Genomic DNA, 61,041 nt, shown 5'->3' with positions numbered 1-61,041 from the left:
ACGTCACTAAATATCAGTTCAAAACAAAGATCTTGGCGCTTACATACATACAATTCGACATCACACAAAAAAACTGGTAAAAACAATAGAAAAAAGCAAGCAATACATTACATTACTGAGCAATAGGGTTAGGGTTCTGGAAAAGAGTTCAACGTCCTTGAGTTACACAGTGTCAGTTACAGGTCTCATGCCACTAATTAACCAATGGCTGCTCAATTTAAATGCCCAGCAAGAACCAATGAAATTTTTTAAATATTATTTTTCTCAGGTGCTCCCTGTTTGAGGGCGTAATCACCTGGGTCAGAGGTGAGACATACATGTGGTCTTTTGTTTACTACTTAGCGGCTGTGTACCTGTGGGTTTATTCTGTGTGTTAATGGATGTTCTAATCTTGGTGTTTTTCCAGTGATTTCTCTTGTTGCAATCCAAATACAGTAGGTGTGTCTTGTTTACCTGAGATTTGCAAGAGTTTGAGCTGGCCAACATGTTAGTTTTTTTCATATGGTTGATTACTGGCATGTTGATTTCCCATTTTTGAGCCATATTTTCAACTTTCTTCGTCATTTTCATATAGCAATCTCGTCATATGTTAACATTGTCGTCTATGGAAATTCAATTAGTGGTATGAGCCCTACAGTGTCCAGCGAGCAGTTCTCTAAGCAATACACAGATAGCTAAAGTCAAAGTCTATAAGCGTCTCTTCTCTTGTCGCGTTAGTCCGGGTCGTTCTTTCATCTTCTTCTTGTCTTCAATGTCGCTCAATTCTTAATTATACAGTCCTATCCGGTACTGGTCCTTCCGAAGGGGTTCTGAAATCTTCATCTCTTCAGCGTTGTACATCGGTGTCGTTCGGGTAAAGTCGTTAGTCGTCAAACGCAGTTTCTGAGTCGTCTCTGCCATCGCTGCTAGTTAGTTCGGTTCACAAGAAAGACACATCTTCGCCATTTCACTTTTCTTCACAGGATATCAATGTGTGTAAAACACCTGCCCGGGTTCATCCAAAACGTATCAGGGGTAAATCCTTTCTCTCGGTGTTCTCCACACTTGTCAGGGGGAATCGTCTCGTCTCTCTATCTCGTCCCCTTGAGGTACGGGATCGGGAAAGTCACTTTAACTTTACAGTCAAATAAGGCACACACAACGAAATACGTTTCAGCTCTCGTCTTAGTCGGTCAATCGAGCACTCTATAAGACACGGCGCCCGGGGGGAAAAATCCCTAAGACTCTCGCAAGGCTGACCCAAGACTCGCCGAAGACTGGACTGCGTCAAGGCTCGACCCAAGACTCTCTCGGACTGACTGCGTCTGTCGTGGAGTATTCGCCAAGACCAACTCAAACTCTCTTTATTCATTTTCAAAACTCTAACCAATTACAAAACAGTAAAAGACTCTAGGGCGTAACCTTCAATCATAAAGCCAATCACACTAAGTACTGAATACGTCATATCTTTTGATTAATCGTTCACTACATTAATAACTACGGATGTAAGAATAGCGACGGTATCTTGTAATTAGTTCCAAATCACTGAGCAAAGTTCCGTCCAAAACTTCAAATAGACCTACACGATGACAGACATAACACAGCAATTCGGCTAATAATCAGCTAATTAAGTCGGTCAACAGATAGCAAAAACAAATTCATGACAGCACTATAAACTTTCATGTGATAAAGTCAACATAATATAGAATGTCATGTAAGTTGGTTAAAATGTAGATTTTCTGAAGGGAAGCAAGACAGCCTCAGTAGTGTTTTCCAAAATCAGCAACACAGGTTTAATCTGTGTGCCTATAAGTTTCAAAGTTTCAAGACAAAGCAATGTTAGGATGTGTTATCAGTAGCTATCTGACACACAATGAGTGTTTCCAAACATTTGAGTGGTTTGTCTCCGCCCCTGTTTGTTTCACAGATTAGTCATTTGCATATGAATGCGTTAGACACAAGGTCACACAGCCACTGAAAAAAAATCATTGATTTTGGTGTTTTCATATGCCGAATTTATCCAATTATAGCTATCCCATTCCTTTATTTTTTTGGTTTCCAATAGCCTTACACATTTGGATGTCCCTACACATGTTAAAACAGACCTTGATGGGAAAACAAATTGATTGTGCCGATAAACAAGCTTGAAAATATTTGCTGTTACTTCATGGACGTTTTCTAGGAGTTTATGTTTTTCAAAATACAAGGTCTTGAACAAAAAATAACGTATACTTATTGTCGACGGATTAACACCAAATTTTCACAGCTTTAAGGTGACAGTGAGAGGAACTTGAATGTGTCCAGACAAACTATTTCATCGATTATTTACCAACGAGTTGTGGTTTGAGTTGGGGGCAATGCGACTAAAACAGTAATTGAAATTCAGCACACTATTTTTTAAAACTCGTTGCTTGAATAAAACTGACTAGACACATTCACATTACCTGACTATTGAACAACTAGGAAAAGTGAAAAAATATTTCTTATCGCCAGCATAAATGCGTAATTATTATTTTTACAGAAAAAGTAATTTTTCACCTTTGATTGAGTAACGCGTCGTAGAATGCAGATACGGGCATGCAAAATACACTTGTGAAAAGCTTGAAGTCTGGCGATTCTAAAAATATATACTTTCCTGGGTCTATTTGTAGTCATTTAGTTACAACTGGAAGATGAAAACAAGTATGCAAATAATAGTCCCGCTACCTTAAACGGCGCAAAGTCACAAATGCGCTGCCTACACCTAAATCATCTGACAGTGGTACAATGCGTCCATCAGCTCGTGACTATGTAACACGTCCAACAGCCGCATGTCCCCGGGGAGGTGAGGCTATTTTTACATATCTGCTGTGTCCCGTCAAAAATTTGTATGTCACCGTAAATTCTTTTCGAGGACAAACTTATGTACATATTCGTGAGCACTATAACGGCTACCCAATGAAGCGTGGTGTGTCCTTAAGGATGAACCAGTTCAGAGTATTGAATGACATTATGCCACAAATCAACCGTGTTGTCAGGTATGTTCGTTTTCATTTCAAAAATCCAAATATTCATTGCTCATTTTCCTGACTGTTATATAGTTTAGTCCAGAGTGGACGCGACTAAGTGCAATTTTATATACTGTAGAAGGGTTAATTATTCACTGGGTTATTTTTGCTTATTTTGCTGACTGGAAAATATGCTAAATTAAAACCCAGTGAATATGTAAACTTTAGCATAGAAAACTTTATCTAAACGATAAAACCGTGAATTTAAAACCCACTGAATATACCTGAAATGGTAAATCAGTGAAATTTAAACCCAGTGAAAATTTGTCATTTACAGTATTTTTGTATTTTTTCACAGGCAACAGTCTGAGGAAACCATTGGATAAACTTGTTTCAACGAAAATCGTCGCTGAATTTGTAGACAAGTTCGCCATATCATTCAAGCCAATTGCCTCGGATGTGAAATAGAACATCCTTCACAACGCCAGCATTTGTGTCTTATGGATTCGCCGATAAAAATAGCCAGATTAATGAAATCCGCTTTTATATTGACCAGGCTTTATCTGAAATTATAGTGGTAAAATTGCCATGTGTTACGACGCATTTCAACGCATTCACCCAGATTTGGTTGGAAAATTTTCCAAGCGTTATACACGTATTCTGTTTTGACGATATAAATCCAACCCTGAAATGTGTTTAGTTTCCTGTGAAATTACGCTATCAACACGTGAAATGGATTCCCAACTCTTTGACATTATACAACATCATATAAAGAATAAGAATGTCAATCATACTTTATCAATCATTCTCTGTAGTACAGTGAAAGACACTCGGTGAGTTTTCTACTGACCCCTAACTCTATTTGCTGTGCAGATGTCGAGGGGAACCTATGAAGTCCGTAGCCGACTCCGTCATGCGTGATAGACATTTGAACAACCTTTATGTGAACAGATATATCAAAAATGTTACACTATTTTTCTTGTTTTTTTATTATAATCGAATACTCATCCGCATTTGAAAATGTATACTTTATATACTCAAAATGTCATTTTTTATCCTTATATTACTCAGTTTTTAATCCATTCTTTGTTGATTACTTACTCATACAAAAAAAAAAAAAAAAAAAAAAAAAAAAATGTATACTATATATATACTCTATATTTCAATTACTGTTTTTTAATCCATCTTTTTGATTATTTACTCAAACAAAAAAAAACAAAAAACAAAAACAAAATATATACTTTATATATATTCTATATTTCAAATACTGTTTTTTTGTGTTTTTTAATCCATCCTTTTGATTATTTACTCAAACAAAAAAAAACAAAAAACAAAAACAAAACCAAAACAAAATGTATATTCCATGTCACTGATCTTAGTAGTTTTACCCTTCTTTGTGTAATAAACTCCGTTAGTTTTCAAAATGACGTGTATTTATTAGCGTGTGTGTGTGTGTGAGCGCCCTCTACGATACATTCTGAAAAAAATTCGTGACGTCCACACTCGTCCAATTAAAAAATAATTAAAAAATCCAATTAAAAAATAATTAACAAAAAAAAATAAGTAAAAAAAATTGATGGTAATTTATGCAAATCTATTCACGATGACCTCGACACGACCTCGTATTCAAATCAATTTTATGTATGCAAATGTATTCACAATATTCCATTGTGACGTCATCCTCCTTCAAATTAACCTCTTCACGGCTATGGACGCTCATTTATGCTAATTTATGTACGAATTCCTATTGTGACATCATCATTTATGCTAATCTATGCTCCCACCTCAGATACACTATGGGGACGACCATGATGGCGCTGTTCATCATCGCATCCAACTATGAAAAAGCCCTCATGGTCGTCCCTCTAGTGTAACCTTAACTACTCCTGATCATGTATGTCTGAAAATACTCTTCTGGTGGACTAGCATCTAAAACGTGGATATGCGCAAGCTTGACATAAACCGTATTTTATAATCGAGAGGTGAATGACCTATTCTCAGAAAACGAACACTGTGCAACCGTAATAACAAATATGCTAAAACAAAAGGATGTTCATCGATGATCAAAATTACTCAAACAATGTATGTTTACTGAGTGCTGAATCACATCAGTGTACTGTAATATCCTGGGAGATTCCCCTTCTTGTTGTTGTACGTATATATTGCCACCAATGGTAGTTATAGGAACGTATGTGGGATCTTGGGATATCGTGAGATCGCCCTTCTGTGGGTGTCCGCCGCACAAGATCACAGCAACCATGATCTAGAGATCGAGTTCCTTGCGGATGAACTAACTCCCTCTCTGATTGGTGCAGGGAGAATGTTTTAAGGTAGACGCCTACTCATGATTTCAAATACCCATAATGCATCCATTTTCCAATACATTGCACTTCCGAGTAATATAAAGATATTGACTTAAAACAAGTTTGCGGTCACCAGCTTAATTTTCGAGAAGATATTGATGATGGTTGTATTTTTAAGTTAGTAGTAAGTGGCCAGTTTTTTTCCCAATAGGTTCCTATAATGGCAGAGATAGTATAATTTGGTGACATACTTAGACTAGTATGCTGCAAAAATGTGTATTATGAATGATAGGGTACGTTTTGTTGTTCTCAATTATTTCAAACATCTGGGTTTTAAAAAAGTGACAACAATTTTTGTAACATTGTGCTCTATAGAATTGTTCTAAAATTAGCGATTTTTTAAAATATAAAGCCAAGTTTCACAAAATGTCACTGTAACAAACAAAATAATGTTATTTCATGGAGCCATGGGACAATAGCCTCGCAATTTTACAATGAATATTGTCATTTGATTTATGACAAACTTTCTCAGAAATTATGAGTAGGCCTCTACCTTAAGGCAAACTTCTTCCAATCGAAAGAATGGAACGGCAATGCATTGCAGTACGAGACACTGTTTTGCTAAGATATAACTATATATTTCTCACCGTGTAGCCCTCATTGCTTCATGTGACAACACTTGAGGAGGGAGTATGAGAACGTACCATGAATCACGTATCCATGGATGTCACAATGGCAACAGAGTTGTAGCAATATATCGTAATAGCGATATGTCGTCATTATCCCGAACCACCATCCGAAACTAGCAAAATGTGAATGATTACTCTCATCTGCAGTTACTGAATGTGTAGTCTTTTTGAGACTGGGGGTGACAAAGTAGACCCCTGTCAAGACTGGGGCGGAGGGGAAAGCTGGTATAGGTTACCCCGGGGGGTTCACTCTATATGCTGTTACTGCCCCATGTGCGTTCCAAATTTAGCGGGAAAGCGGGGTGTTTTTCACCTTCCAGAGCGGGCCCGCACTGGAGGCAAATAGGCCCCCTTTAAAATGCTAATGTCTACAATAGGCCCCCAGAAATAAACTCACAGGGTTGATGCGCCCGCTGTAGGCCCTCTCTCGCAACAACCACTCTTATACACCGCCCTAGGCCCCGAATCGGCGGACTCATAGCCCCGACTAGGCCGCAAACGTCCGCCTGAACTTTCCCATTGGGACTTACCCGCCACTTCTAACACGAGTATACGGAGAAAACTTATTGTAATCGAAGAAATGAAACGAAACAGGATAACACACATAGTAAAAATTGAATTGTATTCAGTGAATATGGGTTTAATATGCTCAATATTTACAAAATATTTGCCGAAAATAATATTTAATACGTATATGGCTTGTTTCGCCATACAAATAATTAGCGTAATTAGCGAAACAAGGCTCTTACACGTACAAATTTTACAACTGTCGGTGGAAACGTGACCAGTATATTTAGCTTTCAGTAGTGTAACATAAAACATAAAACATAAAATAACATAAAAATTTGCCGAAAATAACGGGATTTTAATTAGTAAATGGTTTGTTTCGCTAGTTACAGATAATCGAATTATGTAATCAGCGAAACAAGACACGTACAGATTCTTTCAGGCAACAGAAATACAACTGGTAAAACTCAAAGTGTATTTCAGAAAATATCAAGTGAAACCAGAACCAGTAAAAGACTACATAATGATGAAATACAAAGTATTCTGACAATGAAAGATGAAATGGCATCTAACCAACAAAATTTTAAAGTTAAAAGGTTTATACAACATTTTAATGTCTCACCACTTTTTGTTGTTTGTTTTACTGAAGCAGGTGTCCGGTTTTGGCATGATTTGAGTAAAAATGTTGTGGCTTTCTGGGATGCTACTGGTGGATGTCTTAAATCAACATTATCATCTGGGCGTTTGTTTTACTATGAACTAACAGTTGCAAATCCAGTTGGTCAAGAGCCAGATCTTCCGCTTTCCTTTATGATCACTGAAGCACACATGTACAGCTTACCATACATATCATTCTGGATGCAGTGTTTTCGTCATGCAGAAAAAACAATATTTGGATTTCATGAAATATCACAACCATTACAAATTAACAGTGATGAAAGCTGGGTTTTTCTTTTGGCAACTTTAGGAGTTTTTAATCAGGAAACATTAGAAGCTTTTCTACAAAGAGCCTGACGTATAATCAATGGCCAATCAAGAAAGGATGGCTTACAAAAAACAATTCCTCATGCATGTGCAAGTCATTTCATGAAAAAGGTTAAACGTTCGCTCAAAACATTCATTAGTGAAAAATTAGCAAATCTGAGCATCCATGTACTGCATGAGTCTTCTTTTAAATTCTCCTAACTTAGATGATTTTGATGAAACTTTGTATAAAATAATGGTGCTTTTGCACAGTAAACAACAATCACCATCATTAGAACAGGCATGCATACACTTGGAGTCAAAAGTCAGGAACAATGATAATTTAGGTGGGGTCACCATTAAATATTGCATTAAAAAACAAGATAATCTTTCAAAAGAAGAGACAAAAACTGTTTTAGCCCAACAAACTGAAGAGGATTTTCTTACAACATTCAATTCAAATTTCAAACAACATTTCAATGAGATCAAAGAAAAGGCAAAAATTGAAGCTGAAAATCAACAACATACAGAAATGATTGAGACAAATGCATATTATTCACCCAAATTAGCAGATTTTATGTGCAAATATTACTTACCAACATGTTCTTTTTGGTCTGGGTTATTGTTGGGAGATCTGACACGTCATGAACAGACAAATAAATTAACTAATAAAAACTATAATTTCATTGACAGGGGAAATGCAAGGACAATAGGTCATAGTGAACGTAGAATGGGGATTTTAAAGAATATTCAACTTGGCGGTAAAACACTCGGATTGGATGAATTTATTTCTGATGTATATGGGGATATACAAGGTCAACAAAATGCATTTACTAGCAATCTTCTCGTTGGTAAGAAACGCAAAATTAGAGAACAATGGGATAGCAAAAAAAAAAAAAAAGAACATTTTCTTATCAAGCCACAACTCCAAAGTCAGTAAAGGTTTTTTCGCAAAAAATAACACAAATTAAAAGTACTACGTCAACAGATACATTCAAGAAATTTATTAGCAATACAAAACAATGTTCAGGACCAAACAATTTACATCGTTTCAACAGAGAACTTGGCCAAGAGTGGCATAATACACCCGATTTAATAAAAGATGGACTAAATCATTTGTCACCTTCAACACCAGATCCAAATCATTCAATTCAAACGATTTCGGCAAATAGTAATGTTGTTGTTGGATTAGAAAACTTTTCTAATAATTGTTGGTTTAAGGTAGAGATGCAGTTTACCTGACAGGTATTTTAATTAGTTAATTAGGAAACCAAGATGACCTCCCTTGTCCACAAAACTATATATTTTCGGAAAGCTTATTGTATGAATTTAAAATTTTGTTAGTATTTTTTTTCATGGACACTGTAGTTTGAAATATGCATATACCTGTCAAAATTGGTTTACGGGTACATCTGTTTACTATGAAGAAAGTGCCGTCTTGAAAACTTCTACCAGTTGTCAATTTTGCAGGGCGAGCAGCTCAAATTTCACTACTTCAAGTTTATGCGAAATTAACACCCAGGCTAGTTGTCTGTACGATTGTTGTACCACTGTTCAACCAAAAACAATGCCCCGACGGCGTATTGAAGATAAACACATTGCCAATCATTTGTGAAAATTTCAAAACAAAAGATCAAAGCGTCTAGGAGCTAATTTTTTCAAAGTTCTGGGATGTGCACTAAAAAGAAGCTTAGATAATTGCTAATTTGCATAACAACTCACACAGTAAGAAGTTTGCTAATGCTCATAATTAAAAATGGCTGTAAGAGTTCCAAATTTAAATGTATTATCGTTTTGTAAAAAGTTAAATATAGTGCATAATATGGAGATAGGCCCCCAGAAATAAACTCACGTTCACACCCAAGTGCCCACGAACCTGCATCTCTCCTTAATGCTGTTGTTCAAAGTATTCTAAACTGTGAATCAGTAAAAAAATTCCCTGATGAAAAGTCAAACAACACAATTTCATAGAAGTATCACAAAATGAATGGTTTTCGTTTGACAACTTGCATCAGTTACTAAACAAGATGTTAACAACTTCCAAAATGTCTCTCACAAAAACAGATATGGCCAATACACTTAGGTCTAGCAGTCAAATAGCGAGATTACAATTAAGGAAGCAACATGATGCACATGAATTTTATATTTACTTTATTGATAAATTCCTCAAGTACAGGGGCATACAGACAGAAATGATAATAACACGAGAAAGAACTTGCAACACATGTGGGCATAAAACAAGAACAGATGAAATATTAAGTTACATACAACTAAACTTCCCAACTAACCGAAAACAAAATAGTTTTACACTCAGTCTGCAAGATATTTTACATCGTTTATTTGAAAGAGAGGAAATTCACGTAGAATGTGAGAGTTTGCAATGTAACAATGAAAATCGAATAATCACGTCACAAGCCTTCATTAAATCAACATCTAATATTCTTGTCATATTATTGACCAGGCACAGCTGGAATAAAATAACAAAACGGTTATCTAAAATCAAAAATGAAATTGAATTGGAGGACAAAATTGATCTTTCTCCTTTAATGAAAAACTACATAAATAAATAGTGAGAATAACTACATAATAAAGTCAAGTGTATCTCATGCTGGCCCTACAGCCAGTTGTGGTCACTATGTCTCAACATTATATTCTGAAGATAATACTCCAATCATGTGTGATGATACTGACACTTATCACATTACACAAACTCCTCCAAATTATCATGAATACATAATAATTTTTGAAAAAGATATAAAAAAGTAATTTCACCCGCACCTCACTGGCAAAACACTTTATTATCAGCAATGCAAAATTGTTTGGCGGTTACAAATATAGCAGCAGAATAAGCCAAAAAACACACAAAGATGATACCATGAAAAAAATAGTTCATGGAGATTTTAATATACTGCAAACAGTTTCAATGAACCAAGGTGAACCACTTGCAGATGTATTTACAATAAAGTTTATAAATCATGTTTAGGAGACATGCTAACATCACAACGTAAAAAGAAACTATTACAACATTTTAATTGTCTGCACTGTCAAACTGTGTCAACAAGTGGTATTAAAGAAATTACATCCCTGTCTGTCAACAATTTCACAAAAGAATCTGTTAAAAATGCAATAAATCAAATAAGATTAAGCCTATGAATCCAAAATGTAATTCTAACACATGTACAAAGCCAGATAAATTTAGAAGTTTTAAGCCTAGTGCAGAACCTTACATTTTTCAAGTAGGACAAACAATAATACTTTATACAAAAAACATCAACTGACTTCCAACTAACAGCAAATCTAGATCTTTCCGCGGTTGTTGATGAATTCCCAACTTTTATAAGTGAAAGGACTGTATTTTCAATGAAGACCATTGTTGTTTGTAAATCTGTTAGTTCTGGAAACATACAATACAATACTTATATTAAAAATGTTGGGAAGTGGGAACTTACATCTATGTCCAGCCACAGAATAAATCATTTTGTACATTTAGTAAACTTCACACTGACTGTTGTGGGACAGAGGAATGCATAGCATTTTATGACAGAATAACTCAGAGTAAATATTCATCATCCGATATTAAATTCAAACGTAGCTCTGATAATGATATGAATAGTTGTGGTAAAAATAAAATGAATATATCTATATACCTTCAAATTTAAGGGGATCACATTGGATTATATTTATAGTCAAAATTAAACTACAGGAAATGTATGTAATTGATCCTTATGGCCCACTTGATAGTAATGGCGAACACCTTTTAGAACAGCTATTTAGATACATACAATTTATACATCTATTAAGATATGGAAATAAAAATCATTTAACCCAATGGACTGTAACAAGAAAAAATACTGATGTCATTGTCACGTCAGTTGCTAAAGCTACTGGAGTTGATATATCTGAACACGACATAGATATTAGTCACCGCTTGCCATCAAGACGTCAACAGCAAAATCATCACAACCCAAGTTTGTACGTAGAACTGTCAGAAACAAGATATACAATGCAAGGAAACACATACAAAATAAATCTACCAAAGACCTGAAAATTGACAATAAGACGAACACCCGAATCTTTATAAATGAAAACCTGACTCCCGAAAGTAAGCAGTTATTCCATAAGGCAAAGGAAAAGAGAAGGTTAACGGAACAGTCTTTGTCCGGAAGTCGGAAAGAGAGCGGCCGATTCGAATATCGTCGGTCAATGACATCGACTCCATTACAACATAATTTGGATAGTACTGCAACAATCTGATGAATTCCATCAATAACCAGGCCCGTAGCCAGCACTTTTGAATAGGGGGTTCGAAAACAAAAATAATATATTTGACGTGAAACGTGTGAATTTTATAATATTAAAAAAAGTGTCTTTGAGCTCTGTTACAGGCATTTTTATATTCTCGGTTTACTTTGTGTTACGTTGGTAAGTTATTTCACATAACATCATTGAACTATTTTACCATATGATTTTAGAGAAGGGGTCCTGAACCATTCCCCACCCACAGACAAACGCACCCACACCCTAGATCCACTACGGCAAAATTTTGTACACAAAAAAGACAAGACTATACGTATCTTAGCATTATTGTCTAAGCATTTTAAAGTTGAATGCTACTCACGAGTTTTTTCGCTCTTCGCAGATGTTAGCGCACATAAAAGTGACACAATTTCATGTCGAAATCTATCTACAATTAATCATTTTAGTATTAGTCAATTTTGTATTATGTAATTTTATTTCTGTAAAATTTGTGAAATTGAGGCATGCCATTCTTGCTGACAATTTTTTTTTATTCATTGAGTAAATATCTCTAAGAAATTTGCAGTATCTCCAACTTGTTTTTCAAACCAGACAATACCGAAACCATATTTGAACAGGCGATTTTTATGTGGGTATCCCAAGTAAGTCTGCCGGTTTCGTCTAATCGTTTAAGCATGATATAACATGTTTTGGGGTTCCAGCTATTTTGTACTTCAACTAATTTTAACCAATATGAGATACAACGCTTAAAATAACCACAGCATAAAGGCAGCCTTCCACATTCATTCAACATCGCTACATTGTTAGTACAACTATTTACGCTAGTAGATATCTGCAAAATGTTATCTGTACCCTCTCGATTTCCGAATTTTTGTACCCGCATATCGCTACCACAAGATATAGCTGGCACAATGATTGCATCAAACAAATTAAATGCACTAACCAATGGCATACCATATATGTTTCTCACAGTATGTAAATGTTTTGGTTCATTGTAAATCTGTTTTTAGAGGGCGGTAAAATAATATACATATAGTGGCAGTTTAGCAGCGGTCTCAATAGACTTCAATGACTACATCTCCTTTTTATGAACCCACAAAAAATATAGTAAATTTTCTAAGACATCAAAACCGTATTTTTGTGAAAGATTGGTATTTTTGTCCTGATTTGTAGGAATCTGATAAACGCGTTTCACAACTTGTCTCTTATTTAGTTTTATGCGTCATTCAAGATGGCGGCCCCCATATAGTAAATATCATATTTATTTAATTATCAAGTGTGCGCCAGCTGACTGTGTCTTCGACCTATACAACTCGTGATGATAAATCTTCGGCATTTTTTTAATGATCTGTTGAATCCGTAGCTATACACTATTGTCCAATAACACAGGCTACACGTACTAATACAATAAGTTGACTACATTTGGCTGATACACTTGCAACAAGAAAGTATATATGCCATTATTTAAAAATACAAAAATAATGAACCAAACTAGGAAAGTACAGTGTCGTGTTGTGTCAATCCCGTTCGACACTTTACTAACTGAGCAAACACACTCGCACAAGACAAACGGCCCTATTCAGGACCACCACATCATTCAGAGAATGACTACCATTACATTATGTTTTTCAATGTTGTTTTAATATTTAACATCAGCTGCTGAATCTGATAGTTACCTCACTGAGTCAAGTGATTTAAACGATGATAATTTTTTTAATTAATACTGTTTGTTTATTATGTTCTAATCTGCGATAATAAATCTATTCACTTCCAAAATTTAGGGGGTTCGACCGAACCCTCCGAACCTCCCCAAACTACGGGCCTGATAACACTACATCGCCAATAAAATTCAATTGTGAATCATATTCTGTGGAACAATTTATCTCCGAATATAACAGTGATCTTAAGAAATACTTCTCCACTTTTCATGCAAATATCAGATCCATCGGCAAGAATTTTGAAGATCTTGTTTCACTGTTAAGTATTATACCACATAACTTTTCCATTATCGCTTTGACTGAAACTTGGTTACATAATGACTCTGATTGCTCCCATTTCAATTTGCCTTACTATACTTTTATCACCTCAAACCGCTCACATTCTCAAGGTGGCGGGTCTATGCTTTATTTACATAAATCATTACCATTTTCACACCTAAGTGCAATTGAACTAGTTCACTCTGAATCAATATTTGTTGACGCCCTCATTCAAAATAAGAAAGTCGTCGTTGGCGTAGTTTATAGGAAACCAAATACCCCAATTACCGAATTTCTCGATAGCCTAGAACGATGTCTTGACTACATTTCCTCGAAAAATAGAGACTGTATCATATTATGGGACATGAATATTGATACCAGCGTGAACACTTCAACAAGTGGCAGATATATTGAACTTTTGAACAGTTTATAATTATGCACAAATAATTAATACTCCAACTCGAGCCACAGCTGACTCCCAAACTGTTATAGACCATATTCTCACTAATATCTCCAGTTATTTCTTAGAGTGTGGTACCTTAGAAACCGACATTAGTCACCATTTACCAATTATTTCTATTGCAAAAAATCTTGATTATGTTCTTAAAAATAATAAAAAATATATAAATGCAATTTCTTCTATTATAATTCTACAAACTTTCATTCTGATCTGAGTAATATTTCTTGGCAGACAGTATTTAATAAATCGGACACTAATGTCGCTTTCAATACTTTTAATATTTTTTATGGGGTTGGTGCTACTCACGCTCCTATTATTGAATGCAATGCTAGTGACGCCCCAATACGTAAACCGTGGGTATCCAGGGGTCTAGTTAATTCAGCCAGGACTAAAAACAAATTATTTTCTAGTATGAAAAACAACCCAACAAATGCTGATATCAAAGCTAAATACAAGCAATATCGAAACATTCTTACAAAACTGTTAAAATTGGCAAAAAAAAAACGTTATTTTAAATACAATTTATTTCCGCAAATGGGAATACGAGAAGATTTGGATAACAATTAACAGCATTTTAAATAAATGCAATAATATAACTACCCCTCAAAGACTTAAATCACATGATGCTCCCGATAAAGTTTTGACAGGAAGTTACGATATTGCAAATGAATTCAATAATTTCTTTACAAATATTGGCCCTGAGCTAGCTAGAAAAATTTTATTCACTATCTCACAAGGAAATTCCAGTCGTCTTTTTTCCTCCACGCAGTCACAGAACGGGATATTATGAAATTTTTTTACCGATTAGACCCCAACAAAGCAATGGGACATGATCACGTGCATCTTAAACTTGTAATTGATGCTGTAAATTATATTTCTAAACCTCTGGCGCACATTCTGAACTGTTCTATAGCTCAAGGTGTTTTTCCTGACTCTCTCAAACTCGCCACAATCACACCAGTATATAAAAAAGGATCTGCCCTGGATGTCGGCAATTATAGGCCCATATCTATTCTATCCGTATTCAGTAAAATATTTGAATCAGCTGTAAATCATCAGCTACTTGGTTTTCTAAATAAGTTCAACATACTCTTGTCCTCACAATATGGTTTTCGGAAAAAATACAGTACCGCCCTTGCCCTAGTTGACCTTGTTTCTGATATCATTGCCAACATGGACAACGGTTTTGTTACATTTGGGGTATTCATTGACTTAAAAAAAGCATTCGATATTATTGACCACAATATTCTCCTTAAAAATCTGGCTTATTATGGGATAAGGGGTCTCCCGCTTTCATGGTTCCGAAGCTACCTAACTAATAGACACCAAACAGTAAACATTGACGGAACTGCATACACATCCAAACAGATTCAATACGGGGTGCCCCAGGAATCAATATTATTAATACAAACAATTTTGAAAAAGAAAACCTGAAAAGCTCACTATTGGCACAATTATCACTGAGCTTTGAATTTGTTTGACCTGTCAATAATTATCACACACAAATAATCACAGTTTATATTTGGTTAGTGAATATGTTTGTTGTTTTAATTCAATTAGGGAAATCTATTGTCATTGTTTACCACAATGAAATTTGTTTCGACAGAAATCATTTTTGGAAATGGATTTTTTTAATGTCTTTACAGAAAACTTTTAAATAAATTCGTTTGAACTTCAATGAAATGTGTTGCATTCCATTATTATAACTGTCACCAGTGTCATTGTCATTGTCACAGTGTCATAACATGTTGCGTACAATTTACGTAAAGTACATTTTTTATTTAAAATTTGAATGTGTACCGTATGACGATTGTGACATTATGAGTGAAAGCAATGATTCATATATAGGCACTTTCAACACCCTCATATAATACCACAAGCACACATCAAACAACAGCACCTTTATTATATTTCTGAGAATTCACCAATCTTTGAAATGTCACATACAGATGTGTTCAAAAGTTTTAATGATGCATTGGTATGTTTTCCTTATTTAGAAAATTATGTGTCACTTTAACGTCACATTCTTTTGTTCACTTCAGTCACAAGAACACTATTAAATATTGCATAATGCTAAAGGTTCTTCATTGCGAATTTGTGTTATAGTTTCATTAATTATTATTAAAAGCAAGGAAAAAATGTATAATAATAGTATGAGGTTATTATGAGGTTGATACCGTCTGAGTGCATATTTTGAGATATCCTTAGAATAACCTTACTATTATACATCTTTTCCTTCCAAAGGTACATCATGGGAAAGCTGAAGTCCAAAATGTTTAGAACAGAATCAGCGAACTTCTTTGTGTGGAGTCAATTCAAAGTCTAGTGGCAGCCATGTTTGTTTTTATTATTAGAGGACGCTTACGCGCGTAGTCATTCCATATTTGGAACTCGCATTTCCTAATATGGTACGATGAAAAACCTCGTAAAATACCGCAAAATTACGGCACGCTGTAACTTATGGCGTTACGGTGACAGATGTATAATAATGTTATTCATTACAATGCTTCGAGTGATGAATCGATCTATAGCAACTTTAAAGTTAAACACATAACGACAATCGCTCAAAACTAAATGAAAAAAATAAATTAAGAACATAAAGATAATTAAAAAAAATCAATTTTGCGTTTTAAACCTACCTTGTTACCCTGCAAAATATTGCGATGCACGAAAATCTATTTAAATTCCGCCTTCCGTCTTAATTAGTTAGTGTCTGCTAGCAAATAGGGCAGTTCCACCACAATTATGATTTCCATATTTTGAAATTGTCTGCTAATTATTAAACGTCACCTATCACAAATTGTAGTCAATACATGTATGTTTCATACCACGTCGGTGGTTAAGGTGCACACTCAATATTTTTACTGTAATTAGTGTCTGCTAACAAATAGGGCAGTTCCACCACAATTATGATTTCCATATTTTGAAATTGTCTGCTAATTATTAAACGTCACCTATCACACATTGTAGTCAATACATGTATGTTTCATACCACGTCGGTGGTTAAGGTGCACACTCAATATTTTTACTGTAATTAGTGTCTTAATTAGTGTCTGCTAACAAATAGGGCAGTTCCACCACAATTATGATTTCCATATTTTGAAATTGTCTGCTAATTATTAAACGTCACCTATCACAAATTGTAGTCAATACATGTATGTTTCATACCACGTCGGTGGTTAAGGTGCACACTCAATATTTTTACTGTAATTAGTGTCTTAATTAGTGTCTGCTAGCAAACAGGGCAGTTCTAACACAATTATGATTTCCATATTTTAAAATTGTCTGCTAATTATTAAATGTTACCTATCACAAATTGTAGTCAATACATGTATGTTTCATACCACGTCGGTGGTTAAGGTGCGCACTCAATATTTTTACTGTAATTAGTGTCTTAATTAGTGTCTGCTAACAAATAGGGTAGTTCCACCACAATTATGGTTTCCATATTTTGAAATTGTCTGCTAATTATTAAATGTCACCTATCACAAATTGTAGTCAATACATGTATGTTTCATGACACATAAGTGGTTAAGGTGCACACTCAATATTTTTACTGTAATTTGTGACTTAATTAGTGTCTGCTAGCAAATAGATAGGGCAGTTCCACCACAATTATGATTTCCATATTTTGAAATTGTCTGCTAATTATTAAATGTTACCTATCCTAAAATGTAGTCAATACATGTATGTTTCATGACACATAAGTGGTTAAGGTGCACACTCAATATGTTTACTGTAATTAGTGACCTAATTAGTGTATGCTAGCAAATAGATAGAACAGTTCTACCATAATTATGATTTCCATACTTTGAAATTGTCTGCTAATTATTAAATGTCACCAATCACAAAATGTAGTCAATACATGTATGTTTCATACCACATCGATGGTTAAGGTGCACACTCAATATTTTTACTGTAATTAGTGTCTTAATTAGTGTCTGCTAACAAATAGGGCAGTTCCACCACAATTATGATTTCCATATTTTGAAATTGTCTGCTAATTATTAAATGTTACCTATCACAAATTGTAGTCAATACATGTATGTTTCATACCACATAAGTGGTTAAGGTGCACACTCAATATTTTTACTGTAATTAGTGTCTTAATTAGTGTCTGCTAGCAAATAGGACAGTTCTAACACAATTATGATTTCCATATTTTAAAATTGTCTGCTAATTATTAAATGTTACCTATCACAAATTGTAGTCAATACATGTATGTTTCATACCACATAAGTGGTTATGGTGCACACTCAATATTTTTACTGTAATTAGTGTCTTAATTAGTGTCTGCTAGCAAATAGGACAGTTCTAACACAATTATGATTTCCATATTTTAAAATTGTCTGCTAATTATTAAATGTTACCTATCACAAATTGTAGTCAATACATGTATGTTTCATACCACGTCGGTGGTTAAGGTGCACACTCAATAGTTTTACTGTTATTAGTGTCTTAATTAGTGTCTCCTAGCAAATAGGACAGTTCTAACACAATTATGATTTCCATATTTTAAAATTGTCTGCTAATTATTAAATGTTACCTATCACAACTTGTAGTCAATACATGTATGTTTCATACCACGTAGGTGGTTAAGGTGCACACTCAATAGTTTTACTGTAATTAGTGTCTTAATTAGTGTCTGCTAACAAATAGATAGGGCAGTTCTACCACAATTATGGTTTCCATATTTTAAAATTGTCTTCTAATTATTAAATGTCACCTATCACAAATTGTAGTCAATATCTGTATGTTTAATGCCACATAAGTGGTTAAGGTGCACACTCAATATTTTTACTGTAATTAGTGTCTTAATTAATTAGTGTCTGCTAACAAATAGATAGGGCAGTTCTACCACAATTATGGTTTCCATATTTTAAAATTGTCTTCTAATTATTAAATGTCACCTATCACAAATTGTAGTCAATATCTGTATGTTTAATGCCACATAAGTGGTTAAGGTGCACACTCAATATGTTTACTGTAATTAGTGACCTAATTAGTGTCTGCTAGCAAATAGATAATTATGATTTCCATATTTTGAAATTGTCTGCTAATTATTAAATGTCACCTATCACAAAATGTAGTCAATACATGTATGTTTCATGACACATAAGTGGTTAAGGTGCACACTCAATATTTTTACTGTAATTAGTGACCTAATTAGTGTATGCTAGCAAATAGATAGGACAGTTCTACCATAATTATGATTTCCATACTTTGAAATTGTCTGCTAATTATTAAATGTCACCAATCACAAAATGTAGTCAATACATGTATGTTTCATACCACATCGATGGTTAAGGTGCACACTCAATATTTTTACTGTAATTAGTGTCTTAATTAGTGTCTGCTAACAAATAGGGCAGTTCCACCATAATTATGATTTCCATATTTTGAAATTGTCTGCTAATTATTAAATGTTACCTATCACAAATTGTAGTCAATACATGTATGTTTCATACCACATCGATGGTTAAGGTGCACACTCAATATTTTTACTGTAATTAGTGTCTTAATTAGTGTCTGCTAGCAAATAGGACAGTTCTAACACAATTATGATTTCCATATTTTAAAATTGTCTGCTAATTATTAAATGTTACCTATCACAAATTCTAGTCAATACATGTATGTTTCATACCACGTCGGTGGTTAAGGTGCACACTCAATATTTTCACTGTAATTAGTGTCTTAATTAGTGTCTGCTAACAAATAGATAGGGCAGTTCTACCACAATTATGATTTCCATATTTTAAAATTGTCTGCTAATTATTAAATGTTACCTATCACAAATTGTAATCAATACATGTATGTTTCATACCACGTCGGTGGTTAAGGTGCACACTCAATAGTTTTACTGTTATTAGTGTCTTAATTAGTGTCTGCTAGCAAATAGGACAGTTCTAACACAATTATGATTTCCATATTTTAAAATTGTCTGCTAATTATTAAATGTTACCTATCACAAATTGTAGTCAATACATGTATGTTTCATGAAACATAAGTGGTTAAGTTGCACACTCAATATGTTTACTGTAATTAGTGACCTAATTAGTGTCTGCTAGCAAATAGATAATTATGATTTCCATATTTTGAAATTGTCTGCTAATTATTAAATATCACCTATCACAAATTGTAGTCAATACATGTATGTTTCATGCCACATAAGTGGTTAAGGTGCACACTCAATAGTTTTACTGTAATTAGTGTCTTAATTAGTGTCTGCTAGCAAATAGATAGGGCAGTTCTACCACAATTATTCTTTCCATATTTTAAAATTGTCTACTAATTATTAAATGTCACCTATCACAAATTGTAGTCAATACATGTATGTTTCATACCACGTCGGTGGTTAAGGTGCACACTCAATATTTTTACTGTAATTAGTGTCTTAATTAGTGTCTGCTAACAAATAGGGCAGTTCCACCATAATTATGATTTCCATATTTTGAAATTGTCTGCTAATTATTAAATGTCACCTATCACAAAATGTAGTCAATACATGTATGTTTCATACCACATAGGTGGTTAAGGTGCACACTCAATATTTTTACTGTAATTAGTGGCTTAATTAATTAGTGTCTGCTAGCAAATAGGGCAGTTCCACTACAATTATGATTTCCATATTTTGAAATTGTCTGCTAATTATTAAAATGTCACCTATCACAAAATGTAGTCGATACATGTATGTTTCATACCACATAGGTGGTTAAGGTGCACACTCAATATTTTTACTGTAATTAGCGTCTTAATTAATTAGTGTCTGCTAGAAAATAGGGCAGTTCCACCTCAATTATGATTTCCATATTTTAAAATTGTCTGCTAATTATTAAATATCACCTATGACAAATTGTAGTCAATATATGTATGTTTCATGATACATAAGTGGTTAAGGTGCACACTCAATATTTTCAATAAAATATTGGGAATAGTGTTTTATATACACGCACATAGAGATACACTTTCAGGGGAGTGAGTACATTAGTTAGAATTTCTCTGTTTAAATGAATATTAGCCATTTACATTAATATATTGATGTAAAACTATGATTATGTGATGCAAAAAGATGTGATAAACTTTGATTCAAAGCATTGGTATGCCTGATAGACTGTCACACGCAACGTAATATTACCGTAATTGGTATAGTACAGGTGTGATGGATCAAATATCAAAATGGCAACAGTAACATAAAGACTTCCCTGGCGGCGATGATAACATACGAACACGGAGCCAACAGATGAGGTTTCGACTGGTACTGGTATTATTATACTCTGCAAACATCAAGTACAATAACGCGGTAAAACTCCACTACTCCAATAACTAGATACTTAAACTCCAACACAATTCAACGAGATCTCCAATCTGAATCAGTGCTGAACAACTCCCCTATATATACCCCCACTGTCTATAAATAGACCATTACATCAGCATACATAATGAGTCTGGAACTTACTACAAATGTCTAGAATGCTCCATTACCTTCTATTGCCTCCTACAGTGTTCTACTACCTATTCAACCATTTTCTAAAAAAATATAGAATATTCCAACCAGACACAGTGCGGTTTTAGAACGTTCTTGGTGACACTGAAGTGGTAAATAAATCGTATGCGACATAGACTGTGACTGCTAGTGTGTCTGCTAGCTTCCACTGTCTGCTGGGAGTGTCTGCTAGCTTCAGCCAAGTCTGTGACTTGAACTTATATAGGTTCCCGGGAAAGCGTTCCACCAAAATTTAACTATGTGCCATGTTGTCGAATCAAGCAAAAAATCTAGATAACTTCACGTTGGAGAAGTTATGTCCGCTATATAGTTTCAATGCTTCAACTACAGTTGACGAAGTCCGAAAACGGGAACTTATAATTTGATTCAAAATGTCCGACTGGCAGCCATCTTGTTTTTTGAAAATGTTGTATTTTGGACATGCTTTGTCAGTTTTCATTCAAACTTAGTACATAGATTATACATGTTAGGATACATATCCATGACGATTTATTTCACAATTGGATCAAAGATGGCCGACTGGCAGCCATCTTGTTTTTTGAAAATGTCATATTTTGGACATGCTTTGTCAGTTTTCATTCAAATTTAGTACATAAGTAGATCATACATGTTAGGATACAGGTCCTGACCGCCCGTGAGTTCCTGAGTCTGTCTGTCCGTCCCAGACGGCGCCGATAGGTACAAATTTTGAAAATGAAAATGAAAGAAAAATCCTCCTGAAAAACTGCGAAATTACCTCAAGTGAAAAGAACAAAGACATAGTATTCTTAAAAATTATGGAAAATAACATTGCTCAGTCTCTATATCTTAAAAATACCATATACAAAGCACCGCCTGTGTAAACCCCTGGGTAGGGAGAACATTTACCTTTACTTTATTTACTGTATTTTTATTACTTTCTGATTTTCTGTAGTTATTAGAACTTTTAAATTTGTAGTTATTTTTAGTTGCTTTATTTTACACTATTTTTTTACTATTTTTTGTAGTTATTTTTATTTGTTTTATTTTACACTATTTTTACTTTACTGTATCCACAGCAGATTACAGTTGCGTAATAAACTATAGATAGATAGAAAATAATGTACTTTTTCTGTTCCAGGCGGAGGGGTCAAAAAAATAAATTCCACAGGATGATGATTTTACTATGGGCTTCCGAAGGGTTGGGTTATTGCAGTTTGTATCGGCAACTTTTTTTCTGTTACGGGCCTCCCCTAGGGGTCACTGTATTAGATTCATTTAGTTATATGTTAAATCCAAGGGGTAAATTTTGGACTTTTAATTCCGTGGGGAATGATCATTCAGGGAGATATTGGCAAACAAATGTTTTCCGGGGTGCTAAAACACCGTTGTATATTTCCAGGGAGGAGTTATCAAAAACTAATCCGAGGGTTACATTTTTGATTAAAACCATCCATGTATGGGGTGTGGATACAAACTGGAATGACCCATAGTGATTTTAAGCATTGGTGAGAAAGTTTGATACTATACTAGTATACTTATGACTTTTTTTTTGTTCAGATAATTTATAGATTAACTTTGGGAACAGAATGGCAGAGGTGAGTAATTGTTCACTATTAATTACAGTATTCCAGGGTACACACTCCATGACCACTACCGTCCTTAGCTTTGGTACAAATGTCACTATTTTAATCTTTCAAACCTGTTCGATCAATAATCCAATTGAAAACACTTTTGAGAATAGCATCGCCAAACCTTTCTATCATTTTCGGTGCAAAGTTGCACAAGCAATATGCAGTACTGGCCCTCAATTACCCATAATACTATGAAACAGTTTGGCTGAACGTGACTACTCTCAAATGCCCAAGTACATGTATAAGTAAATGATCATAGTTACTGCTCAAATTATGATGTGGTTTAGAGTAAATATGGTTGGCGAGTTAACTTTTATTTTTTTCGTGTGTCAACTTTTTCACTTTGCGGTGTTGATGTTTTGAATTGACAAGTTGTTTGACAGCTAGCCAAAAGATTGTGCGTCGCGCACCTTCGGCTGCGTCTTTTTATGACGTTTTGAACACTTAGTCAATTTTAGCAGTAGGTATGATTGTAAACAAATGCAATCTATGTACCCAGAATCTTTTAGGGACATCATGAAAAGTTCAGTGTAGAATAAAAAAACTCAATTTGTTCATCAATAATAGCAACTTTTACTAAACACTTACGTTGACGATTGGCATAAATTTAACATTTTTTTTATCATGAACCAATCATGATTAATTTGTTGGTTATCAGTATAATCAGTATGGGTATCAAATGTTAAAACAAACAACATTTTAATCTATAAACATCTTAGCATTTACATGAAATCAAAAATTTAAATACAATTTGTCAGAGAAAATTGTCATTTTCTTTTCTGTTTTTCACTTTATCCGACATCAGTCTTAGCTTATTTTAGAATTTTTAATCCAGTAACACTTTGTAAAGCACCACATGCAACTAGTGTTGCCATGGTAGATATGGTGGTGATGTCCTCTGGTATACGGGAATTTTGTAGAAGATTCTATTGGGAGAGTTACAGAACACATCCCACACATACTTGAAAGAGAAGAGTAAAAAGCTGGCATAAATGACAGATGCTTTTATGGACTAAATAAGTTGGATTTCATTTTGTTTTGAGACAAAATACATGGAATTTGAATACTTGCTGACGATTATATCCCATTTGTATGAATTAATGCTTGCATTTGTGCAAAACAGATTGGGCATTCATATTTTGGTCTCCTTATTTGTCTGTTCTATCGGCTATCTGAGGAGCTCTCTATCTGTCATAGACTGCAATATTTCAGACATGACGCTGTAGTCAAGCAGCCAGAACTTAAGCCTTTTGTGTACATTAGATTATCAGCCAGTCATGTGACTAAACTGCATCAAACATTGAATTTTTATATTTCTCTTGTACTATATCCACCCTGCCGTGTAATGTACCAAGTCACATGGTTCTAGTCTGCTTTAATTAAAATATACCGTGATTCTTGCGTTTTGCAATTATTTATTTTTTTCTCATCAGGGACCAACAACTCCAATGGCGATGAACAATGGTACTGCAGTAGTGCCGGTGGTGCCCAAATCGACAAGTCGTCTACCGATCCCTTCAGATGACAATAAAAGAATGAGGGCTGCAAGTGGTGATTTTAACGAAGTATGTACATTGTGAATGAATTATTTATCTTCTTAGTGTGTATATGTAGCTTTTATAAAGATTGCCTACTAGTAGAAACATCATAAGAAACTGTGCATTGTCAATACTTATTTCTGTATGTAGTCATGTGTATTGTATTACTGAAAGAATTGTGTTTTTTGACTTCCCGTGTGCGAAGCACAAAAAGGAAATCTTTGCAGTGTGTGTGTGTGTGTGTGTGGGTGTGTGTGTGTCACTGATATCTCAAGAACCATACATCAGTTTTTGATGCTCTGGGCCAATGCGCAGATTTGATTAGGTTTTGGTAAAAATCCATGCATATTAATTACCTAATTTGCATGATAATTAGCTGATTTTTAGCTGTTCCATGACTGTTCCACTGATATCTAAAGAACCACTCATTTGATTTTGATGAAACTTGGCACACAGATGCTCCAAACTAATGCGCAGATTTGATTAGTTTTGGGCAAAAATCTGTCCAATATTAATTACCTAATTTGCATAATGATTAATCAATTTTCGGCTTTTCCACTATCTCAAGTACTAATCATCACATTTCAATAAAACTTGGTACATAGATGTCATAGGACACTGCACAAACCTCATAGTTTTTAGGGTAATATCAGTAGATATTAATTACCTAATTAGCATAATTAATTAATTTTCAGCTTTTGATATTTCAAGTAGTGATTGTCACATTTCAATGAAACTTGGTACATAGATGTCATAGGACACTGCACAGACCTGATAGTTTTTAGGGTAATATCAGTACATATTAATTACCTAATTTGCATAATTAATTAATTTTCAGCTTTTGATATTTCAAGTAGTAATCATCACATTTCAATGAAATTTGGTACATAGATGTCATAGGACACTGCACAGACCTGATAGTTTTTAGGGTAATATCAGTATATATTAATTAGCTAATTTGCATAATTAATTAATTTTCAGCTTTTGATATTTCAAGTAGTAATCATCACATTTCAATGACACTTGGTACATAGGTGTCATAGGACACTGCACAGGCCATGATAGTTTTTAGGGTAATATGAGTACATATTAATTACTTAATTTGCATAATTAATTAATTTTCAGCTTTTGATATATCAAGTAGTAATCATCATATTTCAATGAGACTTGCTACATAGATCTTCTAGGATTATGCAGAGACCTGATTAGTTTTAATTGGATATTAATTACCTAATTTGCATAATGTTCCACTGATATATAAAGAACCACAAATTGGATTTTAATGAAACTTTTAAAGAGAACTATGCAGAAACCCAAGTAGTTTTTGGTAAATATTTATGCTTATTAATCACCTAATTAATATAATTAATTAACACTGATATCTCAATTACTGATCATCACATTTGAACAAAATTTGGTACATAAATGCTCTAGGACAATATACAGGCCTGATTAATTTTGGGTTAAAATTTGTTCATATAAATTCTCTAATTAGCATAATAATTCATATTTGTTTTTGTTCTGTTCTGTTCATATTAGTTACCTGATTTACATAATTAGTTTTCAGCTTTTCCATCAATATCTCATGTACAAGTAATTTTGAATTAATTTTTAATGTGTCTACAATACTCTCAGCACACGGGAGTTCTTTCTAAGCTTTCTTTGATTTAGATTTGTAATCAATTACTTGTGCTTTACTTTACTAGTCACAAATGCAGGATGCCAAGAGTCCAAGAACAAATCTCAGCGAACCTGAACCAAAACCCATTGGTAGTGGTAGGCCTAGGGGTAGGTCAACCAGTGGGTCTGGTCTTAGAGACAAGAAACCAGGACCTACAACCTCTCTGCGGAGGCGAGCTGCAACACCCCCAGCTTCTACCAGTATTAGAAAGAGGGAGCCCCCCCCCCACCACCACCAGGTAAAGTGTCTTACCATAGTCTTGAACAATTTTTGTCAATGGATTTTTTTTTACTATTTCAACTACAACACTATAATTCACTTGCTTTTATAACGGCTCTGAGAATTATCTAGTTTTTGAATTTTCAACCATGAAACATCATTCATGTCCTCTAAAGCTCGAACACTTTGGTTTCAAAATGATGTACATGGGTTAAAAATGTGGCGTATAAATCGACCTCTATGATTGGTTGCCTAGTCGTTTTTCTGTAGTATTAATAGTTAGACGATTACAGATTAAAACAATGTCTAGGCATTTTTTTCAGAGTTTCACTAGAGCGCGCTTTTTATAGGAATTGGTGTTTTTGTATACATCTCAGCAATTTTTAAATCAAATGTGAATTTAATGTGTTCGTGAAATGGCTGCTATTTTCTGAAATCATTTATTGGGACATCAATATTAATATTTTTTATGTTTCTAAGCATAAATTATCCCTTGGTAAGGGGGGGGGGGCTTGCTGGGCAGTTGGCATTGCCGTTACGTGTATATGAGGTTCATTTCTCGTACAGTTATCTTATCTTTCACTAAATTGCCAACTATGTACTTGTTCGTCGAGGAAGAATGGACCATAATGAACACATAATATCAAGTTTGTCACATAGGGTTCAGTTAGAGTTACGTCCTTTCTGGCGTAGCTGGTCACCGTGATCGTCACCATCACTGGCTCACGTTTGTACACTGTCATTGAACAACATTTGAGTTGGTAACAAGTTAGAAAGCACTACAACAGGATTGGTCTTGACTACACAATTACTTATATGGTAGTCAGTGGAAGTGTCAACTTGTATTTCCTCAGAACTCTCTATGTCGCCTATGTCGATCATCGCCGGGTTTGTCAAAATTGTATGGAATGCTGAATTGTCCCGTTATTTAGAATGTTGCTGCACATGTCACTACACTGTTTTATTTCATCGATCGTCTGAATAAAAAAAACATTCAAAATTAAAATAAAACGAGAACATATTTTGACATTCTAAACATTTAACTATAGAGTTTTACTATAACATTTAAAATAGAGAAATAATTTTTAAAAAAACCAACAAATCAGTTACTAAATAAACAACATCTGCGTGGAAATGAATTGACATTCTGTTGAAATGGGTGAACGCGTCGGGTCACGACGAGAACAAGTGGCAATTTGGTTGAATAACAGAAACAATTGAGAGCAACACATATACAGACAAATTCAGAGTGTCATAATTATGACATATTAAAAATTTACTTTGTCGAAACACATTGACAGCCAAAGCTCAGATTCTTATTCCATAAATTATTACGCAGATCAAGCTGCAAGTAAAGGTAACAGAGCTGAGAATTCGACATTCAACACCAATCACCAAACAAATTCGGCCTGCGAAAATGAAAACAATTAATAGTGTGCAAGTGCTGCGTAATTTCCTGTTTGTCCAAAGCTTCGTTTTCGCGTCACTATCAACATTATTGCTACTTCTTACATAATACTAATTAAATGGTTTCTATAAAGCGATATTCAGGATCGCAAAAAAAGTCAAATCATTTTAAACACTTGCCTGAAATCCGCCTAGGTGAACATGGGCTGTCCATTGCAGTGGGACACAGTTCTAAATTAGGAAACATGTTGGTGGGCATTACACAGGTACTTTAATACTTCAGGAAAGGTGCAGTCATTGTTTCCATGGTGACTATTTTGGATACCCTTTTAATTTTTGCTTGTAATTTTGTTGTTGTAATCTATCACTCGTATCATAGCACATTTGTAGAGCTTTTAAAATTTCTTGCCTAGTTAGCTATGTCAGTTCTTTTAATCTTTCAAAGTCTGTAAAATGGATGAGTCTTAAATCTGTCATTAATGTCCTCCATGCAGCAAATACAAAACCGCCTCATACAGCTGCAAGACCGCTTACAAGAACTGCTGCTGCTACCCCTATGTCTGCGGTGGGTTGCCTGCAAGCAAGCAAAGCTGCTAATGCTCCATCACCTTCTGGTATGTAATTTCTAATGTCAGTTCAATATAGTGTACGGTTACCATATTTATTCCAACATGGAAAGTTTGTTGAAAAATGTAGAAAACCTGTCCCGGGTTGAACCAACTGGATTAAACTTTTACTATGTTGTGCCTTAAATGAGTCGTTCTATTATTGGAATGCTTTCAAGTCAGTGCGAAGTAACCCTTGTGTGGTAAAGTCAATGTAATAGTTAATGAAACTTACAATATTAGGGTAAACCTTTTTGCCACCAGACTTTCTCGCCCAAATTTGTCTGTACTTTTTTCTTATGTTTTTCAATGTTTATGGAAATGAACCCTAATTGTAAAGCCAATAAAAAAATTGAGTAAATTTTCAGTTTTTACTCTAAAAATTGGCAATTTTTGTGCAGACTATAAACAGGACTATTTTGTGAATTTGTGACTGGTGGTGAAAAATTTTAAAGATGTCTGTAGAATGAAATATGACAAAAGATTTTTAGTTTCTATGAACACTAAGTTGTCAGTTTCTCTCGCATACATATGCTTCAAATGCTGGGAAAAAAATGTTTTAGTGGCACTCTGCTAGTTTGCAATACACACTAAATTCCCTTTTGAATGGATAAGACTGCTTTTAAATTGCCTTTGCTACCATTTCGTTGCACATTTCCATGAGTTGTTGATCATGAATGCCTGAAACAGTATTTTATACCGAAAACAATTACTAGATTTTATGTTCAAATAACAAGATTTTAATTAAAATGGTAAAATAATTTGCTTCTCTATGCATCATAGGCGCTAATAGTAAAACCAGCAAAAGAGCTGCGTGGGATTGTATGGTAAGTTTTCTGGATACGCAGCAAATGATGCTTGAAACTCAAGAAAGAGTCTTGCACGAAGAGCAAAAGAGGCAACAGCTTGAAACTGAAGAAAAGGTTCGTTCATTGGAGCGAAAACTTCGGTAAGTGGCTTTAAATTTACTACAAAATGTGATATCATGTCACTCCAATTGCTGCATTCCCTAACAAAAACCAGCTGAAGAGGTATATCTTTTTTTATTTGTGATAATAATGCCAGGTAAACCCAAGTCATGTGCGTGTACCGGTATTTAGTTATAGGCACCAGATACCAAATATTAATGTTAATGATGGCACCAATGACTGAACAACTGTTTATTACTGTGGTCACAAAATATGTACACCTAACTGTTTTGTATTGGCACATGATACAGCAGTGTGGTTTTTTTTTCAGGAAGCCAGTAAATTGTTGTCAGTTTTGGAGACGACATTACTTGCAACACAGCTGTATTGACGGCCAACCAGCTGGTTAGGTGTACGACACAAATTGACGACCACAGTAACATTTTGCGTGCCTTAGTTTTGGATTTATGTGTAGTTAGTTTTGGGGTTTAAAATCCACTTGTACCTATTTCTATTCCTAAGTAATTAGCTAATTAGTTTTACTGATGTCTGAACCAGTGCATGGTTACCAATGAAACATGTGAGTGCTCTGAGAATCCATAGAACTGAAGAAGTTCAACTCTGTGCATATCGCATAATCATGCATAATATTTATTTCAAAACAAGTCATGACATGACCTTTAACCCCTCCAGTTTCTATATACTGCTTCTATTTTGCATATCGTAAGTATCTAGTGATGAAGCACGTTGAATGATTGACACTAAGACCGTTAAAAGCGAGGATATTGATCTGCAGTCATCCATCAATAAAGGTTATGTTTTGAAAGATGTTCTTGTATTCTAGATGACACATCCAAATGTGGTAATTGTCAATCTGGATGTCAATGCTGTCCACACATGTGTCATTTTCAACATTGCAGAATAATCTGCCACGAGTTGACTCGACTTATAAGAATGTATTCTGTTGACATTTTTAGCTACGCCGTGCGTTGTCATCCATGTCAGCTTTTTCCTTTTTCGACTTCTTCTTGAAAATTACCTACGGCAGACCTCTCAGATTTGTTCATTTCGTGATGATATTTTCAATTATCTAATTTTGATGAATATTTTGTTGCATATTTTATAATAACGATATTTTCAAATACTTTTTGAAAACAGTCCGATACATATAGGTACTTTGGGTAGACCTCTCTCAGATTTACTCATTTTTTAATGATATCTTCAGTTCTTTAATTGAAATGTGCATTGCTAACAGCGGGGAAATTGCTTGTTAATAGTTAGAACTGAACTAACTGGTATATATTTATCTTTTCCCTGATAGAGTGCAGTTGGAGGTCAGAAAAAAAAGCTTCAAAATACGAGTTCGCCTTTGACAGAGTTTTCAGTCCTGAAACGTCACAGAATGACGTATTTGATGAGATATCGCATCTTGTGCAGGTAAGAAGTCAGTTGCAGGTTTTATTTTTTTTTTTACATGAAGAACTTCATCAGTTAATCAGTTAATAAACAATTGTGGTTGAGTAGGAAGTAACAAAGGTATACTGCAAGTTTTGGGTGGTACCTGTGTTACATAAATTCTTTTGTCTAGGACAAGAGGCCAATGACCTGGTGAAATCACACCTGTTTCGTGTACCTATTGTAGTGGACTATGTGTCGCATTCAACCCACATATAACCTGCTTGGCTCATTCAGTAGTGACCATGCATCGGAACTGCTTGTCGATTTGGAAATTGTTCAAATCCAGGGTGGTGTTGCACCATTTTTATATAGCGAGTGGAAAGTTTACTATCCACATGGATCATGCAAGAACATAATCTTTCTAAAAAAAACTGTTCACTTAATAGTAAATGCATCAAATATTTTATTTGTAAAGAGTTCCTGTCTAGTAAACCCAGTAAATGAAAATTGTCTGCATCACAATTAAAACGTTGGGCTTGAGGCAAATGGTGTTATAACTGTAGATTGCAGCTGGCCATCTGAAGTGCTGTTAGATATTTTCACTACACTTTAAAATATTATAGATTTGCTTGTTATAATCTTCTATGCCATTTATACATTTTCTTCTCAGAGTGCCCTCGATGGCTACAATGTGTGCATTATTGCTTATGGACAGACTGGCTCAGGTAAAACTTTCACTATGGTAGGTCCGGATAACTGTACTACAGAAACGCGTGGTATCATTCCTTGAGCAGCGTCACAGATATTTGACAGTTGTGAAAGTTTGAAAGACATGGGATGGAAGGTACAGTATACCTAAAGTGTTGCCATGGCAACACTTCTGAATTAGGAATCTGCTTTTGGAAGTTGTTTTATGGTTGTTTGAAAGTCTGAAGATACAATTTTAGTAGTATCATTACATCATGAATTATGAACGCAAGTTTTATGCCTTTTGATCAACATCCAATTCACAATTGTTGCTTGGGGTAAGGTTTAGTGCTATACTGCTATCAGTTTCCATGGAAACTAGTTTGTTATCCCCCAATTTATTTCATTCATTTGGCGCCTTTTTTTTAGCAATAATACTAAGTGTTTGTAGAACTTTGCTGGCAATTCAGCTCTTATTTACTCATTATTCTTTTTATACCAGCCTTGTATCAAGGGCGGCAGTCGTCGTGCCGCGTTCTGTTCGATATGGGACTCATAGCGTCGTATGCAACGCGTGTAAAATACATTGTTTATTTACATGAAATTCGAACACGCGCTGCGCGACGACCACCACGCTTTATACCGTACCTTTTTCTAGTCACCCTGTATTGAGGTTGTACATTTAACTTTATTTTCTTGTTCTATAATAGTATGAAATGGAAGCCTGTTTCCTTGAAATCTACAATGAAACGATCCGTGATTTGCTGGGACCTGCCAATAGCAGGAAACACGAGATAAAGTTATCCGGAATAAAAGCTCTGAAGTAGAAGTGACTAATCTGACCGTTGTCTCACTTAGCAATGAAAGACAGGTATAATGCAGCATTATTAGTGAAATGTCCTGTTCATGAAAAAAGAAATGTCTTTATTATTCAGTCACACATTCATTTTTGATTCTTCAATCCAAAGTTTTATTTCCTCTCAAAATTAGCATTGCATGCTAACTTTCGTTTGATCAATCCAAGATAGAAAACTCCATCTATTTTGGTTGACTAAAAAATGTAAATCATAACTTTTGGCACAATTATCTTCAAATTTAGAACAGACATAAGTTGATTTTCTCGCAATTCTAACTCAGAATTTTGTTTAGTACAATTATACTAATACACAATTTATCATGCACATATCGTCCGATCCTTGTCTTTAATGTGCTCAGCTAAGCTGGTTACAGGTAGTGTTAACGTTATCAGTATTTTACACATATATCATATATACATCTATCTCAAATGTACAATAACATATTGTGGCTCAAAATTGTTTACTAGTTTCTTATTCATGGTTTATTTATGTTCATGTATATATAGGCGCATGTTAATTTAAATTGTCTCATTCTTTGAAGTCAAAATGTCAGTTTTGCAACAAAATTGACTTTTCTGAATTTTCTATTTAAACCTAGTATGGAAACATACAAAATGGGTAATTTGAGCGCACGACTTCTGACTTTTTTTAAGTGTAATACAGCTATACCGAGAATTGACACTGTCCGAAGAAAAAGTGAAATATAACTATTGGAACTTAACTCTAATGCAACTTAATTTAGTGTGCACGTATCATTACAGATTAATGACCTGCTACAGACAGCAGCACAAAACCGAGCGGTAGCAGCCACTAAATGTAGCGAGAGGTTGTCTCACAGACACTCTGTATTTATCATCAGGTTGAAGGGGGTTAACGAACTTACTGGAAACAGCTGTGAGGGTGAGTTTTTTTCGTTTCCTACAATTCAAAGAAATAATACTAAACTTTCACTTTAGGCCAACTGCTAACAAAGTTGACCGAATTAATTGTTATTGTGTGGAAAAATCTCTGGCATACAAAAACCTAATTTGCAGGATTTTTGAAACCAAAATCGTCATCCCACTCAGGAGCCAATTAGCGACGGCGTTCCTGTTAGATGACGTATTTGGTTTGAAATACCCAAGGAAAGTGCAATTAGATGATGTTCTTTGCATGGAATTTCTTTAGACCAAATTATCTTAGCAGTTATGTTATGTTACCTTATGTTGTCCAAATGGATGCCTGTAAAAGTTTGCTATCATTCCTCTGATTTATAGGAAACTCAAAAACCAGTTTCTCAACTTGTTCCTTTCTTTAGTTTCAAGCCATATTTAAGATGACTGCCCCCATATAGGAACAATCAGTAGATTAATTTCATTTATTTGATTATCACCTGTATGCCAGCTGACTGTGTATTACTGTGCATAAAAAATAGAAGATATTTTAGTCAGTCAGTATACAACAAACTGTTTATGTGCTTTTATCTGAGATGCTCTTCTGCAGTAATGGAATTATGTACAAAATATTGATTAGAAGCTTCATCAGTCAAGATCTTTTTGTAGGATTATTTGACTGTCAATAGATTAAATTTTTCAAATCTAGACCTTGCATGTACGATTTTCATTGTTTTCACTAATTAAATTCATCAAATTAAAATTTATTGAATATTAGTATTAAAGCAAAGCGTAAATGCAACTACCCTTAACCCAAAGCACCTTTGTTGTTGTAGGTACCTTGAATCTGGTTGATTTGGCCGGCAGTGAACGGCTTTCGCAGAGCAACTCGAAAGGGGAAAGGTTGAAGGAGACGCAGAATATCAACAGGAGTCTTGCCGAATTTGGTAATGTCATCATGGCATTGGCCAATAAGGAGCCTCACATCCCGTACCGTAATAGCAAGCTTACCCATCTATTGCAGAACTCGCTCGGAGGGAATTCCAAGACGCAAGATGTAGTCCGAAAACTGAGACTTATGTTTTGCCCTGTGTGCGTCCGTGCGTCCGTGATCACCTGTATCTCAAACATGCATTGACAGATTAAGTTCAAACTTCACTCACACATCACACATTATATGGGACACATGCACATGCATTTTTTTCATGATCTGATTAACGATAGCCGAATAGCTGCCACTTTACGGCCGAAAATGCTTTGAAATCGCACATTTTCACCATTCCGGACCCGGATCTCAGTTATGCATGGACGGATTTTGTTCAAATTTGGTACATACATTAAACATAATAGGACCTTTTTTTCGGATCAAGTTCAAAATGGCCGACTGGCGGCCATTTTATTTTAAAGAATTCAGTTCTGGGTCCGTATCAGAGACGTGTCTGGATTGATCAAGTTCAAACTTCACACACACATGGTACATCATGTCACAAATAGATATGTGCATTTGTTTCATGATCCGCTTAACAATGGCTGCATGATGGCCATTTTAAGGCCGAAAATGCTTCAAAATCACGTATTTTCACATTTCCGGAACCGGATCTCAGTCATGCATGGATGGATTTTGTTCAGATTAAGTACAATGTGTTGTACATATGCAGGTGCATTTCAGATCAGACCACTGAAAGTGGTCTGAGATTTCGGTCATGATCTGCTTTCAATGTACATGTCACTCAAATATGAACGGAACGGGGACGTGTCATTGACAATGACTTGTTTTCCAATATTTCACATTCAGCTCATCAAAAATTAGTGAAAATAAATTCTATACAAAACATCCGAAAACTTTTCAGCGAAAATTAATTCCAGCTAAAATAAAGTATTTTACTGTATTTGGTAATTTTATTTAATAAGTGTACAAGTTACTAATTGGTAAAATGAGATACTTGCCAAAGTACTGTCAAACTTGCAGTATGGTGACCACCCATGAAAATTTGACCTTTATTTGGGTAGGTGGGGGACATTGTTTCAGAAATGAAAATTTCCAAATTTAGAGAGCATTTGAAGACCAATATTTTTTCTTAATTAGACTGAAAACCCTAGAGGGGTGCAAAATGTTCATTTCATTCTTCAGTCGTTGACAAACTAGCGCCACTGAGGGCGATCATGTTATAGCAATTCCAGGCACTGATTTGACGCTGAAGTAGTGCTAAATGTTGATAACTTACTACAACAAGTTACACACTTTGTTTTCAAATTTACAGAAGTTGTAACTAGAAATATAAACATCGGCTGCAAATCAGAGGAATGATTGACAGATATTGCCAACAATGTTTTCTATTTTTGCTACAAAGTTTGGTACACCTAGACTTTGAGGCGCGTCGGTCTTTCATTCACTTTTGTCGTTCGTCGTGTTGATTTTGTGTCTACAAATCGACAAGCACCATGATGGAGTAGCAAGGAGTCAACAAACCAGTTGAAGTGAGAACAAGGGTTGTCGATTTGTATTTTGTGGACTGTCATTTGCGGAGAGTATCCTGCCAGGAAAGCGTAAGAGCGACCAATCTGCGACTAAAAAACTGACTGACAACGTTATAGACTATGACGAATATTATAAAACATCGCGGCCGCGCATTTACGGACGGGAAATTCGACAAAAACTACTTGTAGACTGTATGTACGGCGGCAACCCTCCCTGGACGTGTGATCGTGTGTTGCTTGTGATAACCTTTTTAAAATGATTATTTTTGGTGACACATCAACCTTTTGATTCTCATCGTCGAGAACTAATAATCGAATAACACCCATTCTACTTTTATTTATTCAATTTCATTATTGATATAATGAATGAAGTCTTCATAGGACATTTGTTGCAGGCAGCTTTCAGTATATACATCGGCGTGATACGGATATGTCCATAGTAGGAACAATGCACTTTGATAAATAATTCTGTCATGATCAGTCGGTCAGCTGGTTCTGTAAAATAACTCTACGGGTAACTAACGTTCTTTACAGTTCCACCACTTTATGCACCCTTCTCACTGAAATAACATGTGACGCAAATTGAAGCATGAAACTAAGGGAGCCTCGATCGTTTATTGGAGGAAAAATTCAAAACTTGTGTACTGCCACTTTTATGGGGCGGAGCTTTCTTCCGGTGCGCTTCAATTTGCAGACATGCTGTCTGCATTATTTGTAACAACGTATGTAAATGTGAAAACAAAGTGTGTAACCTATTGTAGTAAGTTATCAACATCTAGCACTACCTCAGCGTCACATCAGCGCCTGGAATTGCTGTAAGACTGCTGGCCTTTTACTCTAACTATACACTGATGAATTGATGTGCAATATGCATACATTGGACTACTCTAATTATATGCAGATGATGTTCATATAAAGTGGTTTAGTTTGGGTGTATTCAGATGTGAGTTAATCTTGTGATGAAGGCGAACACTGTTTACTGGTTCTTATCAATACATCCAGCGTTCTGCCCAGAAATTTAAACCACTGTTGCGGACTAATTTGCATATGATTTGCATATCATTTATATAATAATAGAGATTGACCAAAGCACATTTACACCCACATAACAAACAACATATATTTTCAAAAACAATGTGGCACATATTTATTTGTTTCATACAGTGTTATAAACACTATTCTTTTGGGATATTAATGAGCTCAGTCACAGTGTAAATATTTTTTCTATTGGAGTCAAAATAGAAGAGTTTGAATTTAAAAATGAAAAATTGTCGAACTGAAATGCAAATGCTGCAGATTATTAAAAACAAACAAACAAACAAACAAAGAAATAGATTGTAAAAGACTAAATGAAACGCATTTGAAACGTTTCAGCCAGGAATATGTTCTCGACTTCCATGATCTTATTTACTACAAAAACATTCTCCTTCAAACAATTGTTCATTATTTGTACCATCAGCTTCTAGGACGTTTACATTTACATTAATGAACGAACAAATAAAACTTCCAAACGATCATCAAAGTTACGACGTGACTTAACTTACTTCACGATGTTATACACCGGCTATACCAATAATTCCTCTTACTCAGTCATGCCACGCAAAAAATGTTACTTCTTTTTAGTCCTCGTTCGGACGAAGTCCGAAAACGGGGACATATAATTCGGTCTCCGTCTGTCTGTGCGTCCGTGCGTCCGTCCGGAGTCATATCTCAGAATCCCTTGGACCGATTCCGTTCGTTCTTTGCATGTGCTAAGTACTTTATGTGGGACATATGCACATGCAGTGGTTTGGCGATTCGATTCAAAATGGCCGACTGGCGGCCATCTTGTTTTTTGAAAATGTTGTATTTTGGACATGCTGTGTCAGTTTTCATTCAAACTTGGTACATAGATTAAACATGTTAGGATACATGTTCATGACGATTTATTTCACAATTGGATCAAGGATGGCCGACTGGCAGCCATCTTGTTTTTTGAAAATGTCGTATTTTGAACATGCTTTGTCAGTTTTCATTCAAATTCAGTACATAGGTCATACATGTTAGGATACATGTCCCGACCGTCCGTGAGTTCCTGAGTCTGTCCGTCCATCCGTGTGTTCGTCCGTCCCTCCCTCAGTCTGTCCAGTCATATTTCAGAATCCTGTGGACTGATTCCGTTCATTCTTTGCATGTGCCTAGTACCTTATGTGGGACATATGCACATGCAGTGGTTTAGCAATTCGATTCAAAATGGCCGACTGGCAGCCATCTTGTTTTTTGAAAATGTTGTATTTTGGACATGTTTTGTCAGTTGTCATTCAAACTTGGTACATAGATTATACATGTTAGGATACATGTCCATGACGATTTATTTCGCAATTGGATCAAAGATGGTCGACTGGCAGGCATTTTTTTTCATTTTTTTTCATGCGGTATCTTAGACGTGCTCTGTCAGTTTTCATTCAAATTTGGCACATACATGTACTTTATACATGTTAGGATGTATGTCCATGACAATTTGTTTCAAAATCTGGTTAAGGATGGCCGATTGACAGCCATCTGACTTTTTGGCCTTACTACTATATTTCCACAATTTATGTACCATTTTCATTTGTATTTGGCACATACATCATATATATCAGTGTGTTTCATAATCAGAACAAAGATGGCCGAATAACGGCTGTTTTTATTATTGGCCATATTACTACTACACGGAACACATGTTTTGATGTAAATAAACAATCTGTTGTATACGCCACTTGGAACTTAAGTTTCAAGGACACGCTCGCGACAACCCCTCCACTTTAATATGACGAGCACAAAGAGAACTTAATTTAACAGGGACTGTCATTTTCAATGACTTGTTTTATATGAAATAAACGTAAAATTAGAGCGATTATTTTTGATCACTCAATCTCTTCGGTGAAAAACACAGACGCCATGATAATTGTGACGCATTAGTTTACTGGCATGTGTCCTTTGACCCGATGGGTCAAAAACGCCATTAACCAATCAGAATACCGCATGGTAATGCCGGCAGAACCCAAAGTTTTCCGAATGGTAGTGATCATAAAAATTACATTGCGGAAGTAAAGCGATGTTGTAGCACGATGTGTTGGTATGGATTTCAGATGAAAACTGCATGATGGTTTTCGAAATAGGTGATAAGCAATTTTTAAAAGGTATAAGAAGTCTTGAAAGAAGAGTTTTCACATGATTCGCGATGATAAAAGTTCAAATGTATTTTACCCAATCACGCAATAAACACGTCGTTTTTTTCTTGAGTGGCGTAAACTGATCGTGAACTCCGCTTTGCCCATGTTATATCGGGGTGGAATTGATTTTGAAAAAATGTTAGCTTTCAATCTAAAGACTGTGTCGATCGTCAAAGTATTTACTTACGAACAAAGAGGTGCTAATTTTACAAAATTAACTTGTATTGTTTATAAGCCACTACCACATCGTGCGACTACGTCTATTGTTTACAAATTATAATCATATTTTTGTAATTGTAGTATGTTGATTTATTTTTTAAACCATTGCTTTAGACAGTAATTCTTGTAAAATTTGTATGTTTTATATATGTGTTTTAGCAGTTAGTGTAACCATTTTAATTCCTTCTGAGGAATTTTAAGTGTTTCACTAAACCTTATAATCCACGACTGGCAGGATGCGTGTCGGTCGGTACGTCGGACAATAGTCCTGGTCGGAAGCGTGGCAAGATCACTGATAGCTACGTATTTCTTTCTATATTTCGTAATACAGTTCACAGGATGAACAATGAAAAAATCACCGTGGCGCTCAAGACCACAGTGGGGGGCAGGAAAAGCAGCGTGGCGGCCCCGCACACAAATTGAATGCTGGGGAGAACACAGACATCTATCGATGTTTTTAATGATTAGTTGTGGAGTATAATAATGGATGATAAATGTTTTATGTTACTGTTTTTTGTTTGTTTTTTTTTATCTGAGCCTTAAATTCACAAATGTGTTTCTTATTCTCTTCTAAAAATGACGTCACAACACACAATCTTTGTACCCTTAGAGTAAGAGTTTTAACCTGACATTTCTTCCATTACTTGAGGGCATGAGCTGGAAAGGTGTACTGTATCTAAACTAAAGAATGTGAACATTCTTTCTTCTATAGGTTGATAATTGTGAATATTTCTCCAAGAGAAGAGAGCGTTTCGGAAACGTTATCATCATTGCGATTTGCCACAAAGGTATGTTTTTCTTGTGTATTAATATAACATGTTCTATTTCATATTTTTACTACGATACTTTCCAGTCTTGAAATTCAACACGGTTACAGTATGGAATCAGCATTTATAAACGGGTGTTAAAAAATAATGTTGCAATGGCTTTGTTTGAGGGGGGTAAATTTCCCCGGGAGTTGTGACGAATCACACTAACTAAGTTGGGGTTGAACACATCTTTATATTTTGCTTGCATTTAATCTGTTTAATGTGTTAAAGAAAAATAAAACAATGAATGGTTATGTTAGTCCTCTTTATCAATAAGAGCTTGTAATCGTGACTACCGATAACTCTATTACCAAAGTCTACAACTCTCGAGACTTATTTCACGAAATCATAATAAAAAAATCACTCGGCAGGCTTCTGCACCCATTACATTACCTACTGGGCTTTGTATCCCAGATATACAGATGTATGTTTGAAATTATAATTGTTAGATATTCTGAAATCTGTGGGAGTTATTTTTCTCCGTTTATACAGTATTCTTTTTTTGGCAATTTCAGGTGCAAAAGAAATGAACTCTTATTTGGAAAGCAGCCATCATGAACTTTTTGCTAGTCCGATTTTTTTTTATTTCTTTTCTTTGCTGTCACCTTTTTGCTGTACTCTTCTTCTTTCTCCTCTGTATATTGATATATGCAAGGCAGAATTTTGAACATCCGTCTGATTAGTCAGGTGTGTGGGTTTCAAGTATATCTTTTTTAAGTAACTTTGCATATACATGTCAAAATCTTTGAGACCATTCAAGTCTAAATCAAACTGGTGTCACATTTCGGGCTGTCCTTGGTTTTTCTTGGATTCTGTCAAGTCAAGTTTGAAATGTATGTCACAAAACTGAACCAGGTAGTGATTTCAATGATTGTAACTATGGAAAATCATTGGTAAAATTAGATGGCCAATCACAGAAATTTTCTGATAATAATAATTTCATTAACATTATCATTCTTGAAGCAACACCTGATCTGTTAAAAAAAATAGAACTTTTTCTTGACTTGTCCTTGCTCGGACAGTTCATTGCACAGTAATGAAACTCCCATCTTGCGGCCTGACCTGGGTACTAATTATGTATTTATTTGATGTTCTCTTGTCTTCTTTATAGTTGTAGTCCGTGGGTTTTTTTCAATGTAGATTGTGTTAACAATAATTAAGGTATCTATCTAAAAAAAGTAGAATAATTATGTTATGTGACTTGTTTCCAAGCATCGTGAAAAACAGTTGGTCATGTGTGGATCACGTACCAGTCAAGATGGGGGAACCCAAGATGGTGCACTGACTGATTAAATTAATCTGGCATATTGCTGGTTAACATGTACGATAACCTGTTTAGTGAGCGCTGAATCTGTGTCAGGCATGTTCTTACCAATATTTTCATATATAATAAATTTATTCATAATACTGTAGGCCTCCGGCCTCAAGGTATACTCATTGTAATTACATGACATGTTTCAGAGGACAATATCATTTTACAGTGACTGAAAAAGAACAAGAAAATATGAAAAGAACATGAACTGTCAGACCAAAATAATTGTATTACGTTTTTTTGTGGCGAGAAAAATAAATTTAGAAATGTTACGCAAGATTACTACATTTTGTAATTGTAATAGTGATATAATTTTTTTCGGGTGAGGGAAGTGTATAATAATAACTTGGGATGTATTTATATCTCAACTCTTGGTAAAACGGACAGATAATGCAAAAATGGTACTCGTCCTCTACACAATTGGTATTACGTAAAATACAAACTCTTTCTGTGCGTGTATTATGGAATTTTCTATCAGTTTCAATACGTAGACAATGGGCAGAAATTCTTAGGCGACACAATGCTTCCCTGTAACGGTCTTTTTGGACTGTTTTAAAATAATTATCTTGACCAAATATATATTTAAATTTTCTATAAAAGCACAGCTTCGGAAATAGCTCGAGTCCACTTTGCCAATGTTGAATATCAATGTCCAAGCATCGCTGTTTGAAAAGCTTAACAAAGTATTCAGAGTTCCCCCACCCCTTGGTTGTACCATGCCTCACCCAGGCCATAAGAAAGTAGTAACATTTTTAAATTCAGGGCCCAACACTTTTTACCCCTTTCTGCTTCATGGTACTGAAACATGTAACATAAATATACTAGTCTGTGTCGAGGTAATGATAAAATGCGAAGCCAGTACTTAATAATCCTAATAAGTCTAAACGTTTTAATAGTAAACCTACCTAACTCCCCCCTTATAGCCAAATTTGGTGCATTATGATATACTTTCAGTATAAGTCGACAGAATTTGTTTTGTATAATTTCAACTTGATTGCCATTGTGAAAGCCCCAGACTTCGCTAGCGTACATTAAAATTGGTAGGATTTTACCATCAAAGATTTTAAATGCAATATTTACATCAATACCGTCAAATTGCGAAATACTTTTCTTAATCGCAAACAACGATCCTGACGTTTTTTTGGTCAAACTAGACTGGGCATAGTTCCAAAGCCCAGAACTCGACAATACTATACCCAAATAATTATAATAAGAAACAGCTTCTAGTTTATGTCCTGCAAGCCACCATTGCTCAGTTGATTTCAATCTAACCCCACGCCTAAATACCATTACTTTAGATTTATCATTATTAACTTTTAGTCTCCATTTATTTGCATATAGATCCAAATTATTCAGAAGGTTATTAAATCTCTGCTTTTCGAACGTGTACGAAGATCTACGAAGACTGCCGAACTTGATAGGTCATGATAGTTAAAGTCTAAGACAAGATGGCAGCCCCCAGGATCACAAGAAGACTGTTGCGTTTTTATACGAGTTTAATTGTTTTGGGCACAACTGGGACAACTCATTCACACATTATAACCTATATACACATTATAAAAACTCATTCACACATTATAACCTATATACACATTATAAAAACTCATTCACACATTATAACCCATATACACATTATAAAAACTCATTCACACTTTATAACCCATATACACATTATAAAAACTCATTCACACACTATAACCCATATACACATTATAAAAACTCATTCACACATTATAACCCATATACACATAAAAACTCATTCACACATTATAACCCATATACACATTATAAAAACTCATTCACACATTATAACCCATATACACATTATAAAAACTCATTCACACATTATAACCCATATACACATTATAAAAACTCATTCACACACTATAACCCATATGTATATTATAAAAACTCATTCACACATTATAACCCATATACACATTATAAAAACTCATTCACACATTATAACCCATATACACATTATAAAAACTCATTCACACATTATAACCCATATGTATATTATAAAAACTCATTCACACATTATAACCCATATACATATTATAAAAACTCATTCACACATTATAACCCATATACACATTATAAAAACTCATTCACACATTATAACCCATATACATATTATAAAAACTCATTCACACATTATAACCCATATACACATTATAAAATTCATTCACACATTATAACCCATATACACATTATAAAAACTCATTCACACACTATAACCCATATGTATATTATAAAAACTCATTCACACATTATAACCCATATACACATTATAAAAACTCATTCACGCATTATAAACCATAAACACATCATAAAAACTCATTCACACATTATAACCCATATACACATTATAAAAACTCATTCACACACTATAACCCATATGTATATTATAAAAACTTATTCACACATTATAACCCATATACACATTATAAAAACTCATTCACACATAACCCATATACACATTATAAAAACTCATTCACACATTATAACCCATATGTATATTATAAAAATTCAGTCACACATTATAACCCATATACACATTATAAAAACTCATTCACACATTATAACCCATATACACATTATAAAAATCCATTCACACACTATAACCCATATGTATATTATAAAAACTCATTCACACATTATAACCCATGTACATATTATAAAAACTCATTCACACATTATAACCCATATACACATTATAACTCATTCACACACTATAACCCATATACACATTATAAAAACTCATTCACACATTATAACCCATATACACATTATAAAAACTCATTCACACATTATAAGCCATATACACATTATAAAAACTCATTCACACATTATAACCTATATACACATAAAAACTCATTCACACATTATAACCCATATGTATATTGTAAAAACTCATTCACACATTATAACCCATATGTATATTATAAAAACTTATTCACACATTATAACCCATATACACATTATAAAAACTCATTCACACATAACCCATATACACATTATAAAAACTCATTCACACATAACCCATATGTATATTATAAAAATTCAGTCACACATTATAACCCATATACACATTATAAAAACTCATTCACACATTATAACCCATATACACATTATAAAAATCCATTCACACACTATAACCCATATGTATATTATAAAAACTCATTCACACATTATAACCCATGTACATATTATAAAAACTCATTCACACATTATAACCCATATACACATTATAACAACTCATTCACACACTATAACCCATATACACATTATAAAAACTCATTCACACATTATAACCCATATACACATTATAAAAACTCATTCACACATTATAAGCCATATACACATTATAAAAACTCATTCACACATTATAACCTATATACACATTATAAAAACTCATTCACACATAATAACCCATATACACATTATAAAAACTCATTCACACATTATAACCCATATACACATTATAACAACTCATTCACACACTATAACCCATATACACATTATAAAAACTCATTCACACATTATAACCCATATACACATTATAAAAACTCATTCACACATTATAAGCCATATACACATTATAAAAACTCATTCACACATTATAACCCATATGTATATTGTAAAAACTCATTCACACATTATAACCCATATACACATTATAAAAAGTCATTCACACACTATAACCCATATACACATTATAAAAACTCTTTCACACATTATAACCCATATACACATTATAAAAACTCATTCACACACTATAACCCATATGTATATTATAAAAACTTATTCACACATTATAACCCATATACACATTATAAAAACTCATTCACACATAACCCATATACACATTATAAAAACTCATTCACACATTATAACCCATATGTATATTATAAAAATTCAGTCACACATTATAACCCATATACACATTATAAAAACTCATTCACACATTATAACCCATATACACATTATAAAAATCCATTCACACACTATAACCCATATGTATATTATAAAAACTCATTCACACATTATAACCCATGTACATATTATAAAAACTCATTCACACATTATAACCCATATACACATTATAACAACTCATTCACACACTATAACCCATATACACATTATAAAAACTCATTCACACATTATAACCCATATACACATTATAAAAACTCATTCACACATTATAACCCATATGCACATTATAAAAACTAATTCACACATAATAACCCATATGTATATTATAAAAAACTCATTCACACATTATAACCCATATACACATCATAAAAATTCATTCACACATTATAACCCATATTTATATTATAACAACTCATTCACACATTATAACCCATATACACATTATAAAAACTCATTCACACATTATAACCCATATACACATTATAAAAACTAATTCACACATAATAACCCATATGTATATTATAAAAACTCATTCACACATTATAACCCATATACACATTATAAAAACTCATTTACACATTATAACCAATATACACATTATAAAAACTCATTTACACATTATAACCCATATACACATGATAAAAACTCATTCACACATTATAACCCATATACACATAAAAACTCATTTACACATTATAACCCATATATACATTATAAAAACTCATTCACACACTATAACCCATATACACATTATAAACATTCATTCACACATTATAACCCATATACATATTATAAAAAACTCATTCACACATTATAACCCATATACACATTATAAAAATTCATTCACACACTATAACCCATATGTATATTATAAAAACTCATTCACACATTATAAGCCATATACACATTATAGAAACTCATTTACACATTATAACCCATATGCACATTATAAAAACTAATTCACACATAATAACCCATATGTATATTATAAAAACTCATTCACACATTATAACCCATATACACATCATAAAAACTCAATCACACATTATAACCCATATGTATATTATAAAAACTCATTCACACATTATAACCCATATACACATTATACAAACTCATTCACACATTATAACCCATATGTATATTATAAAAACTCATTCACACATTATAACCCATATACACATTATACAAACTCATTCACACATTATAACCCATATGCACATTATGAAAACTCATTCACACATTATAGCCCATATACACATTATGAAAACTCATTCACACATTATAACCCATATGCACATTATGAAAACTCATTCACACATTATAGCCCATATACACATTATGAAAACTCATTCACACATTATAACCCATATGCACATTATGAAAACTCATTCACACATTGTAACCCATATACACATTATAAAAACTCATTCGCACATTATAACCCATATGTATATTATAAAAACTCATTCACACATTATAACCCATATGTATATTATAAAAACTCATTCACACATTATAACCCATATACACATTATAACAACTCATTCACACATTATAACCCATATACACATTATAAAAATGCATTCACACATTATAACCCATATGCACATTATAAAAATTCATTCACACATTATAACCCATATTTATATTATAACAACTCATTCACACATTATAACCCATGCACATACACGAAATGACGACTCATATGCACATTATTACCACTCTATAAACACTGTGATCCACATTAAAACAATCCATATCTATTTACGACACATATACATAATAAAACAACTCATCTGCCCATATACCCCCACATATATATACATCACGTTAACATTACAATGACCCAGGTGCACAACAAAATTAACAACTACTAGTACATAATAAAAAGATAGTGTTCGCTTTCCATCGTCAATGTGTTCATTTTAATACTGAGTATCGAAATTGTAGATATAATGATACAAATCATGTTTTATGTTTGTTGAAAGTTGAAAGTATAAATTCATCTAATCCACCAGAGAAAAATCCGTTGATAAAAATTAATGTTCAAAAAGTCAATAATGTATGTGTTGCTCCGAATAAAACGCAAAAAAATACTGTTTCATCCAAAACAATATATAATGCGTGCGGTATTGAGTAGGAAGAAAACGAGAAAACAAAATACATTTCTTTTATAATGTCTGATTCTGTAATAAGATAACTTACATAGAATGCCCTGATCACAATTACAATATTTCTAGTTGTTCCCCTTCCCTACCTTACATTACAAATAAAGTCCACAAATGTTGGTGAAAAGTATCAAGAATATAATGTTAATTTTATCCATGCACAGCATACCTTTATGCTGGATATTATAAAGTGACTAGTACCATCTTGATAATTGCTGTGTAAACGTTATGCTTGAATAATTATCATGACTACAAAGGTCAACGACGATGATCAAATACATATGCTATCTATATTAATACTATATCCTGTCTTCTATCATAGTTACGCTATACCAACTAAAATGATACCAAAACAGGTACAGTACAGCGCAGTACAATGATGTTTGATTCACGAGTAAAATAAAACAAAGACTCTAACATCATTGAACATTTAATTTAGGAAAAACAAACCTGTTACATTGGTCCTCACTGCAAGAGGTTACGATCCCCTGCCTAATTCTAAGGCAAATTAAAACAAAAAAAAACTGACATTTATTGAACATTTGACTTAGAAAAAACAACCCTTAGAACCCCGTCGGTACGCCAGTCATACTGGTGCTCACTGCAAAAGGTTACGACCCCTGTCCAATTCTAAGGCAAATTAAAACAAAAACTCTGACCTTTATTAAACTTTTAACTTAGAAAAAACAACCTTTAGAACTAAATCGGCATGCCAGTCATACTGGTACTCACTGCAAACGGTTACGACCCCTGTCTTATTCTAAGGCAAATTAAAACAAAAACAAATAACGTATGTGTAATTTCTTGGAATTGGATACTCTCACACTCACGAAATTTATGCGAGTGATGAGGTGGCAAAAACGAACCACCAGGGAGAAACCGTCGAACTAGATTGTAAAAGATCATTTAGAAATACGAGAAATAAAACGACAAAAATAAAGCGCCAATTGCCGGACATTTAATAGTGGACAGTTTTCAGAATAAGCAAAATTTGTCTTAGCAAGAAAACCAGCAGTAGTGCTTCATGCACGACACTGTAAGTTTCCCTCACAGTAGTACAGTAGTCAAAAATTATAGTGTTTATTGAGTGTCCAGTCCCTCTTTTAATCGACGTATTTTATATTGTCACATTTCTTATGACTAATGCCACTAGATTTAAACCCATGAAGCATATTTGGGATGTACTAAACCTTTCAACTCTGGCAATAAATCACAAATAGTTGGTCTGCTTTCTGCTGGCACAAATACCCGATTTAGTAGTGCTCTGACATTTTCGTTGGCTATAGACTGCGAGTTTGGAAATTTTCCCATCATAATTTTAAGCATTATCTCTGGCAGCCCGAGCCCTTCCCACACACGTTTCCTACTGTATACCTCATTAATAATGCAACCAAATCCGTAGACATCAACACATGGGCGCGATTTCATACTACTACCTTCCAAGCGTTCTTTGGAACAAAATGCAATAGTTCCTTTCAATGAACTTCCTGTTTCTGTGCTTTGCATGTAAGAACTCGTCTTTTCTCTTTGTTCTGATAAACCGAAGTCGCAGATGAATGTCTTATTAGTACCACATTCAACCTGTAGGTAAAAAATGAGATGTACGAGTAGCACCATTATAAGCCCATCATATTATTTCGTTCCATATATAACCATATTTCCAAAATCCTTTCCGCTTGAGCTGGCCAGGATATTGTACATGCCATTAAAAAGTAAACCTTATTGGCTGAACAAGAAATGTACAGTAGACTTTATGCATAGTGATATATGCCCTATATAATTACAGACAATCGTTCTGCCTTCTTCTATATCATTGAATTTAAGTTTATTATATTATAGTGCATAAATTAACATAATTAATTAATTAGTCGTACATACCAACACATTGGCTGGTTTTAAGTCCATATGGACGATACCATTCCCGTGGAGGTATTGCAAACCGATTGCAATTTGATAGATGACGTAACCATTGGCAGAATATTTTAACTGTGATATACGAAATAATAAATAAGTGTTAATCTTGTTGATTGGTGTATATACTAATATATTAGCGAACATTCGGATCACATGCTAACATCGAATGTTTATGACTAAAAAAATACTTTAGTATTACAACATTACCTGACTCTCTTTGGGCAAGATGTGAAGTAATTCTTGCAAATCGTATCCGTTTACATACTGATTTACAAGGTAGAATTTAACCTTCGTTAAAACAACACCAATAAGAGACAGTATATTTGGATGTCGAAGTTTTCTACAATTGGAAGTTTGGATAACATATTCAATAACTAACAGACTGTATGAGACGCAACATTGATATATAAATAACAAAATATACATAATAATAATAATAATAATAATAATAAACCAGCTTCAAATGAGCACAGAAGAAAGTACAACCGAGGACGCAACAGCATGACTATTTCCTGTACATGCAGATTTTAAGAATGCTTGACATATACGTGTACGCCAAATGGCGTTGCATGTTTATTGTGTCTGTATCGACTGTAGTTGACGCTTTGCATATTAGAAAAATTAAAATGTTCTACTGCAAAAATGAGACACCGGTAAATAACATAACACAAAGGTTCAGTAATAATGACGTCACCTCACTTCGTAGATGCAATAAACACATTGAGAAGCTCATGGTATTTACCTGCATAAGTTAACTTCTTTTGGTACATTGGTTAATACTCCTGGCACGACTTTGATAGACACTGGTACGCACATCCATTTACCTTTCCAGACAGTACCAAACGTGCCAGCACCAATCTCCTCTTCAAAAGTCAGATCCTCTTTTTTCAACTTGATGTCAGCTGCAATATGATTATACCGTACACTGTTAATGTATGGTGCTAGAATTCCAAATTAGGAATTAGGTACTGATATACGAAGGATATATACATGCACTCTGGGATAGGTAGCCACGATGGAAAGTCATGTGTTTCGAAAAGAATGAACACATGTTAGTCCAAAATATTGAAGTATACCATATTAAAGTAGACAGAAATAACTGCACACTATCACACATTTGTTTTTACTTACAATCAATATATTTCCATTGTTTACTGGCAACACGTGACATACCTGGTGTATCCACTATACTGATGATACGAATTTTCGATGAGTCTTCCTCTTTCCCAAAATAACAAACCCTGCACCAGTATGTGCCTTCTTCTGGAACATGCACAACAGATAAGTTCTTGCCACTCTTCCATTTCTTGTCATTGTGGTACCAAGTATACTGCGTAATGTCTCCATGATGGTAGGCAATGCATCCAATGATGTACTCGGCTGATTCCTTTACTCTTCCATGTATTACATCAGGTCCATAGACTATCTCTTCTAAAATTTAAATGAATAACATAAATATATTCATATTAACATTCACAGCCACAGTTTTATACATATTGTTTTAACATTAAAATGTAAGTGTTGGGATAACATAAGAGACATGCGAGTCAAGTTTAAGAGCAATGTATATACTCCCACTGTAGTTATATTGCGAACATGCATACATACACATATACTGAGACTTTGACCTTTGATTTTAACATATAAACATATATAAAGTATTGGGATAATGTGCCTAGTTTAAACGCGAAATGTATAATGAAGTTTCTTTTATTCATATGTGGTTATATGTCTACGAATATGTATATTTCATTCAATCCATTCACTGATACACCCGGTAATTTCTGTAAAATATATGTTGGTTTGCTTACCTCCCTGCAATATGTGTCTCTCCAGTGATGGGAATTTTGGTGAATAGTCTGACCATGTAACCATGACATTATCTACAACAAATGTCCATGATATTAAGATTTGGCGAAACAATGGTCTGTGTACAAAACCATGTTTAACTTTTTGGAATATTTGATGTTTGTTGTTTCTTTCCCGTGTTGTATTAAAATTTGTCTCATATCACAATACCATTTGAATATTCCCCTGTGCCGAATCGAGCTTGCCCGTATACCAGATCACAAACAACAATAACACACTAATCCAATAGCTGAACATAATGATTCGTAGCTAAATATGGCACGATACAATAATACAAATGTTATCCTCAATAACAACGTCAGGTCATATTCCCTAATATGCCCACACATACTATAGTTTGCATCTGCAATGTAATGACTTGATTTATAGCATACATCAAACATAATACATAGCATGGAACTATTACCTCCCACATTGACTTGGGTAACTCGCCATCCAGACTCAATAGGTTCGTAGTTATCTCGCTCTATGTTCACATGTAGTTTAACTTCATCTATTTCAGCGCATGCCAACTTGTTGCAGACTGTTTTCTGTTCAATCCCAATACGCTTGCTATACCAAACACGAATATATTCTGTAATTTAATAAATTATTATACATCTGTCATCGTAACGCCATTAGTTACAACGCGCCGCTAACGGGGTATTTTCATCCAACTTATAAGGAAATGCGAAATTCAAATATGAAATGATAGTACGCGCGCAAGCGTCCTCTAATAATAAAAACAAACATGGTTGCCACCAGGGTTTAACCGACCTCCAACCAAAGAAGTTCGCTGATTCTGTTCTAAACTTTTTGGATTTTGGCATTCCCATGATGTATCCTTGGAAGGAAAAGATGTATGATAATAAAGTTATTACGAAGATACCTCAAAGTATGCACTCAGACAGTACGCCGTCGCATCGACCTTCGCTGTACTGTCTTCTTGCATACTTTGAGGTATAATCGTAATAAACTCATAATATATCACAACATTATCAATACTAGTGAATTTTATGATGTCATTGCTGTATTATTTGCAATAACGTATCCCATTATTTAGCCCGGCCTCGTACCAAAACAAATAAAGGAGAGGGTATTTAATGAGAAGACAAACTATGAGGTAACAATCTAATACTAAAATCAGCATGATATAAAATGGCTATTGCTAATAACAACAGATTTTTATTGCGGTGAGCGTCGTGTGGTTGGTCAGCCGAAGCGCGTTCGTTCGCGGCGTTCCTTCTATCCTGCGCGCTTCTAGATTTAGCAACGGATGATGCTACAATGGTGGCCGCTCGGTCATGTTAATGATCTAGTAAAAACATAGTTGAACTCTGGTGACCTTGCCCTTTGTTATATAATATTATTCCCTTTATAATAGTTTGTTTCATTATCAATATGCATTGTCATAAAATAATTTGGAATACAAACAAGTTTTGGGGTTGAAACAACAGTGGGGAATCAGTCTACCGAATGCCCTTGATAGATGTAAATATCTTACAAAAACATTGGTGCCTAATTTGTTTAATTATTTTAAGGGATATAATTTCCAGCTTTATTCAAAGTAATTCAGATATATCATAAAACATGCAAGATAAAAGAAAATCTTAGCTGGCTTTTGTTCAAGTATTTTGTACAGGTGTCTATCAAAAATTAATGATTCACTGAGACAAATACGAACTGCCTTATTATATTCATTGTGTGGCTACTGTATTATATGAAAAGTAAAAAACGCCCTCTATGAACAGCTATCAAGTTGCAAGCTCTGCTTTGTAGGCAAATCAACTTAAATAGTTAGTTGGTGTGCAGTGGAGAGAGAAGTCAACAGTACTGTTGCCTCCTGAGAAACTGCAATCTTTGTTTTTGAAGTGCGTTCTTAAATTAGTATTATAAAAGCACTATCATTATGTTCTAATAGCTGAAACAAATTCTTGTGAATTTTCATTTGTCGAATGAACTGATTGTCTAATACAGAATACATATTTTTTAGTACAATTTTCTTTTCAAAATGTGGATGCAACATTTTGCTTTTTATGTATTGTTTTTGATTTTATAACTTTGAACTAAACAGATTTTCTATTAGTTTCAGATCTTGATCAAAGTTGACAGTTGCCAATAACATCTACCCTGATACTTTGAAAATACTCGTGAAATTAGGTAACGACACGACTACGTACAGTCCATTAAACTAGATTAAATCTTTTATTCTCATTTTATTTTGCCATATGAAATTGTGTAAACGAATTTCAAGAATGACGATTTAAATTATTCAGACTCAGTGGCCAGCGTGACACTGTAGCTGCGGGTCCATAGCTCTGTCGGTCTCTAGTCTTTGTCATGGTATTTTAGTCATTTCTGGTATATTTTGTGTCTTTAAATTTGTTATTTTCAGATGCTTTATCAAATTTTATTTGCGATGAGATTTAGCGTCGCACGTTTGTGTTACGCTATGGGAGGAACCATAGCTCTTCTGAAAATAACAAATGTAATGACCCCAAATGTATCACAAATGACTAAAATACCATCACAAAGAATACAGACTGAGACTAGAAGAGATATGGAGCCACAGCTAGTAACACTGAAACTGTTTCGTTTTCTGCTTTATAATGGAAGCAAATTACTGGCTACAAAATAATAACAATAATGTACACCCCACTAAACCACAGTGAACTCAAGCAGCCTTTGTAATTATGGGGTACGGGTCACTATTCTAAGTACAAAATGTATATAACATCATTTGAATTAACAGCTGGCAATCATATCACATACCATTTACCACATGTCAATTAATAACATATGCATGGTCAAGTAAGTCAAAACGGATATATATGACTTTCTAAGCATCAACAAACAATACCAGATGTTCCAAGGCATATTTCAGATACAGATACCTTGTCTAGTGATTTAGAAATGTTGTTTATTCACTTTTGATTTCCTACATACACTTTATAGTACTTGCTTTGCTTAGTGTTGCAATAAATCATTTTTTGAACATTCAACTTACCAGAGTTTCCATCTTCATTGATGAGTTCTGTTTTAGTCTGTAGTTTACGCTAAAGGCAAAGTTGAACAAATGTAAACAAAATGAACCTCAACAAAAATCTTCTATCACATTGACATTGTTACTGTTAAATTAATAATCAATAGGTGAAGTTGTGTACATTTTCATAAATATATTTAAATTGTTATCACTTGACTTACCATAGCAGGGATATTTTCTTCACTTGTGTCTGATGAAGCCAAGTGATCATCATCGTCATGATCATGAGCATCATGATCATGATCATCATAGTACTCATCTGAATCATAGTCATCTTCATATTCATCTTGATAGTCTTCTCTTAGTGGTATTCTCATAACAGGGATAGCGTCTTCTTTGGCTCTTTCATAGAAGTCTGTTGAAGATGTAATAAAAATTTGTCATTTGAAATCATTCCCAATCACTTTAATTTGCGAAGGTCTCTCAAAAATTTAGATTAACTTAGAAATACTTACCATCTTCTATATCTAACTTTGGATATAATGCCCGCCGGGCTTTAGCATCTACAGCTTTCTTATTCACCGTGTATCTCATATCAAGTGTTCCATCAACGTTAGTTGGCCCTTTGGTTAAGGGACCGGAAGGCAAATGCGCTCGGTTTTCATGGTACCTCATATCGGGTTGTCCTTTTTTGCTGGTTGGCCCTGTTGGCGTCACTTTTTCAGCTTGGGGAGGTAGTATAACTTTGGCATCTACAGCTTTCTTAGTCACCGTGTATCTCATATCAAGTGTTCCATCAACGTTAGTTGGCCCTTTGGTTAAGGGATTGGAAGGCAAATGTGCTCGGTTTTCGCTGTATCTCATGTCAGGATGCCCATCACGTCTAATCGGTCCCACATGTGGCACTGTAACCTTCATTGATGCAACTGGAGGAGAATATACAACCTTGGTTTTGGCTGCTTCTTTGTTTACTTTGTACCTCATGTCTGGTTTGCCATCCATTCTGGTTGGCCCACCAGTCATTTGACGTGGTTCATTGAAGAGTTGCCGGTTGACTGAAGATCTCATGTCGTACCCACCACCGACATTGCGTCCAGGTGGCAGATATGCACTTCTGTTACATGAGTACCTCATATCTGGAGTACCATCCTTCTTCAATCGAGACATTTTCTTAATTTTCACTAAAACATAACACATTGAAAAGTTATGATGACATACTAAATAAAATAACTCAACCTTTGTCACTTTCTATACATACAGCCCGACTATTGATGTATTTAAGTTTTTAGTGTACGTAAGTTAAGACCTCATAGTTGTCATCGTAATAAACTGAATAGCTCATGTTAGTCGTCTCTCGTACATATCTCTGTTTCTATTTCTCGATTTCACATACTTGTTTAAATAGAATTGCAATGTTCATACATAGATGTTGTATCCAGTGTCTATTTGCATGTAAATATGGAAGGGAAAACAATATAATCCAAATAATATCCATTACGTGGCACAATTGTGTTTTGTAATGTTGCTTTGAAATACAGAGGTAATATACTTATTATTTGGATAGTGTGAAGACACAAGTATAATACCAATGATCTGACATGTAGTTCACGATATAATAACTATTTATTAATACTGTTAATGAAAGCATCGTCTCACAAGACAATCAAAGCATTAGACAACCAAAGTACAAGATTACTAGCCCTCAAATAGGCCATGGCTCATAAATAATGAGGAGGTGGGCTTTCATTTGGGAGAGCCAATAAAATATTTCTCAATGGTATATTCTAACTGCCCATTGCCATACATGGCTATGTAAACCAAGTAAACCCTGGTTAATTAATTTTGACACTTATTGAGAGTTCCTGTAAGAAGTCCAAGTATTCTAAAATAAATAGAATCCCATATGTTTCCTGGCCTGTGTCCTCTGGGAGGGTCAAGTTCCTCTCAATAACTGTGTGTGGCCAACTCGCACGCATGGACTTGCACCAGGATGCAGTGGAATAGGTCAGTGAAAGCAAGCTTTCCTTCCAGAATCATCATAAACAGCTACCAACCCCATTCATCATCTATACTGTCATCACAACAAAAAGGGAGGGACCCAGTAAAAAGCAAGAGTCAGACAATACAGCAGCACAAGGCATGTAGCTATTGCTATATTGTCATATATTGTGATGGCTAAACAAATCTTCTTGTGAAACACAGAGACCCTAATGCAGCTGAGACTTTTTATAGCGCACTCCAGTATGAGAAAAGAAGAAGCCATGAAACACGCCATCTCAAAGGTGGGGGCAGGTTTCTTTGCAATTCTAACAACCCAGAGAAGTATATCTGCAGTTCATCAACAGTGTCCAGTTTCTATTGACTCTCCTTGACATTAAAAGCAAATTGGCTAAGTACAGGGAGCGGTTTGCATCTCCATCTAAAAGAAACATACTACAGCACGCTAACTGACAAAAACACCAGTGAGCACAAAAGGTTTGGGAGACCTATGATGACCTATAAATCCACATAGATGTGTTCCTCCTCGTGGATGCCCTTGAGATCTTCTATGCAAACACCAGTATGGTCTGGATCCTGCCAGACGCATCGCTCAACAAAACAGATGTAGAACTCATACTGCTCTTTATTGAGAGTGGTTGTGTGGCGGGATTTCAATGGTCGCAGGACGTTATGCATGGACTAACAACCCACTATCATCTATTTAGACACAAACAAAAAGTGGTTGTTGACTGTCTGAGTTTAAGGCAGGCTATATTAGGTCATCCTGAAGAAATCAGATGGCTTTATCTTTGAGGTGGCAACAGAAGAGTAGCGCAATATGCACAATTCCACACCACATAATGGTTTAGAAAGAGCATGAGCTCCTAGGTGTTGGGGTAGCACCGACCAGGGTAGAAAAGAAGGATCTGTGTTACTGAACAACCCAAAAATTCGTCCTTTCAGCCGAAATCAATCACAGAATGCATTCCTATCGATGATTATGCTGCTTCGGTACGAGGACTGTCGCGTCTTTGCTTCTCAAGTTAAATTGTGCAATGGCGACCTGCAATTGTGTCCAAAATGTGACAAGAAACGGAATGATGTCATGTGGGGTGATACGTCAAGAGACGATAAACAGGAAAAAGAAACTGGATCGATCGCAGTAGGCCATGCAGGTATCGTGATTAATGAGCTTTTGTGCTTCTTGACTAACAAGATAGATGTCGTGACTACTACCATGTTAACAAAGCTGCGTATGGAGCATTTTGAAGATCAAGAAATCGAGTCTGCTGAACGAGTACTATACGACTTGTGTGAAAACACTATTCATTCGAGTCAGTTTATTAAACGTCAAGGACATCACAAGAAACAAAATAATTTGCGATTCTTCACGAAGCCGACGGGAATGATTTACCTTGCTTTGTTGTGAAAAATCTGGCAAACCTGCATCCTATCGACTTTACACACGTTGATCAGTGACTATGCAGGATATTAAGTTATTATGTGCAGAGTTAAAACAACTAAAAAATTCGATTCAATTGCTTCTGGCGTGTGCTGATAGCGTTGTAAAGTTAGAAAAAGAAGTGGGTGCACTCCATGGCGAGATGACCCTTCTAAAGCTAAATTGTCGCTGTAACAACAAACAAGCAGCCTGTCGGCTGAGATAGCTCCGTTGTTAGCAATGCACATTTAAATTAAGAACTAAAGATATCATTAGAAAATGAACAATATGTATAGTATCAAAGCAATCGGACTTGCTGTTTTCAACAAGATTTAAAAAATATCACTTTTCACCAAAAATGACAAAAATAATCATCAAAATTAGATAATTAGATATCACCACGAAATTAACAAATCTGAAAGAGGTCCACATGTAATACATATATATGTAATATAAAAGCAATCGGACTCGCGGTTTTCAACAAGAAGTCGAAAATAACACTTTTAACCAAAAATTACAAAAATATTCATCAAAATTAGAGAATTGAAGATATCATCATTCAATGAACAAATCTGAGAGAGGTCTACATGTAGTACCTATATATGTAATATCAAATCAATTGGACTTTCAACAAGAAGTCGAAAATATCACTTTTTACCAAAAATTACAAAAATATTCATCAAAATTAAAGAATTGAAGATATCATTACAAAATAAACAAATCTGAGAGGTCAACATGTCGTACCTATATGTATAATATCAAAGCAATTGAACTTGTGGTTTTTAACAAGAAGTCGAAAATATCACTTTTTACCAAAAATGACAAAAATATTCACCAAAATTAGAGAATTGAAGATATCAACGTGAAATGAACAGATCTAAGAGAGGTCTACCCAAGGCACATATGCACCAAGTATCAAAGCATTCAGGCTTGTAGTTTTCAAGAAGAAATCGAAAAAGTAAAACATTGACACGGACGACGACGACGGACAATCACTCATATGATAAGTTCCGCTCGACAAAGTCGACAGCGGAGCTAAAAAGCCATTAAAAAATTGCGTCAAGAGTTTTCTACTATGAATGAGGTTACAACTCCTGTCCCTAATGGATACGACTCTCTTTTACATAACAGTTAAAGTGACTCTATTGATGCAGTAACCGGGGCCAAACCTTGTGATCAACAGGCAAGTACACCTGCTCATATCATTAATATATTATTCATACCAAGAGGAAATCGATATCTTATGCTAATGCATTGATTACAATAAAGCCTGCACGTTCCATGGGGCTAATGAAGCATCAAAAACAAGTATGCAGACAAGGTATACGTGTCACCCCATGAATGAGCTCTGTAGGCCGTATGAATGGTTTTCACCACTTTGAAAAAAACGAAGCCGGAACCGTACCCAGGTAACAATCGGAAATGCAGGAGACTGCTTCCAATTGAAAGCTGTTCAATCAAAATCTGGAGTGAAACTTTTTGTAACCAGACTTGCCCCAGAGACTGTACCTGATTCAGCAATACATTATATGAAGAGTTTGATTCATATATATGCAAAGTGTGAGAAACTCAACTCTAAGTTCAATTCTTACGCATCATTTGTGATTACTGTACCACGTGACTCTATGGAGAAAGTGCTTACGCCCTCTTCATGGCCTGCTGGCATACTTGTACGTAAATATTATCAATCAAGATGATGAATAAAAAGTTAACTATCACCTCATATAACTGTCGCGGTGTCAAATCATCTGTTGAAAATGCCTAAGATTTATGTTCTAACTGTGATATATGTCTCACTGGCTCACCAAATCTGATCTTGAATTTTTACCTAAAATTAGTGATGAGTTCTATGCTGTCGAGGAATCTGGCATGGATGAGGAATCGAGAATACGTGTCGGGCGCCTGTACGGAGGTGTAGCAGTACTGTGGAGGAAAACACTTATATCCACGAAAATTAAACGTTACAATGATTCTCGGTTATTAGGATTAGAAATAGGGAATATGGATAATATGTTGACTCTCATTAATGTGTATATGCCTACTGACAGTGAGTACAATTACCATGAATACATTGAATATCTAACAAAGTAGGTGGTTTTATTGATGACACAGTTTCTAATTGTGTTCTCGTCATTGGGGATTGGAATGCTAAAGTTAATTCTAAGTTCAGTAAAGAACTTGATTCTTTCTGCACAGGAAATAGCCTCATATGTTCTGATGTTGTCTTTTGGGGGCACTGGGCACTTCATGTATTACAGTGAGACTCACCATACCAGGTCTATTAGTAACGTAAAAATACTGCACGAATATATTGGATCAGATCATTTCCCATTGAGTATTAAATGTAACTGTGATTGTCTACCAAAATTTAAGGCCTAGTCTAGTGCAAATAACTCTGCTATTCACAAATATGCACACCAGACGGAGGCTATGCTGTCCTGCATTTCGTTACCTCATGATGTGTTATCCTGTCGAGATTCTGCTTGCCTGGATGTAAGACATCGATTGGCGATTGATACACTCTGTGATGAAATTGTTAATGCCTTGACAGAGGCGGCTACTAATGGCATACAACAAATAATTATGTAAAAGATCATCACACGATTGCACGAGTTAGGAGGACCTAGGTAAGGTCCATTGTCCGATTTAATGCGTTAAACTCGAGCTAAATTTAAATATGTTCTGAGACTTTGTGAAAATAAAAGTAATATGAGGGCTGATGCTCTTGCAAGTAGTCACCTTGATGAGAATGTTAACTTGTTTCAAAAAAACGTATGTAAGCCCAAGAAGTCTTAACAACATTCACGATCGATTGACGGATCTAATGGCTACAAGAATATTGCTAATATGTGAGGAAATCATTACGCAAATCTACTATCATGTGTATCGGACAACAAGGACGAACAATATGTAAGAAGCAAACTTCAGAATGTCAACTCATCACAAGACATGATTGTACATTCTTCACGGTTGTTTGCCGCGAAATGGACTCAGTAACGAACTCAGTGATATGGGTATTGGTTGCCATTTATATTTATATGTCTTAACCATTAAATATATGCAGACGAGATAGTTTTAATATGCCCGTCAATATTTTTCTGCTCACATCAAGGTATGGGCTACGTTTGATGAAAGTGTATTAATTTTGACTGGGCCCTCGTTTAATAATTCAATGCTACACAAAGAATATAGTTTCAATGAATGACAAGTAAAGTAATAACTTATCAAATCTAGATTATTAAAAAACAAAATTAATAAGCCCAAAAAACGAATATATGTTTGTGGCAGCAACCTAAGATCTACGAACCATTCAACATACTACACGTACACACTATGTGATGTTTAGTTTGATGCATACTAGTAT

At 34.6% G+C, this 61,041-nt stretch overlaps 1 protein-coding gene and 1 pseudogene across 1 annotated transcript in view; one reads left to right on the top strand and one right to left on the bottom strand.

Annotated features, from left to right (window-relative positions):
• Window positions 1–23,172: 23,172 nt before the first annotated feature.
• Window positions 23,173–41,385, top strand: LOC144348379 (carboxy-terminal kinesin 2-like; annotated as a pseudogene).
• Window positions 41,386–47,240: 5,855 nt separating this feature from the next.
• Window positions 47,241–61,041, bottom strand: part of LOC102810158 (uncharacterized) — a 15,752-nt gene continuing 1,951 nt past the window's right edge. Inside the window, exons 2-11 of the mRNA XM_085492869.1 lie at window positions 54,772–55,437; window positions 54,478–54,671; window positions 54,281–54,329; window positions 51,701–51,868; window positions 51,237–51,308; window positions 50,599–50,856; window positions 50,168–50,327; window positions 49,633–49,765; window positions 49,390–49,497; window positions 47,241–49,092 (exon numbers count right to left, since the gene is read on the bottom strand). Of these exons, the coding sequence (XP_085348995.1) occupies window positions 48,667–49,092; window positions 49,390–49,497; window positions 49,633–49,765; window positions 50,168–50,327; window positions 50,599–50,856; window positions 51,237–51,308; window positions 51,701–51,868; window positions 54,281–54,329; window positions 54,478–54,671; window positions 54,772–55,423 (2,220 nt within the window). The 5' untranslated portion in view covers window positions 55,424–55,437 and the 3' untranslated portion in view covers window positions 47,241–48,666. The remainder of the gene's footprint in view (window positions 49,093–49,389; window positions 49,498–49,632; window positions 49,766–50,167; window positions 50,328–50,598; window positions 50,857–51,236; window positions 51,309–51,700; window positions 51,869–54,280; window positions 54,330–54,477; window positions 54,672–54,771; window positions 55,438–61,041) is intronic.

This window comes from Saccoglossus kowalevskii, chromosome 18, assembly GCF_978046115.1.
Source record: "Saccoglossus kowalevskii chromosome 18, keSacKowa6.1, whole genome shotgun sequence".
NCBI lineage: Eukaryota > Metazoa > Hemichordata > Enteropneusta > Harrimaniidae > Saccoglossus > Saccoglossus kowalevskii.
The sequence above is the reverse complement of the archived record's forward strand: the minus strand, read 5'-3'. Positions and strand labels throughout refer to the sequence as shown.